We start from the raw sequence: 72,089 nt of genomic DNA, 5'->3' as shown, positions 1-72,089 counted from the left end.
TGATTTTTGCAGTGTTTCTTTGTCTTGTAGCAAGGAGATATGCTTTGGTGCAATCAGGATCATTTATTATATAAAGTGACTTAAAATTACACAAGAAATACAAATTAAATCAATTTACTTTGTTTTCACTTCAAAAACATGTTTTCTAAGGTGAAAATTACATTAGGTTAAAAGATAATGATATAGTGACTATGACCTACAAGCCATCATGCTCGACTTATTTATCATCCTCATACCCTTGCTACCCTTTATTTACACTTTTAAATCATGCTCTTGACCTTGGTGATGAAACCCTAGGACCTAATGAAAACATGCCCTATGACCTAATGAAAGCATGATTACAAATTGACCATGAAACCATGACTAAAGACAACCTGAAGAAGGGTCAGCAAGTATACTCTTATGAGGGAGAAATTAGATTTTCTGAAGAGAAGACAACCATCAGTGGATTAGTTTGACATGACCTAATGAAATGATGTAAAAATTTTAGTATGGGACCCCTAAAATGACAATGCAAAGAGCAAATTTAATCCCTGATGGAAGTATGCAGATAATGAAACTAACACCTTGTATCGAGTAGAGAAGATTATTCTCTCTGCTTATATAAAATTTATAATTAAATCATTTTATAATTGATCTCACATATGTAAATAAAGTCATCTTTGTAGTTTTCTATCAGGGTTGTTTTATTTATTTTTGTGCTAAAGACATTCATAGATCTACAAATTGCTTTGGGATTTGTGAGTGAAATTTCATCTTAAGATCGAACATAGTTCTACCCCTTCCTATTAGAACACTTTAGCTCTTGACTAGGGATGAGGCTATCTTGTGCTTAGTCAAGATAGGTTTCCTTTTAGGTTCTTTTGCATAATAAAACTAGTTGCATTTAATTATTTTATTCTTTAAGTCTCCTTAAGTAGGAGTAAGCCTCACAATGGTTAGATTGAGCCCTTGTTTCAGTCAAACCATAAATGATCATCTCACCCAAAAGATATCATACAAATGAGTCCTTTTTCCCTTCAATATGTTAATCTTGATAATTACCACTCATAAACAAATTGAAGGTTGTCCTTATGTATATTGTACATACTAGTTAGGTTAGGTTAACTTAGTCTAGTCTTAGACACGAGTAACATGAAACCCATTTGAACTAGTCAAGATTTCCATCTCAACGAAAAAGAGTCTAATCATGACTCTGACCGGGAAATTTCTCACATGTTGAGCCAAAATATATTCCAGGAATCAACATTTTTGGCACTAGAAGGAGGGCAACCGATTTTTATCTGTGTGAAATTTTATCTTTTTAATCATGGCTCATCCTTTGGGTCATGCATTTAATACACCTGAACCAATCATAGGTTTTTTCAAGAAACCTATCCTGTCTCTGATTAAACCAACATATGATGGTGAGAGTGGCGTGACACCTGTAGATCATGTTTCACAATTTTTAGTCAAATGAAATTCCTCTAATATCACTTGTGATAATGAGATTTGCAGGTTATTCACTCTCACATTTAAAGGTTGGATTAGAGGATGGTATACTTCACTTCCAGATAAATCCACACATTATTGGGAACACTTTGTTGAAACGTTCCTTTTAGCACATCCGTTTTATAAATATGACAAGTTATGTTTAGATATAAGAACTTTTACAATATGATGAAATTAATCGATTAATGAATTTTATAATAGATATAAATCTCTCTGTTTTAGATTACGCCTCAAAGATCTTCCTTCTGAAGATGATTTATTACAATGCTTTCAATCTCTTGTTTCTTCCAGTAAATTTAATAGAACTAAAACAAAATAACAAGACACTCTTGATATATTTATTAATCTTGTTGAACATTTTGATCAATCTCAAATAGTTTCAATAGGAATTGTTACACCTCAATAACTGAATAAAGAACATTATAATAATCCTCCTTTGAAGGAAGACTCAATTTTAACAGAAGATCCATCTTCACTCCACTTGTTTCATCACATCTATAATGAGGAAAATCATATGGATGTGCATAATATGATACACTCTGGAGTTCATTATTTTTTGTACCTAAACCTTTTCCCAGATTAGAGTACAAACCATAGTGATATTATAGATCTTTTTGATGAAAACTTGCCTTCAACAGGTTCATTTTTTTTTAGGACCATATTTCGTGTGAGAATGACTCTTTACCTATTCTTGATAATTTTCAATCACCTTTATTTCCTTTTGTTGATTCTTCTGACTTAGACCAATTACATCAATTTTAGGAAAGGGAGATCATATATGATACATATTTTGATGATGATATTATTGAAATACCTTCGTCACAAAGAGACCTTGATTTAAATCTGTCAATACGTTCATCTTCTACTGTTTCACATTTTCCTGTAGATAAACACAATGGTTTATATACCGATGTACACGACTATCAAGTTTCCAATGATTTTCATATTAATTATCATATGGAAGTTTGTCATGATAAAATCTCTTTGCCTTGTCTTCCTAGTGTTAGGTCTTTCAATTCTCCTTCGAATTTCAATAGCATTAGAATAGATAATCATGTATATACTACTAACATCTGTCAACAAGCTTCAACATCTAAAGGTATATCATCTCAACTAAGTTTGTGAGGTTCTTCTCCTTGGAATGATCTTCAAGAGGTATTAAGTATTCACCCTTACTTTTATGATCCTTTTGAAATTTTCTTAGAGGAGTTCCTTCGAGGGAAGACTGTTGTTTATATAACATTTTTTTTTATACTTTCTTGAGATTAGATGTACATAGTTTTGTTTTTTATAGTTTTTATTCTACTGCCTTTACTAATGCTTGTTATATCTCCGATTGCAGGGATAACACTGATGCGATGGCTACATTGGAAATATACGTACACTTGAACAATTTTACTCATGCAAATTTGTATATAGTGTATATAATAGGAATAACTTAGTTTATATTGGTTTAGATTAATTTTCATTTTCAAAAAAGTTATATTTTTCTTACTACGCAATCATAATGGAATCAGTATCTTGCTTATTTTGGTTATCAAAACACACCTATAAGCCTTTATCATTACTTATTTATAAACTTACAAGCTTACGAGGAATTTGCTATGTAAGAATACCCATCTTGATTAAGATTCATACACATAACTGCCTTAGGGTTTTTCAATAAGAAGCTAAATTAATTAATATCCCACAAGACAAAGAGAATTTGATCCTAACATAACCATTTTTTCGCATAAACTTTTTTATGTTAAGTTCTTATTTCATCTTGCCTTGTGATAATTTTAAATGCATTTGGCTCATTATTTTACTTTATTTGTCTTTTTGTTTAGTGTGGTTTGAGTCCATTGGCTCATTTTACTTTGGGTAAGGAGATTTGTCTTTTCAAAACCTTTATAGGAAAAGTTAGTTTAGTTCTAACTCGATGAATCCCAGCCATCCCACCACTTCGAATTACACAAGTTAGGTACATTTAATGATATCTTGGTTGTTTCAGTTATAATATAGGTGAAATGATGATATTTTATATCTCGTTTATATTGATAGTTGAGAATATTTAAAATTTGTAGATAGGTTGAGGTTACAACTCATTTTTATCATGTTAGTTTAGTTTTGATTCATTCATCATTAACAGTTAAAGGCTTCTTCAAGATTCTTTGTCAGTCTTTCTTTTTCCGGAATCGTTGTGTTAAAATATAGAAATATAAATAAATAAGGCAAATCATAAGATGAAAAGCAAATTAAAAGCCATGATATGTAGTGCTTTTTACATAATTTTTTGCATCGCCCCACTCTCTTCACTCAATTGCAAATTAATATACTAAAAGCATTTTTCTAAATTAATAATAAAAAAGGTGGTAAAAGAGAGTTGTGGGAAGTGTATGTAAACCCATCGGGGCTATGGACGCTCACTGGCAGTGGGTAAATGCATGCATGATGCTAAGGCAACTTCGTCGGGGCTATGGACGCTCGCTGGCAGCGAAGCGATGTCGGGTTAAGGAAGTCAAATATGAACAAAGCATGCATTTGATTGATATTAGATGTTGCTAAGTAGTCAATTCTTAATCCTTCTCTTCACATAACTTCGATTTTGTTTTTTTCCAGGTGAAGATAGATTGCAAAGTATTTTGAAGATCTCTTTTCCTATCAATTAGTGATCATAATTTATTTTGACACGTTTTTTTTTTTTTACAAGTTTTTCTTATTTAAAAGCTAATCATCTTTCTCTTTCTTTTGATGTAAATAGAGATAACTGGTTCTTCCAGTGTGTCACCAGTTGTTGTAGTTGTAACAACCCCCATTTTGGCTTGGTGTTTTTACAATAAATGGGGACCCTTCTGCTTTTTTTGGGATCAAATTGCTTCTCGTTTTGTTTTCTTTTGGTCTTGCTTACGTTCGTGTAAAGTGTCGTTTTCCGTTTTATGACCTTTTTTTTACGACACTTGTTTTCACTTCAAGTTTTTATTCCTCTCCTCAGAGCGACACTTGCATCATTGGTCTCATTTTTCCATATCGCCTCACATTGTGTATTTGGTGTGCTTGATGACATTTCCTTCACATCACCTCAATTGGATTGACCTTTAACATCGCCTTTTGGTCACTTAATTCTTGGCAATGAATGATCTCGGTGTTTTTATTTGACACAAAATCTAGGCGCATCCCTTTGAAAATTTGATTTTTTTTTATGGCACCTTGTTGCAATGATTACTCTCACTATGTTCCTTGTTGAGCCTTGATTTGGCCTTCACCTCAAATTTCATTCCCATAACTTAAACAAATGTGAACATGTAATATATATGTTTTAAGAATAACATATTGATATAACTTTAATATATATTATTATTAATATAGATTTTATTAATTATTAATATATTAATAAACTTCATGATTTTTGTTATATATATATATATATTTTAAGAATAGCATATTATATTGATATGCCTTTAATATATATTATTATGAATATGTCCTTTATCAATTACTAATAAGCTTCATATTTTTGTCATGTAATATAATATGTTTATATATTATATATTTATGATTATGTACACATTGACACTTTATATTTATATATATATTTAAAATAAAAGAAAAAGGGAAAAAAAAATACATTCAATGTACTGTAAATACATAACCATGCACCGAAGGGAATGATTCAGAGTTACTTAATGCCACAAGCATTTAAACATTCTTTAATGCCAAAATATTATGAACTTTTTAATGCTAAGGGATATTCAAAACAAGTTTAATGCGAAGGATGTATATCAAGTTCAAATAGTTGTTTTTAAAAGGCTCAACGTTATGGCAACGTAATGGTTCATGACCATCGAACCTTCCCGTGATGGTTCCTCAAAAAGGAGGAGTCAAATCAGTTTGCTGAAGTCGAATTGACTCACTGAAGAGTTTGGATCAGCTCGCTGTGGTTAGAGTGGAGTCGTTTACTGAGGCAGAGGAATTGTTGGAATTTAGGTAAAAAAATTTCAAAAAATCTTGTAAAGGCAGTGTTTGAATAATGTTTTTGATGGTGAAAATGGATTCAGCACCATCAACAATGTCTAGGACACCTAAAATTTTGAAGTTAAACAACTATAACTTGGATTTGCAAAAATCCTTACTCGATTTTCTCTAAATATAACTGAAATTTCCATAACTTTCCAAGCAACTCCTCCGCCTCGTTAGACTACGACAGTTAAAATTGCTTCGATAGAAACACCCAGATTGCATTAGGTCACCCCTGGCATACCTATATTTCTGCTGAGTAATAATTTATATGGCTTGGTATCTTTGTCTTGCTTATAAGATTTGTATATGGAGAAAAATCAAAAGACCGTTTCTTTCTAATATTTTAATATATATTTCGTGTAAATGCCATGTGTTATTTTACTTTAACATGGTGTGTTGTGATTAACTTGTAATATATATATTATTTATAATATATATCGATATTTATATAATTTCTCTCATATACATGTTAAATGATATTTTTATAATAGTATATTAATATATTATTATATGGTATTTAATATTTGTTTGCTTGAAAAAATAGCTTTTGTTTATAAGAAAATAAATTAACAGAAAAAGAAATTAACAGAATTGAGGGTTTTGTTATTTGTTTTCGTAAGAAAAATGAGTTAAATGGGATTTGTTGGTAAGATAGATAATTATTTATTTATTTTTACAAAAAAAAATTTAGTGTTGCCTTGTATCGAGCAGAGAAGATTATTCTCTTTTCTTATATAAACTTTATTATTAACTTATTTTATAATTGATCTCATGTATGTAAATAAAGCTATCATTGAAGTTTTCTATAAGGGTTGTTTTATTTATGTTTGTGCTAAATACATTTTTAGATCTAGAATTTGCTTTGGGATTTGTGAGTGAACCTTCATCCTAAGATCAAACATAGTTCTTCCCATTCCTATTGGAACACTTTAGCTCTTGATTAGGGACAAGGTTATCCTGTGCTTAGTCAAGATAGGTTTCCTTTTAGGTTCTTTTGCATAATAAAACTAGTTGCATTTTATTATTTTATTCTTAAAGTCTCCTTATGTAGGAGCAAGCCTCACAGTAGCTACACTGAGCCCTTGTTTTAGTCAAACCATAAAGGATCATCTCACCCAAACGATATCATACAAATGATTCATTTTTCCCTTCAGTGTATTAATTTTGTTAATTACCACTCATAAACAAATTGAAGGTTGTCCTTATATATATTGTACATACTAGTTAGGTAAGGTTAACTTAGGCTAGTCTTAGACATGAGTAACAAGAAACCCATTTAAACCAGTCAAGATTTCCATCTCAACGGAAAAGAGTCAAATTGTGATTCTGACTGGGTAATTTCTCACGTGTTGAGCCAAGATATTTCCAGGAATCAACATTTTTGGCGCTAGAAGGAGGGCCACAGATTTCTATCTGTGTGAAATTTTATCTTTTTAATCATGGCTCATCCTTTGGGTCATGCATTTAGTACACCTGAACCTACCAGAGGCTTTCTCAAGAAACCTATCCTGTCTTTGATTAAACCAACATATGACGGTGAGAGTGGCATGACACCTGTAGATCATGTTTCACAATTTTTAGTCAAATGAAATTCCTTTAATATCACTTGTGATAATGAGATCTGCAGGTTATTCACTCTCACATTTAAAGGTTGAATTAGAGGATGATATACTTCACTTCGAGATAAATCTATACATTCTTGGGAACACTTTGTTGAAACGTTCCTTTTAACACATCAATTTTATGAATATGACAAGTTATGTTTAGATATAAGAACTCTTACAATGCAAAGAAATTAATTAATTAATGAATTTTATAATAGATATAAATCTCTTTGTTTTAGATTACCCCTCAAAGATATTCCTTCTAAAGATGATTTATTACAATGTTTTCAATTTCTTGTTTCTTCCAGTAAATATAATAGAACTAAAACAAAATAACAAGGCACTCTTGATATATTTATTAATCATGTTGAACATTCTGATCAATCTCAGATAGTTTCAGTAGGAATAATTACACCTCAATAACTGAATAAAGAACATTGTAATAATCCTCCTTTGAAGGCAGACTCAATTTTAAGAGAAGATCCATCTTCACTCCATGCTTTTCATCACATCCATAATGAGGAAAATCATATGGATGTGCATAATATGATATACTCTAGAGTTCATTATTTTTTGTACCCAGACATTTTTCCAAATCAGAGTACAAACCATAATGATATTATAGATCTTTTTGACGAAAACCTGCGTTCAATAGGTTCATTTTTTTTAGGACCATATTTCGTGTGAGAATGACTTTTTACCTATTCTTGATAATTTTCAATCACCTTTATTTCCTTTTGTTGATTCTTCTGACTTAGACCAATTACCTCAATTTCAGGAAAGGGATATCATATATGATACATATTTCGATGATGATATTGTTGAAATACCTTCGTCACAAAGAGACCTTGATTTAAATTTGTCAATAGATTCTTTTTTCTACTATTTCACATTTTCCTGTAGATAAACACAATGGTTTATATACTGATGTACATGACTATCAAGTTTCCAATGATTTTCATATTAATTATCCTATGGAAGCTTGTCATGATAAAAGCTCTTTGCCTTGTCTTCCTAGTGTTAGGTCTTTCAATTCTCTTTCAAATTTCAATAGCATTATAATAGATAATCATGTATATACTACTAACATCTGTGCTTCAACATCTAAAGGTATATCATCTCAACTAAGTCTACGAGATTCTTCTCCTTGGAATGATCTTCAAGAGGTATTAAGTATTCACCCTTACTTTTATGATCCTTTTGAAATTTTCTTAGAGGAGTTCCTTCAAGAGAAGGCTGTTGTTCATATAATGGTTTTTTATACTTTCTTGAGATTATATATACATAGTTGTGTTTTTAATAGTTTTGTTCATTTGCCTTTACTAATGCTTCTTATATCTCTGATTGCAGGGACAAAACTAATGCGATGTCTATGTTGGAAATATACGTACACTTGATCAATTTTACTCATGCAAATTTGTATATAGTGTATATATTGTTATATCTCTAATTGCAGGGACAAAACTGATGCGATGGCTACATTGGAAATATACATACACTTGATCAATTTTACTCATGCAAATTTATATATAGTGTATATAATAGGAATACAATTAGTTTAGATTGGTCTAGATTAATTTTCATTTTCAAAGAAGTTATATTTTTCTTACTACGTAATCATAATGGAATCAACTTCTTGCTTATGTTGGTTATCAAAACACACCTATAAGCCTTTATCATTACTTGTTTATAAACTTACAAGCTTACGAGGAATTTTCTAAGCAAGAATACCCATCTTGATTAAGATTCATACATATACCTACCTTAGGGTTTTTCAATAAGAAGCTAAATGAATTAATATCCCACAAGACAAAGAGAATATGATCCTAACATAACCGTTTTTCGCATAAACTTTTTTATGTTAAGTTCTTATTTCATCTTGTCTTAAGATAATTTAAAATGCTTTTGGCTCATTATTTTACTTTATTTGTCTTTTTGTTTAGAGTGGTTTGATTCCATTGGCTCATTTTCCTTTGGGTAAGGAGATTTGTTTTATCAACCCCTTTATAGGAAAAGTTAGTTTAGTTCTAACTCGATGAATCCCACCCATCCCACCACTTCGAGTTGTACAAGTTAGGCACATCTATTAATGTCTTGGTTGTTTCAGTTATAATATGGGTGACATGCTGATATTTTATATCTCATTTATATTGATAGCTGAGAATATTTAAAATTTGTAGATAGGTTGAGGTTATAAATCATTTTTATCATGTTAGTTTAATTTTGATTCATTCATCATTAATAGTTAAAGGCTTCTTCAAGATTCTTTGCGAGTCTTTCTTTTTCTAGAATCGTTGTGTTAAAATATAGAAATATAAATAAATAAGGCAAATCATAAGATGATAAAGAAAATGAAAAGCCATGATATGTAGTGCTTTTTACATAATTTTCTTCCTCACCCCACTCTCTTCACTCAATTGCAAATTAATATACTTTTTTTTTTTCTAGATTAATAATAAAAAAGGTGGTAAAAGAGAGTTGTGGGAAGTGTAGGTAAACCCGTCGGGGCTATGGACGCTCTTTGGTAGTGGGTAAATGCATGCATGATGCTAAGGCAACTTCGTTGGAGCTATGGACGCTTGTTGGCAGCGAAGCAAGGTTGGGTTAAAGAAGTCAAATATGAACAAAACACACATTTGATTAGTATTAGATGTTGCTAAGTAGTCAATTCTTAAGCCTTCTCTTCACGTAACTTTGATTTTGTTTTATTCTGGATGAAGATAGATTGAAAAGTATTTTGAAGATCTCTTTTCCTATGATTTAGTGATCATAATTTATTTTGACACGATTTTTTTTTTTTTTTTTCAAGTTTCTCTTATTTAAAAGCTTATCATTTTTCTCTTTCTTTTGATGTAAACAGAGATAACTGGTTCTTCCAATCTATCGCTAGTTGCCGTAGCTGTAACAACCCCCATTTTGGCTTGGTGTTTTTACAATAAATGGGGACTCTTATGCTTTTTTTAAAATCAAATTCTTCCAATCTATCGCTAGTTGCCGTAGCTGTAACAACCCCCATTTTGGCTTGGTGTTTTTACAATAAATGGGGACTCTTATGCTTTTTTTTAAATCAAATTGCTTCTCATTTTTCTTTCTTTTGGTCTGACTTATGTTCGTGTAAAGTGTCGTTTTCCGTTTTATGACCTTTATTTTTACGATACTTGTTTTCACTTCATGCTATTATTCCTCTCCTCAGAGAAACACTTGCATCATTGGTCTCATTTTTCCATATCGCCTCATATTGTGCATTTGGTTTGCTTGATGGCATTTCTTTCACATCACCTCAATTGGATTTACCTTTAACATTGCCTTTTAGTTACATAATTCTTGACGGTGAATAATCTCGGTGTTTTTATTTGACACAAAATCTAGACATATCCCTTTGAAAATTTGATTATTTGTTATGACACCTTGTTGTAGTGATTATTCTCACTAAATTCCTTGTTGAGTCTTGCTTTGGCCTTCACCTCAAATTTGATTCCCATGACCTAAACATATGTGAACATGTATATATACGTGTGTTAACTATCATATTAATATGATTTTAATATATGTTATTATTAATATGGCCTTTATTAATTAGTAATATATATTTATAAAACTCATGATTTTGTATATATTATATATTTATAATATATATTAATAAAATTCTTGATTTTTGTCGTGTAATATAATATGTTGTATATATTATATATTTATGATTATGTACATATTAGGACTTTAGGTATATATATTTAAAAGAAGAAAACAAAATAACCATGCACCGGTATTGTAAATACATAACCATGCACCGAAGGGAGTGATTCAGAGTTACGTAATGCCACAAGCATTTAAACATTCTTTAATGTCAAAACATTATAAACTTTTTAATGCAAAGGGATATTCGAAACAATTCTCATAAACATATTATCGGAATTCATAAAATGGGAATTCTCAAGGGGTTTTAAATTACAGACCCATAAACTAAAATAGGGAACCCAGTGCCTGCAAATGTAAAACTGGGAGCAACTTCTCCCATAGAAATCTCATATCATATCCTTGAACTGAGATATTCTTTTAACAGAAACCTTGGTGCCAATTACTGGGCACAATCTCTCATACAATCAAACAGAATTGATATGGAGAAATCTGGTTATGGGAAAGATGGAATATTCAGGTCCGTGAGGCCACCCTTGAAGCTTCCAAAGGACAAGAACACCGACATTGTCTCTTTTATGTTCAGAGATTCATCATCCTATGCTCACAGATTAGCACTGGCAGATGCAGATTTCGGTGAGAAACTGAGTTTCAGGGAATTCAAAGACAAGGTAAGCACGGTGGGCAGTGGATTGAGTCAATTGGGTATTAGAAAAGGAGACATGGTGTTTTTGTTTTCTCCCAATTCTATTTATTTCCCCGTGTTTCTTTGGGATTGTTTCAATTGGGGCGATGGCAACCACTGTCAATCCGGTGTATATCGTCATGGAAGTAGCTAAACAGGTCTAGAATTCGAAAGCCAAACTCATAATAACTGTCCCAGAGCTATGGGATACAGTGAAAGATCTGGGTTTAGTGATTGGGGACGATGGGGATGGTAAGAGGGCTAGTTCTCCCATTATTTCCTTATCTCGATTCTGCAATTACTTCTTGGGAATACATCATTGGCTGCAACTAGATTTCCGGAATCTGTAATTATTTCTTCAATAACACATTTCTATTGGCCGAATTTTGTCAACAAAACATCCATATTGATTGAATGTAGGTAGTAACATCCATATCGGAAGGAGAAGCAGAATTACAAACGTACAGTTGAGGGCTTTTACAGAGGAGGAATCCCATGAAATCAAATGCTGCCGAACTGGGGTTTAAGTTCTTTTTAAGGTAATTTTGTATTAGCAATTGCGGAAATCGCGGTAATTTTATATTAGAATTGTTAGTGAATATTATCGCCAATGGAGGAATATTACTTACAAAGAATTCAATCCAATGACATAAGCTTGTCCCTTTCTGTCTGCCATGATTGAGCTCGGTGTGGGAGGGCCTGGAGTAACTTTCTGTGTTTGGTTAACGTTAAGAGGCATTTTGGCTTTAAAACGTGTCTGTTTGAAGCAACAGTCTCTTGAACAAAGATAAACACAATAAGACAAAGAACAAAATAAGACTTTTATAATGGAAGAGATCCGCTGCAAAACCCATAGCTTGATTGCATTCATTCCTCGATCAATATGAACTACTGTAATAGATTCATAGAAGAGAAATACATAGTACTTAAGTAAATTATTACACAAGGTTTTCGTTTTAGGCAGAAGAGATCCAGTGCAGTAAAAAAAATAGGGATGTTAAGAAAAGACATAACATTTCACAGTCAATGTGATGAAAGATCACCTTGGAAGGGAGCTTTTTCTTTTGTTTGAATTCGCTGGGTTCTTCTTTTGCATGCTTCAAAGATTTCTTTTTTCCCATTGCACCCCCTTCCAGGCCTTTGGGAACGGTTTCCACCTTTGCAAGGGTACTATCTTGTTTAGGCAAAGCAAGCCTCTCTACTCCATTCATATTCAGATCCTCTGGGACACTATTAATGTCTAATTTGGCCTCAGCAATTGGAGATATTGCCTCCAGAGGTACTTCTTCATGGTGGACTTCATCATTTTGTGAAGGTACATTAGTTTTAGCAGTTAAAGAAGATACCTCTACCTCTAGAGGTATTTCTTCATTGTGAGCTTCATCTATTTGTAAAGAAGGTGTATCCTGGATTACTTCCTCGTTAGACTCTTCATCTTTATTCATGTCATGAACCCCACCCTCTGTGTTGGATCCATGGCATGCGTTATTGTCAATATACAATGCAAGATCACCATTAGACACTTGTTCATTGTGCACTTTAGTAGCTAGGGCATCCATATCCTTGTATGGGTTGTTCTCTTCTTCTGCTAGGGACTATTGTAGCAAAGCTCTTTGAGCGGCAATCTTTTTCTAATCGGCATCAAAGTATGCCACCTTTTTAGCAACTGAACGTGGAGTCAAACATTTATCCACCTCTTCCAGATACCTGTTCTGTGAAAATGCTGACCATTTCTCCCATGATAATGTATCAAGTGAGAATCTGCCAAAGGATACTGAACCATCCACCAGACACTCAGGAGCAGCTTCCACCTGTGATTGATTGTTGAATACAATATCAAAACTAACATACTTAGCTGACATAAATTCATATGAGTCTAACAATCAAACTTATGCAACTGAGATTAAAGTAAACTACTACATAAGAACAACTGTAATGTAAAGTTTGTAACTGAAGCCACTTTTAGATGTAGATCTGTCAATGTAAAGATGCAGTATCAAGTATGCATATAATATCTAAATGTGCATAGATCAGCAGAAGATATTTGGATTCTGTCCTAGACCCACAACTACTGGAAGTAAAGTGACACCAAAATACATAAAATGGACAAGGCTTGCAAAACTAGAAACCAGTTTCCAAAAACTAAAGCTGATATGATTTTCACCTGCATCCATTAAGGACATACCGAGACAGTCCCTTCACTGAATGATGCAGGAGCATCTAACCCCTCCCTAAATCAAAGAAGCATTCAAAGTCGAGCGAAGTTGACGTGGCCAAAAAAACCATATGTTTGTTACCTTCATATTATTAATAGCATTTGTTGTGACTCGGTTGACTGAGTTTAGGGATCTTATGAAGGAATAGCGGATCTGGAATGATCCAATCTATTTTCCTCCATTCTTATAAACTAGTCTTCGTGCATTCGTAGAGGGAGCCAGACGCAGGTATATCCGGTGCTGCCGAGGCAACCTGGCTCATAGAAATGTATTGTAATCTGAATTCAGAAATAATATAAATCATGTGGTTTGGGGTTCTGAGTTTCTTTTATTATACGCGTATGTTAGTTCCTAAATTGAAGCTGTGTGTTGACGGGTTCGACTGAAATAATTTTAAGTCGAGTTTGTTATCATTATAATTACAGACAGACCCTAAAACGGTGCAGGGGTTTAATCCAGTCGATGGTCGATTCATAGCGCAGAGGAGCGCTGTTGAAAGCGTGTGGAAGAATGTTAATTTTGCGGCATTCAAATTTTAAACTAAGTCTGAGTTCTATGAGAATTGATTGCCATAATGGAAGTTTGTGTGCAGGGGAATTGATATTAGTTCGACGTGAAACAAATGGTGTTGCGCAGACCTCGTATTGATTTGTTGTGGAATATATGGTTTGAACCTCTTAAAACGATCTTACTGCTGCGTAGTGAACGTTTTAGTTCAGATCGTGGGCCATAACCCAGGATCGAGATTTATATATGAAAGGGGATTTTGGCAATACCCCAAGATCTCATTTTCATCAAGTGGTATCAGAGCAGGGAAAGTTTCCTGCGAGGAGAAGAATTCCAGAGAGAAGGAAGAAGATTCTGCGGAAGGAGGTACAACTTTAAAGAGGTACAGTTGTGTTAAAGCTGGAGAGTTTATGGTCTTACTGTCATGCAGAGAGCGGCAGCGGAAGGTGAGAAGATTTGCAGCAACCTAGAGCAAGGTGTGCTCAATTGGTTCCAGAGGAGAGAACCAGAAGGATGCCAAAAGACCAAGTGCGGAGGGCTTGGTGAGGTATCGTGTAACAGAGGAGACTGTTACTGCAGAGGTTGGTTGCAGCTCACAAAGATCATAAAAGCAGTTCCACTGAAGATATGCAGTGGGTAGAATTGCTAAGGACCAGGAGAAGTATATGACCAGGAGGTCATAAATTTTTTTTACCTCGGGAGTCTGATGCAGGAGCATCTAACCCCTCCCTAAATCAAAGAAGCATTCAAAGCAGAGCGAAGTTGACGTGGCCAAAAAAACCATATGTTCGTTACCTTCATATTATTAATAGCGTTTGTTGTGACTCGGTTGAGTGAGTTTAGGGATCTTATGAAGGAATAGCGGATCTGGAATGATCCAATCTATTTTCCTCCATTCTTATAAACTAGTCTTCGTGCATTCGTAGAGGGAGCCAGACGCAGGTATATCCGGTGCTGCCAAGGCAACCTGGCTCATAGAAATGTATTGTAATCTGAATTCAGAAATAATATAAATCGTGTGGTTTGTGGTTATGAGTTTCTTTTATTATGTATACGCGTATGTTAGTTCCTAAATTGAAGCTGTGTGTTGACGGGTTCGACTGAAATAATTTTAAGTCGAGTTTGTTATCATTATAATTACAGACAGACCCTAAAACGGTGCAGGGGTTTAATCCAGTCGATGGTCGATTCATAGCGCAGAGGAGCGCTGTTGAAAGCGTGTGGAAGAATGTTAATTTTGCGGCATTCAGCTTTTAAACTAAGTCTGAGTTTTATGAGAATCGATTGCCATAATGGAAGTTTGTGTGCAGGGGCATTGATATTAGTTCGACGTGAAACAAATGGTGTTGCGCAGACCTCGTATTGATTTGTTGTGGAATATATGGTTTGAACCTCTTAAAACGATCTTATTGCTGCGTAGTGAACGTTTTAGTTCAGATCGTGGGCCATAACCCAGGATCGAGATTTATATATGAAAGGGGATTTTGGCAATACCCCAAGATCTCATTTTCATCACTGAATTGGTCAAATTGTTGAATATTGTGTGGTTAGATTCTTGTCTCCCTGGAGCTAATCACAGGTTCAAAACCCATGAATACATTTATGGTCTATGTGAAACCCATGAATACATTTGGGGTGCACATGAAACCCAAGCCATACAAGGAGCCCCCCCTTGTCTGGGAGTTGGGACTGTTGAAAAGTGTGCAACAAGAAATGCTAAAAATAGAAGATGCTAAAAATAGCACTGCTATAAATAGCAGTTCAGCCATTGGAGGTCTTAGCTACAATGGGTGAAAAGTGAAAGTGCTAAAAATAGCTTTTCTAAAAATAGCATTTCGGGATCCCTTCTTATTTTAGTTAGTCCATGGACTAAACATAGGAAGTAAAATTCGAATTTGATATCAACAACACTTTGGAAATTAATTAATTAATTCATCTTGAGTTAATTAGTTAAAGAAAATCAAACTTGAAGTCTATGTGAGCACATGCAACAGTTTCTCCATTAATTGAGGAATTTAACCTTCAGTTAAAGAGATAAGGATGAGTTGTAACACTGAGTTGTAATCAGTTGACTTAGTTTAACTTAGTCAAGTCTAGTTAGATTAATTTAATAGTTTGTTAAATTAATGAGAGTTCAGTTAGTTAATGCTTGCATGCATGTAACTACTGTAATTCAGATAACTGAGTATTCACTAATGGATAACTCATGCATGTCAGTTCAGTTAGAGACCCAGTTGAGATCAGATGGAGGGACAATGTACTATCAGTTGCTAGGATATTCCTTGGTGAATATTCCTTGCATGCAGAAGGAATATTATTCCTTATGCAGTTGGACCTGAGGTTACAGTGAGTGTGATGAGGCCAATTCACACATGTGATATCATTGGATCCCAATCAAAACTGCACAAGGAAATAGGAGGCTTGGAGGGCTTGAGGAAGATATATTCTATGTCTATTGAGTCTGTGAGCTGTATTGTTTGAGTGCAGAGAGATCAGGATAGCATGAGAGCTAATTCTTTTTGTAACTTGAACAAGATTTCCACTTGTATGATAATACAGAGTTGGGGTTTTAGGCTAGTGCTTTCCCCAGTGATATATCTTCTGTGTTATGGTTGATTACTTCTCATTCTCAGTTATATCTGTTCATGCTTGATGTTGCTCATGTTTGATTAAGCTTCTGCTCAATTGTTTGTAGAAGTAGATCAAGTATTTTGCTTTAGTACAATGCATTACCAGGTGATCTATAGTGGGAAATTTCTACATGGTATCAGAGAAAAGGTGATCAAGGAAGAACCCTATATAAGCAGGAGAAGTATGAAGTTTGGTTTCTGGATATTGAATTGAGTTCTTATCACATCTATTTCACCGATGGCATTCAGTGGTTTAAGACTCGAATATGCCCTTGATGGCAGTTCGAATTATATAGCCTGGAAGGATCACATGGAGGTAGTATTGGAAGATAACGGCCTTAAGGACTTCATTGATCAAGAAGTCCAGAAGCTGACTGATGCTACTCAACTGGTGGAATGGAAAAAGTGTGTGGCTAGAGCAAGGAGAATCCTCCTGGAGGGAGTTCGAGATCACATTGTCTCGAGCCTCCATGGGAAGGAGACTCCGTTTTCAATGTGGAAAACATTGAAAGATATTTATCAGAATAGCAACGATAAGAGGAAGATGGCGCTGAAGGACAAACTTTGCAAGATAAAGTGCGAAAATGGTGACACAATCTCTACGTTCCTGAACAGCTCACCACCTGCAGGGATGAGCTTGCAAGTGTAGGGGTCGTAACTGCTGATGACGACATGGTGAGTCTAGCACTCCTCAGTCTTCCAAAGAGTTGGCATAGCTAACAGGACTTGGTTAATGGAAGAGAGAAATTGCCAGATTGGGAACAACTTTGGTCGGACCTAATGCAGGAGGAGATAAGGCAGAGCACCAGGGATGGATCTTCATCAAAACAAGATGATGAAGAAAATCTAGCTTTAGTGAGTAAAATGAAGAAAGGGAAAGGGAAGGCATCCCAATCCAAATCTTCTCATGGTGGGAAGAAGGTTGACAAGTCGAAGGTGTGATGCTTTCACTGTCATGTGGGCCATTATGCTATCAATTGTCAACAGAAGAAATCCAAGAAGGGTTCCTCAAAGGGATCTGATAGTGATGCACTAGCTTCACAATTTGAGCTGGATTTCTCGCTTATCGCATGCATGGTTTCATCCATGGTGTGATGTGTTTAGTACCTGGACAATGGAGCTTCTTTCCACATGTCGGGTGACAAGAATATTTTCAGTACATTGGAGGAGAAGGATCTCCAGATGCGGATCGAGATGGGCGATGATGGAAAATACTGTGTCTCAAGTGAAGGTACAGTTGTGTTTCAGAGGGAGCATGGTGCTCCTCTCACCCTATCTGCTGTTAAATATGTACTAGGTTTGAAAAAGAATCTTGTGTCTATTGCTATGCTAGAAGATAAAGGCTATGATGTAGTCTTTAGTAAAGGAAAAGTGTTCCTGAGGCATATCGGCACCGGACAGACCAAGTGAATAGGGATTCGAGTAAAGAATCTCTACAAGATGGAGGTAGATGACTGTGTTGCATTGAGTTCCAAAGAAGAGGTGGTGCAAAGCCAAGATGTTGGCGAGCTATGGCATAGGAAACTGGGTCACTTGCATCATGGGGCCTTGAAGATCATGCGACAAATTTCTACCGGCTTACCCAAGGGAAAACTGGAGAAAACAGACACATGCAAAGGATGCACCCTGGGTAAATATGCGAAAGCTTCCTTTCAAGATTGGGATAGTAGAGCTGGAGCAATCCTGGAGCGCGTTCACTCAGATGTATGTGGACCATTCTCTACAGCCTCCACCTCTAAACAAAGGTACTATGTTATTTTCATTGATGATTTTTCTCATGGATGTTGGATCTACTTTATGCAAAAGAAGGATTAGAACTTCCTGAGGTTTTGTGAGTTTAAAGCCTCGGCAGAGAAAGAATATGGGAAGAAAGTAAAAGCCTTGTGTAGTGACAATGGTGGAGAGTATGTTTCCCAGCAGTTTAAAGACTTCTATGCAGCATAAGGAATTAAACGGGAACTGACGACACCTCATAACCCACAACAATTTGGTTGGCCGAAAGGAAGAACAGTTCTATTGTGGGAGCAGCTCGAGCGATGTTGCATGACCAAGGCCTACCACTTCATTTGTGGGATGAGGCATGCAATACAACAATGTACCTTCAAAACAAAAGTCCTCATCATATTTTAGGGATGAAGACACCCATGGAGGCTTTTTCGGGGAAGCGACAAGATGTGAGTCACTTCTACATCTTTGGATCACCAGTTTTCTGTCATGTGACCAAATATGCCCGGAAGAAGCTAGACCCAACAGCTGAGTTGGGGATACTTGTGGGGTATACAGATACACCCCACAACTATTGTGTGTTTCTGCCTGCTAGTCAGAGGACCACAGTGCGTAAGGATCTTAAGTTCGACGAGCAGAGAGCCATGCGAGTGTCACTTGAGAGGGAGCTCAAGTTGCATGGTGATGAGGAACTTTTAGTTCCAAAGGAGGAGGAGCCTCCTGATGATGTGGATCAGCCACATGCAGAGGATCCAGTAGTGGAGACCACCACTGCTAGAAAGACTTCCAGAGATGGGCGGAAACGCTCGCAGGAAGCTAACAGATTGATGCAGGATGTGAGAGACAATGTGGGGAAGCCATCCTTTCATCGCAGATAGAGGAGATCTCCCGAGAGATACACTGGCTACATGGCCCTGGTTGGAGAGTGTGTAGCGATCGAACCTTCTTCTTTTCAGGAGGCAATGCAGCAACCAGTCTGGGTTGATGCAATGGTAGAAGAGTACGATTTTATCATATAGAACAGTGTGTGGGATGTTGTCCCTAGACCTGCGGACAAGTCAGTGGTTAGTTCCCGATGGCTTTACAAGGTAAATTAGGCAGCTGATGGCGGTGTTGAGAAACACTAGGCAAGGTTTGTTGCCTGAGGTTTCTCACAGGTTTGGGGGATCGAATACGATGAGACCTTTGCTCCCGTAGCAAGGTACTCATCTATTAGATCGATGCTAGCTCTATCAACACAGATGGGTTAGAAGATCCATCAAATGGATGTGAAGACGACATTCCTCAATGGGAAGATTGAGGAAGAGGTATACATTGAGCAGCCTGAAGGATTTGAGACCTTTGATCACGAGTTGCATGTCTGCCGACTCAAGCGAGCACTGTATGGGCTGAAGCAAGCATCCCATGCTTGGTATACCAGGATTGACAGCTATTTCATCGGGTTGGGCTTCACCAAGAGTGAAGTAGATGTAAACCTATACCACATCATGGTAGATGGTAAGCCCTTGATTATTGTACTTTATGTTGATGATCTGATTTTGACAGGTGATGAGCAGCTGATATAGTCTTGCAAGGAGGACCTTGCAAGAGAGTTTGAGATGAAGGACATGGGCCTCATGCACTACTTTCTAGGCATGGAAGTGTGGCTGAAAGATGGGGAAGTATTTGTGTCTCAAGGAAAGTATGCCAATGAGATACTCAGGCGCTTTCACATGGAGAAGTGCAAGCCCATGCAGACTCCTCTAGCTAGGAACTGGAGGAAGGAGGATGCTACTTCATGTGAGGTAGTAGTTGCTACTGTTTATTGGTAGCTGGTGGGTTCACTCATGTATCTGGTGAACACACGACCCGACTTATGCTTTGCGGTGAACCAACTGAGTCAAGCTATGGTTTAACCTACCAAACTGTTTTGGAAGGTAGTGAAGCATGTGCTGAGATATCTCAGAGGCACTACACAGTACGAATTATGGTATAGGCAGAAAGAGGGACTGAAGCTGCAAGGCTTCACGGATGCAGATTGGGCTAGTAGTCCATCAGACAGGAAGAGCACTTCTGGAGGAATCTTCAACCTTGGTTCAACTGCAGTTTCTTGGTATAGCAAGAAACAGAGATTAATTGCACTTAGCTCAGCAAAGGCTAAATACATGGCTGCAAGTCAGGCAGCATGTGAGGCCATTTGGATGCGAAAGATTCTAGTGGGATTGTTTGGTCAGATGATGGATCCTACAGTGATATACTGTGATAATCATAGTTGCATAAAACTCTCTGAGAATCCAGTGTTTCATGACAGGTCCAAGCATATAGATATCCGTTACCATCATCTACGGGACTGTGTGGTCAAGAGGATCATGATGTTATAATATGTTTCGACCGAGAAACTGGATGCAGATATTTTGACTAAGGAATTGTCAAAATGCAAGTTTGAGTTCCACAGAGACAGGAGGGAGTGTTGAAAAGTGTGCAACAAGAAATGCTAAAAATAGAATATGCTAAAAATAGCACTGCTATAAATAGTTGGGCTATAAATAGTAGTTTAGCCATTGGAGGTCTTAGCTACAATGAGTGAAAAGTGGAAGTGCTAAAAATAGCTTTTCTAAAAATAGCATTTCGGGATCCCTTCTTATTTTAGTCAGTCCTTGGACTAAACATAGGAAATAAAATTCGAATTGGATATCAACAGCAGTTTGGAAATTAATTAATTAATTCATCTTGAGTTAATTAGTTAAGGAAAATCAAACTTGAAGTCTATGTGAGCACATGCAACAATTTCTCCATTAATTGAGGAATTTAACCTTCAGTTAAAGAGATAAGGATGAGTTGTAATATTGAGTTGTAATCAGTTGACTTAGTTTAACTTAGTCAAGTCCAGTTAGATTAATTTAATAGTTTGTTAAATTAATGAGAGTTCAGTTAGTTAATGCTTGCATGCATGTAACTACTGTAATTCAGATAACTGAGTATTCACTCATGGATAACTCATGCATGTCAGTTCAGTCAGAGACCCAGTTGAGATCAGATGGAGGGACAATGTACTATTAGTTGCTAGGATATTCCTTGGTGGATATTCCTTGCATGCAGAAGGAATATTATTCCTTATGGATTGCGCAGCTAGACCTGAGGTTACAGTGAGTATGATGCGACCAATTCACAGATGTGATATCATTGGACCCCAATCAAAACTGCACAAGGAAATAGGAGTCTTGGAGGGCTTGAGGAAGATATATTCTATGTCTATTGAGTTTGTGAGCTGTATTGTTTGAGTGCAGAGAGATCAGGATAGCTTGAGAGCTAATTCTTTTTGTAACTTGAACAAGATTTCAACTTGTATGATAATACAGAGTTGGGGTTTTACGCTGGTGCTTTCCCCAATGATATATCTTCTGTGTTATGGTTGATTACTTCTCATTCTTAGTTATATATGTTCATGCTTGATGTTGCTCATGTTCGATTAAGCTTCCACTCAATTGTTTGTAGAAATATATCAAGTGTTTTGCTTTAGTACATTGCATTACCAGATGATCTACAATGGGAAATTTCTACAGGGACCTCAACAACTTGGTGGGTTTTACACTCAGTTACCTTTCTATTTATCATTTCCTCCAAAAGAAAAACACACAAAAGAGAAATCATATGACTTACTTGGCTATGATCCTTAATCTCACGAGTGTCAGTAAGACCATCAGGACTCCATTCAAAGCAAGCTTCCTCTTCGCCCATGGCTTCCCCAACCTGCACAATCATTGGAAAGTTGTATCTTCAGTTATCCAACCCTCCCTTTCTCAGTCATCATCATGGCATGCAAGCTTCCTCCATTAATGAGCTGGGGTCCAATATCAAGTTTGGAAAAATCTCTGTTTGAAAAGATGGTTGAGGTGCCATCAGTGAGCTGTGAAGAGAAAGAAACAGTCTGGCGGATAAAAACAAAGCCATCCAATTCACTAAAAGAAGTACAGTGCATGTGCTCTCTGTTCAGGGATTTTTGTCAGCTATTGGCAATTATTCACACAATTGTGCAACGTTTGCAACAGTATACGACTACCCCATTATCTAATATTTTATGTCGTCCTGTATATAAAACATGAGTTGTCAACAACATAGAGAGGTGAAGATTCTTAGTTCGGGCCTATCTAAATAATTGAAGACTTTCACAAGACTCAAGTTTTGGAGTAGATTTATTTACAAGAATAACCCCAAAGAAACTGCAATAACCCAACTGTAAACAATAGCACTTAACGGAACATGAACCATATTTGAACAAATCTAAGACTATGTTAATATTGACTCGCTTCAGCCTACCAGAACACATACTATGTGACTATTACATAGAATGTAGTATGGCCCTGCATTATCTCAATTATAGGTTTGATTGTTAGCTGGGTTTCCTACCTTGAACTGTGAACTACCGTCAACAGTATTATTGTTGAGAGATTCTTCCTAATGAAGGGCTTGAAGACTGAAAGAAAATGCAGGTCTGCAGTGGAGAAGCTTGACCCAATCTGGTTATGGGAAGGATGGAATATTCAGGTTCATGAGGCCGCCCTTGAAGCTTCCAAAGGACAAGAACACCAACATTATCTATTTTATGTTCAGAGATTCAACATTCTACGCTCACAAATTAGCATTGGCAGAGGCAAATTTTGGTGAGAAACTGAGTTTCAGGAAATTCAAAGACAAGGTAAGCGCGATGGGCAGTGGATTGAGTCAATTGGGTATTAGAAAAGGAGATGTGGTGCTTTTGTTTTCTTATTTCCCCCTGTGTTTCTTTTGGACTGTTTTAATTGGGGTTGTGGAAACCACTATCAATCCAGTGTATACCGTCATGGAAGTAGCCAAACAGGTCTAAGATTCGAAAGCCAAACTCATAATAACTATCCCAGAGCTATCAAATATAGTTAAATATTTGGGTTTGCCTGTAATAGTGATTGGGGACGATGGGGATGGTAAGAGGGCTAGTTCTCCCATTATTTCCTTATCTCAATTCTGCAATTATTTCTCGAGAATACATCATTGGCTGCAACTGGATTTCCGGAATCTGTAATTATTTCTTCGATAACACATTTCTATTGGCCGAATTTTCTCAACAAAACATCCATATTGGTTGAATGTAGGTAGTAACATCCATATCAGAAGGAGAAGCAGAATTACAAACGTACGACCGAGGGCTTTTACAGAGGAGCAGGAAGCCCTAGTTAAGAAATCATGGAATGCCATGAAATCAAATGCTGCCGAACTAGGGTTTAAGTTCTTTCTAAGGTAATTTTGTATTAGCAATCACGGAAATCTGTTTGTTCCCTTCAACAAATCTTCTTCCATAAAACCATAAAAAGTCATTGAGTTATGCAAAACATTTATTTGGTTACAGAGTGTTTGAGATTGCGCCTTCAGCCAAATGGCTATTCTCGTTTTTACATGATACTGACATCCCAATCGAAAAGAATGCAAAGCTTAAGGCGCATGCTCTTACAGTTTTCAAAATGGTAAGACTTATTCCAGTTTTCAAAATAGTAATTTTATTAAGATTATTGTCAATGAGTGTAGCGAGGATTATTTATATAAAGTTTAAACTTGCTTAAATAGAGACCCACTTCTTTACTACTATGTCTGTGCAATAGATTCTTGCCTGTGTTGGGATTTTGGCTTTTTTTGTATATGGTCTATCTTGCACAGACACAGAAGTAAAGAAACATATGTAGAGACAGAAACAATTACAAGAAGAGGTATTATATGTTCAATAGTGCTTCTTAGATGCAGTGACTTTGCATCTAAGAAGCACTCCGAAACATATATTAATTATTTTTGTAACTGTTTGTGTTTTTCCATATGTTTCTTTACTACTGTTTCTACAGAGATTCATTTCAGAACATTGCTGGTGGTGATCCGGGATTCATAATAGATCAGTACTTGAGAAACATTTTACATCTTTGATGATAAGTAGACTTCTACTAAGGCAGGAGCAGCTTGCTGTCCCTGTTGTAGTAGTATGTTTACTGCACAACTTTGTGACAAATGTATGATAAAAGGGCAATTGGACATTAGCTGCAGAGCTAACACTCACCCCTCTTGTAAATTTGATTCAATATTACTTACAACCGAATTTATTCAGCTACATATATGATTTCTTAACGGCTTATTTCACTTACAATCTTGTTTGTGTGAATATTTTTCCTTTTCAGTTTGGCCAGAACATTATATATATATCAACCAGGACTATACCCTGTTCTCATATATTGATATAGCACATATATTGAAGGACAGTTTTACAAGTTACGACAACATCACAGGGCACATGACTTTTTAATGATTTGTTTACTTGTTAACTGAATGAAAAGATATTGTTCGCAGGTTGAAATTTTAGTGCCCCCATCCGTGTGCCTTTTTAATATATATCTCCAGGCCCTTCAACTCAATTACCCTTGCCCCTCTTTTCCATTTTGAAACAAGGTTTTAAAACCCAACCACTATGCTAATTTTGCAGACTGGTTTTTCAGTTCCCTCTTTAGGTTCTGTTAGTGGTTTCTTCGATTCCCTGTTCGCTGTTAAAAAACTAGTATATAACTTTCTTTGCCATCCTCATATTATATATAGACAAGTGCCATTGTAGTGGCAATGTCCCTACCGTCCATGAATTTGAAATTGCATATGATAAGTGGCTATATACATGGTATGTATCTCCTATTTACTCAGTGTAGAAGACCCAAGTAAAAAACATTGTGATGAAAACCAATTTTTGGAACTTTAGATCTGTTGTAGCTGCAATTGATTGGTTATCATCACACAAAAAGAAAGGTTTTCTTGAGATAAAAAATCTCTGGGTTGAGAGAAGGGTAGTAAACCATTGATTTCTTATCATGACTGACAGCCAGACTGCATATAAAGACTCAGACAAGATTTGTGCTTTTTTTAAAGAAACAATGTAGTTTAATTGTTTTATGTTTTTTGGTTAAATTTATTTGAAATTAGGGAAGGATGTGCTGGAACTACAAGTTTGAGCAGTGAATTTTATACAATCTGTGTCTAAGGATTTTTTTAGGTTGCTGAATCTATAAATGCATGCAAAATAACAAAAAATCAAGATCAGACAAAAAAATTATTTTCCAAAATTTAGACAAAACACTCCAAAACATAAAATAGTTAAACAATCCCAGATATAACAATTGTGATTTCCATTCCAGCTTAGACAACTGTTATAGATCCTTCTTTATTGAAACTTCAAGGAGGTATACCAGAGATGGAAGATAGTAAGCAAAAAGTAATTTGCAAAGAAAAATGTTTTTGAAGAAATAAGCAGTCATGCAAGGTGTTCGAATTGCTATTGCCAATTCTTACTTCTTATTATTTTTTTAAAAGAGAATGATTGGATGCTATCTATTTTTGAACTCAAAAGATCGGCCAAACCATCCTTTGAGGGTTAGGCACATGTGCATAATACAGGAGCATTGACAGATATGACTGATTTATAATTAATGATGAGCATTGACAGGTATGGTAGATTTGTAATCAATGTTGTAAGAGGTTCTCGCTGCATTCATAATCATAACCTTTTTGCAGGGATAACTTGAAGAAAATTGTGAATTGGACAGATTCTTGGATTTGTACAAGTAGTGAAGAAGTTGTTGGCATGGAAATATCAGAAACATCTGGAAGACAGAGCTTTAAAAATATATTTAAGTACACTGATAAATTGTCACTATTTAAATAATTAGTGAAACATAGTTTGTCTTTGCAAGTAGTGCAAAGGTTTGAGTGTAGTAGATACATTCATGTCAAGAAAAACACCATGCTCTTAAGGAGATGAGCATGTTTCTTAATGTCAAGTTTAATTCACCATGCAAATTTTCCTATGCCTTACTTAGAAAATTGTAGAAGCAAGCAAAGATATAGTCCTTACTATCTAAATCCAAACTAGCACAAATTATCGAAAAATACATCATAATATGCCTTTAAATTCATCAAGGTTAGTTCTATAGCTTTAAGTCCCTCTTCAAAAATAATTTCCACATTCATCTAATTTCAAATATAGGAAAATAATCCTCAATTCCAAGAAAGGAGAGAGGATTAAGGTACACCAACTCCTTTTTAATTCACAAAACTTCATTTTCATTGGTTTTGTTGAATAGAATCCTTTAAATTTTTCTACACTTGATTTGGTAGTTGATCCCACTCGTATTTAAGAAAATCTAGTTGGACACGTAGGTCTTTGTAACTCCAATAATTTTTCATCGATATTGTTAACATGACTTCACAACTTTGATGTCAACCTGTGTTGGGATTTTGGCTTTTTTGTGTATGGTCTATTGATCTGAAAATCACTTATGTATGATCTCAGTTAATTAATGCAGGTATTACAGACTCATGTGCTGGTGTGTGTGTCTATTCTCTTAGGCAACGGATCGATAAGGTTGCAAAATAAACAGACACTGGAAAACAGTAAGAGAAACACAGCAAGCAAAATGCAAAACACAACAAATTAATAAGGAGCTCACCCAATCCTCCTAGGTTACGTCTCTTGGTCCAGCTTTTAGTGGTGGCCTTCTTTTATTGTGTCTTTAAGCAAAGTTTTTACAATGAGGAGCTCAATTGAGTCTCCTATAGTAGATGATGCTTAGTAGGGTGGTACTTGGATTCCCCAAGCGACTAGAGTACACAGACTCCCCCTTCCCAAGTCTCGACCTGAACTGGTATTAATGGGATGAGTCCAATTTGGTACTCAGTTCCCAACTGATATCCTCATAGGGATTTGCTCAAACCTCTCAAGCCTTCTCGGTTCTATCTACTCGATGCTGCCTTAGCTGTGTAGGTCAGCTCGACTTCTGTTCTCTGCTTCTTTCTCTATTCTGTGTCTTCTGTCTTTTTTTTCTTCTGTTCATGGCTTAAAGCTAGTGCATCCCTTGACTATTCGCCTCCTCTTCTGTCCCTTCGGTTCACCTGCCTCTATTCGCTTGGAATTCCCTGCTTTTGTGTCATTACCACTGTGTAATGTTTCACAGGAGGTGGCCACTTGTCCTCTCACGAACTGAGCGCCAGCTCTTCCTCGAACGGTTCGTTATTTCGGTTACTTTGTGAAATGATTCATCCGCCAGCTCAACGGTCAAATCGGACTTCAAACTTTTATATGCCTTAGCTTATTCTCCCCTCCAAATCTGGTTTCCCATTGGGTGCAATCTCCGCTATTAGATCTGGGGCCTCCAGATCCTACGGTTATCGCTCTTATTGCACGGTTGACTTGCTCGAATGTTAGCCCACGATGAGAGCAGTTTTCTCTCTCATCCGCTGGACACGCGTCGTTCAACGTATGGAATTGCTTGGTCCTCTGACAAACCCACTTACCGCCAGAAATGCCTTCGATATTTTGCTGGTTTTGGAGCGAGGGATCCGCCTTTTGTTTTAGCGCTTTTCCCACAGTTTTCCGGTTTCCCTTATGACTGAGCGCTCGAGGCTTTTCCTTCTCGAGGGGTTTTGCCCAGCGATGCCACATCAGAAACAACCTCTATTTCTAGGTTTGAGCCTCCTAACTAACATTTTTGTGCCATGCACGGTCCCCATGGGCCAATGGTCAACGCACTTTGACCGAAGGTCTTCATTGCTCTGTGCTGGCTGCAATTTTCCATTATATAGAGGTTATTTCTAATAGCTCATTGTCTACAATATTTTTAAGTCTATCATGATTTGAAACTGTCATAGAACTCTGATAATTTTCATGGATCCAATTCAGATCACAACCTTCCTACTGAAAAAGCTTTTGGACCACCAAAAGTTGGTTTTCAAGCATCGACTAAGTGAGGGTACAATTGTCTCACTTGTCCAATCTCTATCCATTTTGCATTGCTTGGCTTTGAACCCTTGAGCCCAACTCTGAGGTACTCAACATCTCCCCTACGCGTCGTCCTCACCTTCCTGTCCAGAACTGTGTCTTCCTGCAATTCATTAAGATATTCAGGTAGCAGGTCATCAATAGAAGGCAATTGACTCTGCTCTTCGGGATCCTCAATTAGTGAAGGTTCAAATAATCTCAAGCTATCTGCATTTACGACTGAGTAGATGTGCATGTAAGCTGGTAGATCAAGGCGAAAAGCATTCTCACCAATTTTCTCAAGTATCTTGAAAGGTCCATACCTAATAGGCTTTAGCTTTTTACCTTCACCTTGCATCCTGTCCTTGTTGATATACAGCTAGACTTGATCACCAACTTGGAAACTATGCTCCATCCGATGCTTGTCATGCCTTGCCTTGTATACTGCCTGGTGGATCTCTTGGATTTGTTGAATGAGCCTAGTTGCCTTGTCCACATCGCTGTGTCCCTCAACTGTTGTGTCCTTACCAAAGACAAAATCCAAGGGTGACCTGGGTGTAAAACCAAAATAGGTCTCAAAAGGAGATCTCTGTGTAGAAGAATGTTTAGCTTTGTTGTATGCATGCTGCACATAACACAAATGTTTATCCCAAAGCTTAGGATGTTTGCTGCAATATCCTCTTAGTAACTGGATTACTGTCCTGTTGACTACTTCTGTCTGGCCATCGGTTTGTGGATGGAAAGCTGTGCTTTTCTTCAGTTTGGTGTCCATCAGTTCCCACAGACTTGACCAAAACTTTCCCACAAATTGGGTGTCTCGATTAGATATAATGGAAGTGGGTAATCCAAAATGAACCCATACATGTTGAAAGAACAGTTTTGCAGTTTGTTCAGCTATAATATGTTTATTACAAGGTATCAAAATACACATTTTGCTGAACCTATCCACAACAACATACATATAATCATGACCTTTCCTAGATTTAGGCAGTCTTCCAACAAAGTCCATGGAAACACTTTCCCAAGGATGAGAAGGTACTGGTAATGGAGTGTACAAGCCTAGTTTTCTATTGCTGGGCTTGCTTTTAGCACACATAGTACACCCTCTTATATATCTAGAAACTTTCTCGTTTATTTTTGGCTAATAACAAAACCTTTGCAGTTGTGCAATTGTTTTACTTACCCAAAAGTGACCTGATATTAGAGAAGTGTGTGCTTCTCGAATTATCTTTACTCTTTCAGTTTGTGGAATGCATAGCTTCCCACAATGATATAGGAGTCAATCCTTAATATGATAACCCAATTCTTATACTCGTTTGCCTTGACTTAAAGTTGCATATACGTATTTAAAGTCTATATCTTGAGCATATTGTTAAATGTAGCTCTCATGTAGCACAGAATTATGCTGAAGTATAGTAGATGCATTTATAATGGGTCTAGATAACATATTTGCAACTTTATTGTATATTCCCTTTTATATTTGATGACCAAATGAAACTGTTGTAGAAAACCCATCCATCTATAGTGTCTTGATTGTTGCAACTTAGTTTGGCAGTGTAAATATTGAAGTGGTTGATGATCCGTATCTATTACTGTCTCTTGGCCCATTAAGTAATGTTTCCACTTTTTCACATTCTGTATTAATGCATACAATTCTTTGTCATATGTAGGATAGTTTTACTGCAGAATTAAATGTTTGAAAATGATAACATATGGGTTTACCGTGCTGTATGAACACTGCTCCCATGGCATAGTCACTGGTGTCTGTTTGGATCTCAAAGGGTCTTTGAAGATCAGGCAGTGCTAGTACTGGTGCTGTACTAATCTTTTATTTCAAGGTGTCGAAGGCTTTCTGCTGTTTTCCTCCCCATTGAAACACCTTGTTCAATCCTGTTAAAGCATGTAAGGGAGATGCAATTAAGGAAAAGTTAGAAATGAACTTTCTCCAATATTGTGCTGCTCCTAAGAAGCTCCTACCTTCTGTAGCAGATTTGGGTTTAGGGCAGTTTACAATGATTGCCACCTTAGAGGGATCTATATTCAATTCACCACCCCCTACTATATGTCCCAAATAATTCAAATATGTTTTGCCAAATTCACATTTTGAGAGTTTAACAGAAAGTTTTTCTGTTTTCAAAACATCTAGTGTTTGCTTAACATGCTTTAAATGTTCTTCCCATGTTTTGCTAAATATCAGAATGTCATCCAGATATACAATAACAAAAATCATCAAGAAAAGGTCTGAGTACATTATTCATTATTCTCATGAAAGTAGCAGGAGCATTAGTTAAGCCAAAAGGCATAACCAGCCACTCATACAATCCTTGCTTTGTTTTGAAAGTAGTCTTCCATGCATCTTGTTCTGCAACTTTGACCTGATGATATCCACTATGCAAGTCTAACTTGGAAAATAAACATCTTTCAATTGATCTAATAGATCATCTATGCGAGGAAGGGGATAACGATTTTTGATTGTTATCTTATTCAGTGCTTGGTAATCAATGAACATTCTCCACGAGCCATCTTTCTTTCTCACCAAAATGATTGGAGATCCACATGGTGATGTGCTAGGTCTGATGAACCTCTTCTCGAGCAACTCCTGCACCTACTTCTTGATTTCTACATTCTCTAAAGCAGACAACCTGTACATTCCAATGTTAGACAATGGAGCATCTTGCTGCAAATTAATTTCATCCACTATTTCCTTTTTTGGTGGCAAACCTTTAGGTTCTTGAAACAAGATATCATACTCTGAAACAACTTTTTCTAAATCAGCTTGCTGTTTAGCGTCACAGCCTTCAAATACATTGGTTTTATCAGGTTTCTTTTCCTTTACAACCATCAGTAAAAATTGTTTGCATGAATTTATCATTCGTTTCATCTGCCTTGAGTTTATGAGTGTAATTATTCTTGAGCTTATGAGCTCTTACAAAGTATTTGATTCCATCTTTAACGAGTAGATACTTGTTCTCAACTCTATAGAAAATATATTTTCTGTCATACAAGTAAGGACTTCCTAAAACAATTCCACATCTATCCAAAGGAATTATGTCTAACTCAACCTCATCTACAAATGCTGACCCAAAAGAAAACTTGAGTTTGCATTGTCTAGTCACTTGTAGTTGTGATTTATCACTTAACCATCCTAATGGGTATGGTTTCTTGTGAGGTGTAGTCAGTAATGCTTCAGAAATTAAATTTACTTGTGAGCCACTATCAAACAAAGTATCAATCTTTTGATTTTTGGAAATAACTCGAATCTGGAAAAGCTCATGTCTTTTTCTCTCATTTTGTTCATCAATAGTAGATTGAACAGAATTACTAGTAGATGCTTCAGAATTCTTACCTTTTATACCTATGGCTGCAATAATTGTTTCATCTCCTGAGTCCGACCCCAAATATTTCTAAATATCTGCAACAATCTTCTTCTTCTTACCCTCAAACTTCTTAGGTCTCAGCGCCGGATGCAGAATCCAACAGTGCTCATCATCATGCCCATCCTTCTTACAGTGAGTGCATGAAGACTTGCTCTTCTGTGTAGTATTGGCCTTCCTTGCTTTCCATTTCTGTTTTCTTTTCTCCTTATTCTTGCTTGCAGTGGGTTGGGATGATCCCCCAACTTCTGGGTTTCCATTCTTTCCTCTAGCTTCTAGATGTGTAGCTTGAACAGATACCTCATCTATACTAGTGGGATTAAACATGAGGATAGTGTGCCTCATGTAGCTGTGTAGACCACCAATGTACTTCAACAGAGTCTCAGGCGAGTCTAATGAGATTCCTAGAATCAAAGCTCTCTTCCTAAATTCTTGGGTGTAACCTTGTACACTTTTCCCTTTCAATTGATGAAGAGTTTGCTAGCTCATCATGGCTTGCTACATGTAGGCTAGTGGATATAATTGCTTTTTGATTGCAGAAACAAATTCACTCCAGACAGAAAGAGTCTTACCATGTCTCTTCATGTCAGCTTGGGTCCTGCCTTCCCACCAAACCAAGGCAATGCCTCCAAGGCGTAGGCTGGCCAGCTGAATCTTGCTCTTATTTGAATCGATACTCTGCACTCTGCAATAAACATTAATTTGTCTAATCCAATTGTCCAACTTTTCTGCATTCAACTCTCCATCATATATTGGTAAATAAAATTTAACATCTAGTTTAATCAAAGATGTCTTCTTTTTATGTTCAGGGCTATTAGGAGGTGTGAGAAAGCTTTCTTCTTTCCCCTTGCCTTTTGAGTGGTCATGGAGGAAAGAATCTTCTTCTCTTTTATATTGTTTAGAGCCTGATGAGCCTTCATCTTTATGTTTTCTAAAATCCTTATACATTTCCTCTACCATGGACCTTATGCCCAGGAAACTATCTATAAATTGAGGGTCTGGCCCCACAAAACCTTCCTCTGACATTATCTTCTGAGGATAGACTCTTCCAATCTCAAGATTAGTTTTGACCAACTCTCCTTCTCCTAATTTGAGCTTTGATCTAGTTAGCATTCAACAACTAAATACAGCACAAGCTTGTCTAACCTTACAACCTATAGCTCTGATACCACTTGATCTGAAAATCACTTATGTATGATCTCAGTTAATTAATGCAGGTATTACAGACTCATGTGCTGGTGTGTGTGTCTATTATCTTAGGCAACAGATCGATAAGGTTGCAAAATAAACAGACACTGGAAAACAGTAAGAGAAACACAACAAGCGAAATGAAAAACACAACAAATTAATAAGGAGTTCACCCAATCCTCCTGGGTTACATCTCTTGGTCCAGCTTTGAGTGGTGGCCTTCTTTTATTGTGTCTTTAAGCAATTTTTTACAATGAGGAGCTCAATTGAGTCTCCTATAGCAGATGATGCTTAGTAGGGTGGTACTTGGATTCCCCAAGCCGCTAGAGTATACAGACTCCCCCTTACCAAGTCTCGACTTCAACTGGTCTTAATGGGATGAGTCCAATTTGGTACTCAGTTCCCAACCGATATCCTCATAGGGATTTGCTCGAACCTCTCAAGCCTTCTCGATTCTATCTGCTTGATGCTGCCTTAGCTGTGCAGGTCAGCTCAACTTCTGTTCTCTGTTTCTTGCTCTAATCTGTGTCTTCTGTCTTTTTTTTCTTCTGTTCATGGCTTAAAGCCAGTCTGTCCCTTGAATATTTGCCTCCTCTTTTGTCCCTTCGGTTCACCTGCCTCTTTTCGCTTGGAATTCCCTGCTTCTGTGTCATTGCCACTGTGTAACGTTTGATAGGAGGTGGCCACTTGTCCTTTCACGAACTGAGCGCCAGCTCTTCCTTAAATGGTTCATTATTTCGGTTACTTTATGAAATGATTCATCTGCTAGCTCAACGGTCAAATCGGATTTCAAACTTTATATGCCTTAGCTTATTCTCCCCTCCAAATCTAGTTTCCCATCGGGTGCAATCTCTGCCGTTAGATTTGGGGCCTCCAGATCCTACGATTATCGCTCTTATCGCGCGTTTGACTTTATCGAACGTTAGCCCGCGATGAGAGTAGTTTTCTCTCTCATCCGCTGGACATGCGTCGTTCAACGTATGGAATCGCTTGGTCCTCTGATAAACTTGCTTACCGCCCGAAATGCCTTCGATACTCCGCCGGTTTTGGAGCACGGGACCCACCTTTTGTTTTAGCTCTTTTCCCACGGTTTTCCAGTTTCCCTTGTGATTGAGCGCTTGGGGTTGAAACAACCTTTGTTTCTGGGTTTGAGCCTCCTAATTGCCATTTTTGTGCCATGCACGGTCCCCATGGGCCAACGGTCAGCGCGCTTTGACTGAAGGTCCTCGTTGCTCCGTGTTGGCTGCAATTTTCCATTATACAGAGGTTATTTCTGATAGCTCGTTGTCTACAAGATTTTGAAGTCTGTCATGATTTGAAATAGTCATAGAACTCTGATAATTTTCAGGAATCCAATTCGGATCATCTATCTTGCACAGACACAGAAGTAAAGAAACATATGTAGATATAGAAACAGTTACATCAAGAAGTATTATATGTTCAATAGTGCTTCTTAGATGTATTGACGAAGACTATTTCTGCATCAAAGAAGCACTCCAAAACATATATTAATTATTGTTGTAACTGTTTGTGTTTTTCCATTTGTTTCTTTACTAATGTATCTTGCAATATATACACTGTACAAAAAAAATTCACAATCCCAAGGCATGCATGGATCTATTGCACAAACACAACAATAAAGAAATAAAATGACAAACAAAAAGTTCAGGAGGGCTTCTTAGATGCAGAGACAAATTCTGTCTCTGCATCTAAGAAGCACTGCAGCAAGAACAAATATATGTTCAACAGTGCTTCAGAGTCTGTCACTAACCATTATTTTATTTTCTAAGGTCTTAACCATGAGTGCCCAGAAGAATCCACCTGAGGTTATTATCAAGCAAACGGACACAGCTGCACTGTTCTATTCTTCTGGGACTACTGGGAAAAATAAAGGGGTGATCTTAACTCATAGGAATTTCATGGCGGCTGCCTTGATGGTGACCAGTGACCAAGAAATGAAAGGTGTGAAGCATTGGACTGTCTTATGTGTTATTCCCATGTTTCATGTGTATGGGTTGGCATGTGTCACATATGGGCAGCTCCAGAGAGGAAATGATGTGGTTCCAATGGGGAAATTTACCTTTGTAAGGATGCTGGAAGCAATTCAAGAATACAAAATATCCTATTTAACTGTGCCACCCATTATGCCATGCCATTGCAAAACAGAATGTTGTGGCACGATATGATCTGTCTTCTTTGAACGAGATTGTCAGTGGAGTAGCACCCTTGGACAAGGATACCATGGAGTAGTGTGCGAAGAGACTCCCACAGGTCACAATTAATCAGGTGCATATCTATATCCATCTTTTACCTATGCATCTTAGATACAGTAGAGTATTTTTGTTTACTTCATGGAAATCCATGACCTTATGGGACATAAAGCATAATCTGCACAAAAAATTTATACAACTTGGCTGCCATTTACTTTAGTAGTGTATCTACCTGCTCCATGTTTAGAATCATAGTTGTTTTCGTTAGCCCATTACCATATCTAAGTATTCGTTAGATGATTAAGTATTAGGTCATGGAGTCAGAGTTAACCTTTTGAGTTAGTCTTTTTTCCCTATAAGGAAATAAGTTACTAGGTGAATTTCCCAAGGTCAAAATGATTAAGAGTTTCTAGTTGTTGTTAATTTTTCCACACTACTCTAGTTGTTAGATGTATTATTTCTGATCTACACCACTCTAGTCGTTAGAGGTACTATTCCTAGTCCTAGGTCATTAGCATTGTTGTAGGGCTACTGAAAAACCCTTGTTTGCCCATTCATGTATTTCTTTGACACTAACTTAACGATACTTAAACTAAGCAAGAGTATGTACAATGTAGCCCTTGTTCAAATGTGTAAGTTATTTTATCCCTGTCAAAGCTAATAACTAAACTAAGCGGCAAGGAACGCTAGCTATGCGACCTTGTTTTAACATGTTGTGTTGTGATTCACTATATATATATATATAAATAATTGCTCTCATATACATGTTAAATGATATTTTTATAATAGTATATTAATATATTATTATATGGAATTTAATGTTTTTTTTGAAAAATAGTTTTTGTTTATAACAAAAGAAATGAACAAAAACAAGAGTCTTGTTATTTGTTTTCATAAAAAAATGAGTTAAATGAGATTTGTTTGTAAGATAGATAATTATTTATTTATCTTTACATATAATTTTTAGTGTTGCCTTGTATCAAGTAGAGAAGATTATTCTCTCTGCTTATATAAAATTTATAATTAAATTATTTTATAATTGATCTAAGATTTATAAATAAAGTCATTTTTGTAGTTTTCTATTAGGGTTGTTTTATTTATGTTTGTGCTAAAGACATTTGTAGATCTACAAATTGCTTTGGGATTTGCAAGTGAACCTTCATCCTAAGATCAAACATAGTTCTTCCCCTTCCTATTAGAACACTTTAGCTCTTGACTAAGGATGAGGCTATCTTGTGCTTAGTCAAGATAGGTTTCCTTTTAGGTTCTTTTGCATCATAAAACTAGTTGCATTTGATTATTTTATTCTTTAAGTCTCCTTATGTAGGAGCAAGCCTCACAATGGCTAGATTGAGCCCTTGTTTCAGTCAAACCATAAAGGATCATCTCACCCAAATGATATCATACATATGACTCCTTTTTCCCTTCAATTTGTTAATCTTGATAATTACCACTCATAAACAAATTGAAGGTTGTCCTTATGTATATTGTACATACTAGTTAGGTTAGGTTAACTTAGGCTAGTCATAGACACGATTAATAGGAAACCCATTTGAACCAGTCAAGATTTCCATCTCAATGGAAAAGAGTCTAATTGTGACTCTAACTAGGAAATTTCTCACGTGTTTAGCCAAGATATTTCTAGGAATCAACATTTTTTGTCAGGCCAGGCAGTAACTCCATAAGGAAAAAATGATTTGTGTGTTTTTATTCCATCAGCTAGGTCTTCATTATATACATGAGGGAGAGACTGTTCAGTTCATCTCTCGATGACTGTTCATATTTCTAATTTAACTATTTACATAAATTCACCCAATCACAAGGATTATGTGTCAACATTCCCCCCCTTAATCTGAAGGGATGTTGGTGAGTCCAAGCATCATTTTGAATCGTTCAATCTTTTCTCTTCCAAGTGCTTTGGTGAAGATGTCTGCAATTTGCTCATTTGTGGAACAATGACAGAGATGGATTGTTTTGGCCTCAACATGATGTCAAATCAGATGATATTTAGTATTGATGTGCTTCGTTCGATCATGGAACTTTGGGTTTTTGGCCAACTTTATTGCAGAGGTATTGTCAATCATGAGTGGAGTTGATTGTACTTGTTTTACCTGCAAATCTTCAAGAATTTTCCTGAGCCACACAATTTCTTTTGTTGCTTCAGCTGCTGCCATGTATTCTTCTTCTGTTGTGGAATCTGCTGGAACTGATTGTTTGCGTGATCTCCAGGAGACAACTCCTGATCCAAGACTCATAGTATATCCTGAAGTTGATACCCCAGTTTCTTTTTCTCCATCGAAGTCTGAATCAGAGTATCCAATCAAACTGAAGTCATCCACCTGTGTATACTTGATTCCAAAGTCTTGAGTTCCCTTCAAGTACCTTAGAACTCTTTTTGCAGCAGACCAATGTCCCTCACAAGGATTTTTCATAAACCTGGAGAGGATTCCAACAACAAATGAAATGTCTGGTCTGGTAGCAGTTAGGTAGTTGAGACTTCCTACAAGCTGTCTATACTTTATTGCATCCTCAAATTCTTTTCCTTCAATAGATTTGAGTTTTAAATTTTGTTCCATTGGAGTAGTAAGAGGATTGCACTCTGTCATGCCAAACCTATTCAACAGATCTCCAATGTATTTCTTCTGAGAAAGAAATATGGACTTTGGATGTTGGGTTACTTCAATGCCAAGATAGTAATGAACATAGACCAAATCAATCATTTCAAAACTTTTCCCCAATTCCTTCTTTATGGATGCAATGTAGCTTTCATTGTTCCCTGTCATCAAAAGATCATCTACATATACCACAAGATATACCACTGTTTTGCCAACTTTCTTGACAAATAAAGTTGCATCATCAAGATCAAAATGTTTGAAATTGAGTTTCAAAAGATGCTCAGTTAGTTTTTCATACTAGGCTCGCGGTGCTTGTTTGAGGCCATACAAGGATTTCACAAGTTTGCATACTTTATGCTCATGTCCTTTCACAGCAAATCCTTTAGGCTGGGACATAAAAACATTCTCTTTTAGATCTCCATTCAAGAAATCAGTTTTTACATCCATTTGATGGACTTTCCAACCGTTCCTAGCTACTAGTGCAAAGAGTGTCCGGATGGTAGCCCATTTTGCTATTGGGGCAAAAGTCTCCTCATAATCGACCCCTTCCTTCTGTGCAAAACCTTTTGCCACAAGCCTAGCTTTGTGCTTGTTAAGTGAGCCATCAGCTTTATACTTGTTCTTGTAGACCCACTTGCAGCCAATTGGTTTGGTTCCTAATGGAAGATCAACCAGCTTCCAAGTGCCGTTCTTTATGAGGGCATCATACTCCTTTTGCATCACTTCTTTCCATTCATCATGAGAAGCAGCTTCTTTGAAGGAAGTTGGTTCAAAATCTGTAGACAAGTTCAATTCACAATCATAAGAAACATCCATATCAACAGGTGAATTAGAGTCATCTACATCACCTTCATTTTGCCGGTTTGCATTTCTGGTTCCTGTGTTTCCAACTTCATCGGGATGAACACTTTCAAGTGTCTTTGTCAGCCACTTTGGGGGACCTTTCTCAGATGGTCCAGGCTGCTCCGTTGATTGAGTTGGGACTGAATCAAGATTGAGTCTCCCAATTCTATCAATTACATCACTTAAAGCATCATCCGTTGTTGGAGTTTCATGCGGGGGAGAGTGTTATTCAGAAGAAGATTCCACATGTTGATCTAGTATAGGAATCCCCCCTTCAAGATGTGGAATCTGATTATCAAATTCTTGAAATGATTTTGCTTTTGCGAATCTATCCAAGTGATCAAGTTGCCGCTCAACAACATTGTCAGTTTTGGATGATTCAAGGAAAATTACATCTCTAGATACAACAAACTTCTTATTTACTTCATCATAGAGGTGATATGCTTTGGAGGTGTTTGAATACCCCAGGAAGATACACTTATGACTTCTAGCACCAAGTTTGTTTCTATGTACCTTTGGTATCAAAGCATAACAGGTGGAACCAAAGACCCTGAGATGCTTTACCGAAGGAACATGTCCATACCACATTTCATAAGGAGTCTTGTTTCTAATAGCATTAGATGGACATCTATTCTTTATATATGCAGCACATAGAACAACATCAACCCAAAACACTATCTTTACATTTTTGAAGAAGAGCATGGATCGTACCATATTTAAGATTGTCTTATTCATTCTTTCAGCTACACCATTCTGTTGGGGATTATAAGGCACAATTGTTTGATGTTTGATCCCATGTTGGCGAAGATAGTTTTCAAATTCATTTGATGTGTATTCTTTTCCATTATCAATGAAAATAGACCCAATATGAGATTGTGCATCATTTTCAATCAATTTATGAAAATTCTTGAATGTTTGAAAAGCATCAGATTTGTTCTTCAATAGACAAACCCAACACATTCTAGTGTAGTCATCAATAAATGTCATGATATATTTATTTCCATTTGTAGAAGGAACAGGCATTGGACCACATAAATCTGAATGAATAAGTTCAAGTTTTCTATGTGCTCTTGAATGTGACTCATGAAAAGATTGTTTGCTATGCTTTCCTAGAATGCAAGCATCACATTGCTTAAGTTTCCTAGGAATTGTAGGCAAACCAACAACACCATTTTTCTTCAACAAGCGGAGACTGTCATAGTTCAAATGTCCAAATATAGCATGCCATAATAAACTTTGATGGAAGTGTACCTTCTTCATGATGAGAATTATATGAGAAATGTTGTGCATGAGTAGAGGTTCCTTGCAGTTTGAGAAGCCTTTCTTCTTCTATTCCCCTCATGACAAGTGAGTGGTCAGATGCTTTTCTTACCTCAAGCTTGCCATCAAACATATGAATGGAGTGACCTTTCTGGTGGATGTGGACCAAGGACAACAAGTTTCTTTTGAGCTGTGGGAGATGTAGAACATGATGCAGAAGAAAGTCTTGAAGACCAGGTAGTTTAAGCCTGATTATGCCAAGCCCTGATGGCTTTATTTTTTATTGATCTGCAAAGTATACTGCTCCATCAACATTGTCAGTGAAATCTTCAAATATTTTCTATCAGTCATGTGGCAGGTTGCTCCTGAATCAAGAAACCAATCTTTTTTCCAAGAAGCAAGTGAAGCATTAAATAAATCTTCATTTACTCCAATGTTACATTGTGCCACAACATAGTGAGCGGATTCAGGTGCTTTACCTTTGTCTGTATCATCAGTTTTACCTTTCTGTTGGTTTCTTTTCTGCTCAATTTTGTCCCATGGTAGCTTGCATGCAGAGGCATCATGTGATCCATTTCTTTTGCAACGAATGCAGTGCAAATCTGCCTTTTCTCCTTGAGAATGTCGTTCCCCCTGCCTCTGAAATATCTTCCTCTTCCTCTTCGATCACCTCTTCCTCTTGAAGAATCTTGAGTAGGATGCTTTTCTTTGTGAGCAAGGCACACAACGTCTTCAGAAGATTCAGGGGTTGTCTTCTTTCCAAAAGCTTTCTCTCTTTCAGTAAATTTTTTCACAAGAGAGTCAAAGGTTATATCTTTGAGATTTCCATTTGCTTGCAATGACTCAAGATAAATGGAGTAAGTAGGATAAAGTGCCTTTAGAAAAGCAATAAGAGGAATATCCAATTCAACCTTAGTGGATTTGATATCATGCATTATAGACTTTACTTCAGATGCAAGAGCAAGAGGGTCATTATTTTGCAGTTCAAGAGTGAAGAGTTTAATCATGAGTTGAACAACTTCAAGTGCAGAATGTGAGTCATAGAGTTCTTTCACATTTTGTAAGGCTTCAAAGGTAGTTGAATATGACGAAATATGGCGACTCACCTCTTCATTTACAGATGTTGCGATTAATGGATAAGCTTTGCTGTTCTTGTTTTCCCAAATGGCGAGCTCTTTGTCTGAGATAGGCTGTACTGGTTCATTGTCTCCGTCTCCGACACACAATCCTTTCCACAACTCATTCAAAATGAGGGTGTGTTTTATCATCCGGGACCATTCAGGATAGTTCTCCTTGCCAGTGAGAACTATTCCCACCATGGATATGATTGAATGCATTTTGTAAAAAAAAAAATTACTTCTGTTGATAGAAAAATACTTCTGCCAATATACTATAAAATTGTACTTATGGTGATATATATATATTTTTTTAACAGCAGAATACATGCAATATTTATCAAAACTTCAAGAAGCACAATACTACAAAAGGAGTTGCTCTGAGATCTTTACAAAATGATTCAACTAGAACAAACCATAGGCCTTAATTTTCAAAGCCAGTGCACCAGTGGAGCATAGTATTAGAAGTTTATACAAATTCTCAATTAGAATAAAACGAAACACCATGGCACATAAATATATATATTGTTTTGCCTTTCATTTTTTTTACCAATTCCTTAGATTTTCACGCCTGACCTCCTCCCACGCCACAAAACTTTTAAAAAAGAATGCACCCATGTCACAGAGTCGTCCACACAGCTGCGCCACTCTGATGCCCGTGATGCTGTTGGAAGCATTCGAACCGTTGCCTCCTTTTCTGCTGAGGATGAGGTGATGAGCTTCTACAATGATGGTTGATCCGTTATAAAATTCCCACAGTCTTCTGGATGTCCCGTATCAGGAACCAATGCTCCCAACCTTCTGAAAACTTATGCCTCTGTTGTCGTTGTTGGATCCAGCAAGCTCCGTTGGACAGATTGTTGTGCTCCCGTGCGCACGAAATCTATACCTACAGAATCAACGCATGATGTTCAGTTCAGAGGTGCTCCGTCTTCTTTGAATGATTCCAAAGGAAAAATAGTACTCAGCGCAACACATTAAATACTTCGAACCCTCTTGAAAGGAGAGGAGTAACCAAACCAGAACCCAACAGTGGTCCGGTTCGTTCGAAGAAACTCGAAACAACTGAATCAGGAAAGAATGCTCCGGTTCCTTTGAATAGGCCGAATGGTCTAAGGCGCCAGACTCAAGATAGTAAAAAAATTACCACTAAATTTCTAGCAATACCAGCTAGACCACCGAGAAGAACCGTTAGAGGGTGGACAGGGCGGACTGGTCTATGCGCAATGTTTAGACAGTGGTAGTGACAGTGCTAAATACAGGAATATGGCAGACAGAAGGTGCAGGCAGTGTTAGGCAGCAGCGTTCAGGTGACAGCGTAGAGCAGGCTACCAACATTTATGAACAGGTAGCATTTTTTGAATGGAGAGCATAGGAGCAATGGAAAAGAATAAGGAGTTACAAAGGGCATAAAAGCTAAAAAAAGGAGCTGGCTCTGATACTATGTAACACCAGGCAATAACTCCATAAGCAAAAATGATTCGTGTGTTTTTATTCCATCAGGTAGGTGTTCATTATATACATGAGGGAGAGACTGTTCAGTTCATCTCCCAATAACTGTTCATATTTCTAATTTATATATTTACATAAATTCACCTAATCACAAGGATTAGGTGTCAACATTTTTGGCACTAGAAGGAGGGCCATCGATTTCTATCTGTGTGAGATTTTATCTTTTTAATCATGGCTCATCCTTTAGGTCATGCATTTTTTACACCTGAACCTACCTGAGGCTTTCTCAAGAAACGTATCCTGTCTTTGATTAAACCAACATATGACGGTGAGAGTGGCGTGACACTTGTAAATCATGTTTCACAATTTTTATCAAATGAAATTCCTCTAATATCACTTGTGATAATGAGATCTGCAAGTTATTCACTCTCACATTTAAAGGTTGGATTAGAAGATAGTATACTTCACTTCCAGATAAAACTATACATTCTTGGGAACACTTTGTTGAAACGTTCCTTTTAGCACATCAATTTTATAAATATGACAAGTTATGTTTAGATATAAGAACTCTTACAATGCAAGGAAATTATTCAATTAATGAATTTTATAATAGATATAAATCTCTCTATTTTAGATTACCCCTCAAAGATATTGCTTCTAAATATGATTTATTACAATGTTTTCAATTTCTTGTTTCTTCCAATAAATATAATAGAACTAAAAAAAATAACAAGATGCTCTTGATATATTTATTAATCCTGTTCAACATCCTGATCAATCTCAGATAGTTTCGGTAGGAATTATTACACCTCAATAACTGAATAAAGAACATTGTAATAATCCTCCTTTGAAGGTAGACTCAATTTTAAGAGAAGATCAATCTTCACTCCATGCTTTTCATCACATCCATGACGAGGAAAATCATATGGATGTGCATAATATGATATAATCCAGAGTTCATTATTTTTTGTATCCAGACCTTTTCCCAGATCATAGTACAAACCATAGTGATATTATAGATATTTTTAACGAAAACCTGCCTTCAACACGTTCATTTTTTTTAGGACCATATTTTGTGTGAGAATGACTCTTTATCTATTCTTGATAATTTTCAATCACCTTTATTTCCTTCTATTGATTCTTCTGACTTAGACCAATTACATCAATTTGAGGAAAGGGAGATCATATATGATACATATTTCGATGATGATATTGTTGAAATACCTTCGTCACAAAGAGACCTTGATTTAAATATGTCAATAGATTCATCTTCTACTGTTTCACATTTCCCTGTATATAAACACAATGGTTTATATACTAATGTATATGATTATCAAGTTTCCAATGATTTTCATATTAATTATCCTATGGAAGCTTGTCATGATAAAAGCTCTTTGCCTTGTCTTCTTAGTGTTAGGTCTTTCAATTTTCCTTCAAATTTCAATAGCATTAGCATAGATAATCATGTATATACTACTCACAATCTATCAATGGGCTTCAACATCTAAAGTTATATCATCTCAACTAAGTCTATGAGACTCTTCTCCTTGGAATGATTTTCAAGAGGTATTAAGTATTTACCCTTACTTTTATGATAACAATGTAAACTTTGAAACGGGAACTATAAACTCAAAACGGGAACTTTAGCCCAAAAACCCCAAAAAAACATCAAAAACAGTGCTAAAAGCGAAAAGTGTGTATACTAGAACGATGTTTTTTTTTTTTAGGTGCCAATTTTGAACGTGTTTTAAAAATGGCGGTGACTACGAAATTTACTATGAAATTTTCGTGCAAAATATAGCTTCAAAACGAAAGTGATGCTACTGGAATAACGTTTTTTTTTTTAGGGTCAATTTTCAAACTTTTTAAAAAATGCTAATAAAACCAATTTTTTATGTCTCAAACAAAGTTAATTTTTAAGGAAAAAACACATTAATGTTTCTGGTAGAATCTCATTTTTCTTTCCTAAGTATAAATTTAACATGTTTTCAACCACACCATGCTAGATACAAAAGAAATTGAAATTTTTTCAACTATAAAATTTAAAAACCATGACATTATGAACAAAGTATATCACTCAATGAAATCAAAAGTCTTTATTTGTATACTGAATAAAACAGACATTATATCTCTAATTTGATATTGCATTGTAGATATTTAAACAATAAAATTTATCATACTTAAGACATAATCCAACAACATAAAAATGCTTCATAACTTCTCATTTAACAACATATGGAAAACATTAATTTTATTTGAAGATATGATGCATACATCAGTTATATAATCTGTCTTAAACAATTATTCAAAATCACTCATATTTTCTTGCACACCATCACAATTCACATCTTCAGATGAGTGACTGGATGCTGACGAAGATGTTCCATATTCTTCTCTTTCATCAACTAGTGCCCCATCTGAGTCTACATGCATGCCCAACATTCCAGGTTTCAAAAGTCTTCTAGATCTACGACTGGTTTCAGCAGACTCCCATGTCAACACTATTCCTTCTGGTAACAACCTTTTCAGAATCTCTATCGTCTTGTAGCGAAGAGTTCCTCTCTTTGTTAAATTGAAGTCATAAACAAGTATGTCAACATCCTCCAATTGTAATATGTCTGTGCGGCGACGATTTATATTTGTACCCTTTCTTTTTCTTTTTCCACCATTTTTTTTGTCAACTACCATCTCTGGCTTATACACACCATTGAATGGGTGTGTATTTGTGGCATACCAATGTACTTCAACACTTGTAACATCCTCATTTTCTGTAAAGACCTTTATAACTTTAGCAACCCAAAATGGATAGCCTTTGGGATCTCCATCTGCTAGCACTGCAATCATGCAACCCTCTTTAATATCATGTACTGAACCCCTATAAAGGTCTTCCATGGCTTCACGTTGTGCACGAGATCTTCTGGAACCAATATACATCTCTCTTTCCATTGCCTGTGAAGAATTAATAATACCTTGAGTTTGTTGCTGTTCAACAATGTTTACTTCCTCTTGTTCATTCGACACATTTTGTGGCCAAATAAATGGATTTTTCAAAGCTATATCTTCATTGGTGGTTGTTGAAATGATATCACTTTGATTATTGAAAAATGACTCCCACCAAACTGAATCAACAATGTCAAAGTACTCATATGTATATCTAATACATTTTTTAATTTCTTCTAGGCAATCAGAATAATTTATATGTCTATTCTGTCTGCGTACATTCTGAACTTCACCAACTGATTGTAATAACAATATTTTTGATGCAAATATTGGACGATCTGGAATGAACTTCAAAAATTGCAAACCTGATGACGGTGCCCATTCTGTAGTAGTTGAAAACTTCTTGCCCCATATTAGTGTTTTCCCATCAATTTTTTTTATACGAAATTGATGTTGGAAGCTAATATCATTAAGTTGTTCAATGCATTTCTCCTCACCATATGATCCTAGAATAAACCTTCGCATGTCAACAATTTCTTCCAACACTTCAAAAGCAGGCTCTGGCATGTATGATTTCTTAATACATTCAATTAGTGATGGCAAGCTCCCAACTTCCTTCCTCCTCAATGTGACTGAAAAACGACTGAACATCTGATCAATATGGTCATGAGTGTGCCCAACAAGAAAGAAACCAACCTTTACCTTTTGAAAAATTCTCAATTCAACAAGCATGTTCAGATACCCAAAAACAACTTGATTTTTGTTTTCACGACAAGTGTTGTCCAATTGTAGATACAAAACTTCAGGAAGATTACCAGACCAATGAGAAATCACATCATGAATTATGGTTATGGTCAGATTTGCATCATTATGAATATTTGGAGCTGTGAAGTACACCCTTGACAACATTTTCCCATTGAAGACCATACAACCGACCAAGTGAAACTGAATAAAATTTTCCTCTTGTAGATTTTTGGGTGTGCGAACAAAATGTGGTAAAAGTGTTTTCTTCTGGTCCATACCATCAATTATCAAACCCAAATATTTATTTGGATTATCATAACACTTCTTTCGATGCTTGTACAACTTCTTCCTTTCATTTGTTTGTTGTTCGCGATGCTCCTGAAGTTCTTTGACAATTAAATCTACACAACATAAAAGAAATTCATTAAGAAATATGTTTTCATAGTTGATGACTATACAATTTTGAAAGTAAAAGTTATGAACACTTACCTCTTTCTGAGCCTTCACATTTGTCCCTTTTTGATTTAAGAGAAGCACATGTACTGCAAATCCCCATCCTTGTCTTCTTAGGAATACAAACATTATTGAATTCTTTCTTCCATATCTTCACAAAATATTGATATGTAATAAATTGGCCCTGTCCCTCAGCACTTTCTGCATATTCTTTGTATAAGTTGTAGATTTCTCGTCTTGAAAAATTATCTGGAATATGTATTGTCTCTCTATTTGGCATACACTCTCCATGCTTTGAAAAGAAATCTTTCATCCATGATATTGCAGTATTTGATAATGGCCCAAACTATCTTTTATAACGTACTTCTGAATAAAATGTGGGATCCTTTTCCAAATTTTCTTGAATTCTCGAGAGACGAAAATTCCCAATTGAATGAAACATTTTGAAAGCTTTTCTACACTATAATAAATTCCTAATATGATAATCATAACCTGACAATGTAGATTGCATGCAGCGAACTAAATATGAGTTTTGCATGCTTTTATTCATTGACAAATATCTCTTCCTGCTTTCTAATGCAAATGTGAAATCCATACGTTTCAAGCAATTTTTTTGGCAACATTCACTTGAAATGAGAGCGCTGATAGAACTTCTTCTCGTCAGATATTCTGCTCCACCCCTTGTATAACTAGAATAGTTTGCATTGATACAAAAAGGTCTGCTCCTACTCCTTGATACAATATTTCTTGGCAACATCTCCATCATTGGATCATCACTGCTGCTCTCATCCTGTTCTTCATCATTGCTGCTCTCATAGTCCTTAGAATCAGGACTAAGAGGAGATTGTGATACTCCAATCTTTTGAAAATCATCATCCCACGCTTCATCATTGCTGCTCTCACAGTCCTTAGAATCAGGACTAAGAGGACATTGTGATACTCCAATCTTTTGAAAATCATCATCCCGCGCTTCATCACTGCTGCTCTCATAGTCCTTAGAATCAGGACTAAGAGGACATTGTGATACTCCAATCTTTTGAAAATCATCATCCCGCGCTTCATCACTGCTGCTCTCATAGTCCTTAGAATCAGGACTAAGAGGACATTGTGATACTCCAATCTTTTGAAAATCATCATCACGTGCTTCATCACTGCTGCTCTCATAGTCCTTAGAATCAGGACTAAGAGGACATTGTGATACTCCAATCTTTTGAAAATCATCATCCCGCGCTTCATCACTGTTGCTCTCATAGTCCTTAGAATCAGGACTAACTGGACACTTCGACACTCCATTCTTCTGAAAATCATCATGCCGCGCTTCATCATCGCTGCTCTCATAGTCCTTAGAATTAGGACTAACTGGACACTTTGACACTCCATTCTTTTGAAATTCATTATCACACTCATCATCACTGCTGCTCTCATAGTCCTTAGAATCAGGACTAACTGGACACTTTGACACTCCATTCTTTTGAAAATCATCATCCCGCGCTTCATCACCGCTGCTCTCATATTCCTTAGAATTAGGACTAAGTGGACACTGTGACACTCCATTATTTTGAAATTCGCCATCATGCACGTCAAAACTGCTGCTCTCATAGTCTTCAGAATTAGGACTGAGTGGACACCGTGACCCTCCATTCTTTTGAACTTCACCATCACGCTCTTCAAAACTGCTACTCTCATAGTCCTCAGAATTAAGACTAAGTGGACATCGTGACACTCCATTCTTTTGAACTTCACCATCATGCTCTTCATCACCGCTACTTTCATAGTCCTTAGAATCGGGACTAAGTGGAAGAATTGGCTTTCTATTCATAGTGGAAGAATTCCCGCTATATTCATCAATATGAATAGAGTTGTTACGCGATGAAGATGTTGATGGTGTATAAACCGAAACTTCACCATCAGAGCAATCCATCTCTTTTAAACAAAAGATGTTGAATGATACAAATGGAGTCTCCTAAGAATATTAAATAGCTTAAAGAATGAAATATTCCCTCCAAAATTATTCCCTCCAAAAATTTACGCGAAAATATTTCCCTCCAAAAATTTTCGCGAAAATATTTCCCTCCAAAAGTTTGTTAGATTTATTTACCTTTATTATTTTATTCTACAATTCATTGAAAAACATAAACTAATTTTTTTTATGAAATCAATCACTGAAATTCAAATTGTAAACTACAACTTCTATATTAATTATTCTAATAGTTAAAGTATATAATATTTACTAAACAACTAATTTTTTTTTTTTTTTATAATATATTCTAAAACAAATTAATCCCACATTCAATCCATTGTAAAATAACTCTACAATATTCGCTCTATAATAATTTAAAACAAATTATCCCACATTAATCGTACAGAAAAACATCTTCGTATTTTCACTTATATATTAAATTTCATTATCACTATTACTTACCTCACATCCAGGTTTTCTGAAGTTCGTTGAAAGACGTGAATTTGTGGAGCAGCTATATTGCTATCAACAACATATTCAACGAAGAATTATTGCAATTGAAAGGTAAGTTCAATTTTTTTTTCAAAATTTTCATATTAAATTAATTTAACGTCGAAGAAGATTTTTTTTTTTTAAATTAATAATTTTTCCAAGCCAAAATAACAATTATGTCAATCGTGAGCATGGTGGGCCCAATCAAACTCAATCACCCAATAACCGTGGGTAGGCCGTCGTCGTGCCCCCTTCCCCCAACCCATTACCGATCTTTCCCATTCACCCATGCCCTCTTCCCCCTTCCACCCTACCCATGCGCCAGCCCTTGCCACCCCCAACTCATCCACCCATGCACCCTTTCCCCAACTCTTCCTTCCCTACCCCACAACTCTCTTCCCCATAAGCCCACCCCCTAACTCCCATTCCCCTCCAATCTCAACTCCTCCCCCCCTTCCTTAACGCCGGCCCCATGGGCCCCACCCCCTAACTCCTTCCCCGTGCCCCCTCTCCCTCCACCCCCTTCTGCCCCTACCCCTACCCCCCACCTACCCTTACCCCCCCCTTCTGCCCCTAGCCCTACCCCCGCGCCCCCTACCCTACTCCCCCCATCCCCCGACCCTACCCCTACCCCCCTCATTACCCCCCCACGCCCCCTACCCTATTCCACCCCATCCCCACCCGACCTACCCCCCCTACCCGGTCCACTCGCTCCCCCCCCCCCTCCGCCCCCTATCCCACCCCATCACCACCCGGCCCACCCGCCCACTCGCCCCCTCCCTGGCCCCCTTCGCCGCCCCTCCCACCCTAACCCATTCCCCTTCCCCCCCGCCCCCTATCCCACCCCATCCCCACCCGGCCCACCCGCCCCCTCCCCTTCCCCCGCCCCTCCGCCTCCCCCTCCGCTTGTGCAGGGCCACCCCCATTCCCCCCTATCCTACCCCCCCCGTCCCAACCCATACCCCCCGTCCCAACCCCCACGCCCCCTATCCTACCCCTACCCCCCCATCCCTCCACCCTACCCCTACCCCCCCATTACCCCCCCACGCCCCCTACCCTATCCCACCCCATCCCCCCTATCCCACCCCATCCCCACCCGCCCTACCCCCCCTACCCGGCCCACTCGCTCCCCCCCCCCCTCCGCCCCCTATCCCACCCCATCACCACCCGGCCCACCTGCCCTACCCGCCCACTCGGCCCCTCCCTGGCCCCCTTCGCCGCCCCTCCCACCCTAACCCATTCCCCCGCCCGCCCCCTATCCCACCCCATCCCCACCCGGCCCACCCGGCCTACCCCCCTACCCGGCCCACCCGCCCCTTCCCCCGCCCCTCCCTGGCCCCCTCCCCCTCCCCCGCCCCTCCCCGGCCCCCTCCGCCGCCCCTCCCCCTCCCCTCCCCGGCCCCCTCCGCCTCCCCCTCCGCTCGTGCAGGGCCACCCCCGGGCTGCCCCGCCTCGCCCGACCGGCGGCGGGTCGATTCCCGGAATTGACCCGTCGCCGGTCGGGCGGGGCGAGGTGGCCCGGGGGTGGCCCTGCACGGGCGAAGGGGGAGGCGGAGGGGTGGGCGGAGGGGGACGGGGAGGGGCGGCGGAGGGGGAGGCGGAGGGGGAGGGGCGGCGGGGTGGGCGGGTGGGCCGGGTCGGGTAGGGTCGGGCGGGTGGGCGGGGTCCAGCGGGTGGGCGGGGTAGGGGGTGTAGGGCGGGTGGGCGGGTAGGGCGGGTGGGGATGGGGTAGGATAGGGGGCGGGGGCGGGGGGAATGGGGTAGGGCAGGGGGGAGTAGGGGTAGGGTGGGGGGATGGGGGAGGGTAGGATAAGGGGCGTGGGGGGGGAATGGGCGGGGTAGGGGTAGGGTGGGGGGTATGGGGGAGGTAGGATAGGGGCGGGGTAGGGGGATGAGGGGGGTAGGGTAGGGGGATGGGGGGAGGGTAGGGTAGAGGGCGGCGGGGGTGGGGTAGGGGTAGGGTGCGGGGGCTGGGGGGTTAGGATGGGGGCGGGCGCGGGGATGAGGGGGGTAGGGTAGGGGGCGGAGGGAGGGGGGGTTGGGTAGGGCGCGAGGATGGTGGGGGGGATGGTGTAGGGGGGGCGCGTGGTGTGGGGAGTGGTGGGCGCAGTGGGAAGGGGCGGCCGCGGGGAGGTGTTGGGGGGTGTAGGGGGTTTGGGGGCAGGGGTGTGGGGGGACGGTAGGGGGTGGGGTGAGGGGCGGAGAGGGGGAGAAGCTTAGGGGGTTGTGGGGGGCGCGTGGGTAGGGGCTCGCCCATACTTGCCTAAATGTCTACTTAGCCTCATTATCCCTCACCTCACCTCCTGCTCGCCCATTGACCCGCCTGCCCGTTAGAGGTTGTTGGGAAATTTTGATTATACAGATAAAAAATTTATGGTATATTTTTGTTATTAATTTAAGTTAATATGTTTTTTTATTTACTAATTTATGTGTTTTTTTTTAGGAAAATGGCATCAAGGAAAATTTCTGTGAATCTTTCTGGACCAAAGAGTCTTAAAGGTGTATCTTCAAAAAACATTGGTGAATGAACTCCACCTGAGCTCATGTCTACAAATATTTCAAGTGCTTCAAGTGATAAGAAACTAATCTCAGATTGGAAAAGTTCAAAAGAGGTGAAATTTCCATCAAGAGTCTGGTATGTGAAAGAAAGAGAGAGCACAACTGTGAATATATATCTATACATTGATATACACCAAAATAATGAAAATTTGGAGGTGATGGGAAGAGTCATAGATATGTGTTCGGTACCAAACACTGAAGTTGTTTACGTACTTACAAAAGCTCCCAAGTCACATGAAAGGATTAAATACCGACTATCATATTCATTTTATGACACGAGAGAGGTATCTACAAAGTTGTGTAAACAAATCATAAATGAGACGACACAAAACATCGTAAGTATTGTTATTTGTATTTTTATTTTGCGTTTTGAAAGTGTCTCGCTATATTTTTTTAACTTTGTTTATATTAACATATGATATTTTGTTTGGAAGAATTTTGTTGAAAGTTGTTCAATTAGGTTGGGAGGCATTCATTTCATAGAGCATGATATCATGAAAGTTGTCAGCCATTTTTACTCAGTGTCAGAAGAAGATATGGAAAACATGGAAAATGTAGTAATTGATGATGCTATAAAACTACATCCAAAGAATCAGAATAAAAGGCCTCTAGTGGATAAATCTAGCAAGGGTAAACAAGTTACTTTTGAGGACGATGAAGTTGAAATTGACAATGAAGCATATGTTGCCATTACTGAAGATGACATTGGAACTGAAGAAGGTCGTAAAAGACCAAAAGTAACAATGTCCAAGAATAGATCTCTTGAGAATGTTATGACGAAAAAAAGTAGAGTTGAAGATCTTGAAGTAGTCATTTCCAGCAGTCAAGAACCTAGTGAAACTTCAAAAGAAAACAGAGAAATCATTACACCAGGAGCTGATTTAGATGATGGCATAATCAAAACAAAACAAAATGCCATTCGACAGAATTTGACAAAGAGAAACTTAATTGATGGTGGTCGTACATTTCAGTTAAATGTCAGACAAACCTATAAGGCAAGTGAAGGACAATGCCAATATCAAATCAGAAAGCCACATCATCTGCATGTTCACAACTTGAAGACATTGATGAGGTACAATCCATATGTTCATGTGGTTAGTTACGTGCTTCTTGTTGATCCACTTCAAGTTCCCAACAAAGAAGCATTTGATAAGTCAAAATGTTTTGAATACAATTATTATGTGCTTGGGGGGAACCATTCTGTTGAAGCTCAAAGACAATTGGTGGAGAAATATCCTAATAACCCACGTTTTGAAACAATGAAATGTGTCATTTATGCTAGTTTAAATGAAACAGAAGCAAAGTTAGTGGCATTGGATCATAATTCAGATAATGAATATAGGATGTCTATGACTTTGATCCAAAAGGTTAGATTTATTCATAGTGAATTCCTAGAAAAATGTGGTGGGGATAAGATAAATATTACTGCAGATTTCCGAAAGGAATGTTGTATGGAAATAGGCTATCAAATTGAAGAGAAAACCAATTCAAAAGGTGGAAAACACAGCAGATATAGCGATTTATTCAGAGGTATTGATAACATTTTCTAATTGGCATTTAGAACTGGAGATATTTGGAATTTGATTGATGACATTTTTAGCATGTGGGAAGACATTGGCATTAAAAACCAGAGGGTCAAAAATTCTAAGCCATTGATATGTAGCAACAATAATTCAGCTCCTGAACTGAAGCAACTTCCAGACGATATGACCATCACGCCTTGGAGGGCGATGCAAGGAGTGAAATATGAAAAAATTGTCAAAACAATATTATCTCGTGTGAGGTCAGGGGAATTATCATTGGAAGAAATGTCTGAAGAATTTCAAAAGTAAGTTTGCTGAATTATTTTTACTTATTTCCAGGATTATAGTTATCTTTTAAATAAAACATGTTGTTATTGGTAGTATTTGTTATACATATCATTATATTAACTTTTTCTTACTTTATCTATGCAGTCACAAAGTTTACATGAAAATTCAGGAACAAATGGTTAAACTGTTGAATGAAGATAGTTGGGATGATGTTGTACGCAACTATCCAGATTCAAGTTCTACATCAACATTAAAAGCTTTTTATCTTGCATTTAAAAATGTAACTTGATTTATACATTCAGTTTTAATCATCTGTGTACTATTTTTAATTTAAAACTTACACATACATTTGTTTGTTTGGTAAAAGATGAAGAAAGAAGATAATGGAGCACCAGACAGTTTCAAGACTTTTATTGAAAAAATAAAGATTGAAAGACTGAGAAAGCAACGTATTAAGAATGTTGTACTTGATCCAACTTTTAATCATTTCATTTGGAATGGGCTAGACACTATTCAATATCAAGTAATACAAGGCGGCTATGAAGACATTGCTAAACTCGTACCAAAAAGGGATTATGCCCTGGTTATTGCAGATATTCCCCATGGTTTCAATATTCCAAACATTTACTATGATAGTGACCCTTATACTTATCAAGCCTTTAATAAAGTGGTGGTGGGATTTATGGAAGTGACGTCATCACCATTATGGAGATTTGTGACATTTCATTCAGACACACAATTGGCAATGGTATTGTCAAGCTTCAAGGGGAAAACAAATTCAAGGATGCAGCTTACATGGTAAGATGTTTAAAGGTATATTTGATTAATGTTGAAAAATTCATTTATGTACAAGTTAATTGAACTTTTACTATTTTATGTTACAGGAAAAAGTCAAATCTTCTTAACAGTGAAGATCAACAATTTATAAATGACTGTGAGTTCATTCATATTGATAGTTGGGCAAAAGATGATAGCCATATGTCTATGATTTTTAATCGGGTGGAGAGAAAGAGTCATAGCCAAATACTGACTTATGATGCTGTTGTGAGAAAACTAACATATGAAGACAAAGAAACGAAAGGAGAGATAGTTAACATTTATCAGAAACCGCAATTATTGATTAACTATCTTATAGACATATGTTCAAATGAAGGAGATTGGGTTCTGGATTTATTTTCTGGCTCAGGTAGGTTTTGCCACATGGAATTGAATTTCAATATGTTCTTTTTTTTAATTAATATGTCATTGTACTAATTTACTTCATTATTTTTTTGTGCTTGATAATTAGGTACAACACTAGCATGCTGCCTTCAAAAAGGAAGAAATTGCATTGCAATTGAGAAAGATCCATTACAATGCAATTTCATTCAGCAAAGAATTAATGCTCTTCAATTTCTTCCAGATGAAATGCAAGAAATTGGGTTGAGGAAAGGGGACTTTAGTGAATCACGTGTGGCAAAAAAGGCAAAGGAACCCCAACCACCATTACATGGAATGTTTGGAAAGACATATATTGGGAGATTTGCAGACATCAAAGACCCATTAGAAGAGGAAATTGCGCAAAAGGAAGCAGAAAATATTGTGGAAGATGACAATGATGAAACTCTAGAGGACGAAGAGTTTGGATTACGTGACATTGTTGATTAAATTTAAGTTATACCTGGAAATCAAACTTTGCAATGTTTTGACTCTGACATTTCATGAAAAGAATAATCAATGAATTAAAGTTGTTATGTGTTCAATATTTGTAATTTGTGATTTTCGCATTGATTTTTAAGTTAATTATTATTTTTTGAAAAAAAAGTTGTTATTATTATTTTTTGACATGAAATTCATAAAAAAAAATATTATTTGACCATTTTTAGTTAATATTTTTGTATAAAAATTGTGATTTTGACATGTTAATTCTAGCAAAAAATTATCAAAACGTTTAGTTTTTTTGTTATATTTATGTTAAAAATGGTTATTTTTATGTCCATTGTTAAAAAATGTTGTTTTTTAGAAACAATTATTTCATGTGGATTGAAAAATAAATTAAGGATGTAAAAATATGTAGATTATCTAAAATTCAAACTATCGACTTTTTAATTTAAAAACGCAAAACAATAAAAACCCCCCTAAAAAAAAAAAATTAAGATAGAGAACAAGAAAATATGAATAAAATGACGACTTCAAAAACTATCAAATTTAGAAAATAATTTTTCACATTTCGCACACTAGAAAATTAAAAGTCAAAAAATAGGTCTTTTAAAAAAAGGGTGTGATGCAGAATACTCACTTTTTAAAATCAACATGAAAATCACTACCATTCTAAAACTTGATTTCATCCTTGAACATGAAAAGAAATTAAAGTTCCAAAAACCATGTTCTAAAAAAAACATGTGTATTCTGCATCACCATTTTTGAAAATCGGGTCATTTTTTTGCTATCTCTACGAAACGGGTAACAGTATCAGTTCCCATTTCAAAGTTTACATTGTTTGATCCTTTAGAATTTTTCTTAGAGGAGTTCCTTCAAGGGAAGACTGTTGTTCACATAATGTTTTTTTATACTTTCTTGAGATTAGATGTACATAGTTGTGTTTTTTATAGTTTTGTTCTACTGCCTTTACTAATGCTTGTTATATCTCTGATTGCACGCACAAAACTGATGCGACGACTACATTTGAAATATACTTACACTTGATGAGTTTTACTCGTGAAAGTTTGTATATAGTGCATATAATAAGAATAAAATTTGTCTAGATTGGTCTAGATTAATTTTCATTTTCAAAGAAGTTATATTTTTCTTGCTACGTAATCATAATGAATGAGTTTCTTACTTATGTTGGTTATCTAAACACACCCGTAAGCCTTTATCATTACTTGTTTATAAACTTACAAGCTTACGAGGAATTTTCTAAGCAAGAATACACATCTTGATTAAGATTCATACACATAACTGCCTTAGGGTTTTTCAATAAGAAGCTAAATGAATTAATATCCCACAAGACAAAGAGAATTTGATCCTAACATAACCATTTTTTCACATAAAGTTTTTTTATGTTAAGTTCTTATTTCATCTTGTCTTATGATAATTTTAAATGCTTTTGGCTCATTATTTTACTTTATTTGTCTTTTTGTTTAGTGTGGTTTGATTCCATTGGCTCATTTTCCTTTGGGTAAGGAGATTTGTCTTTTCAAACCCTTTATAGGAAAAGTTGTTTTAGTTCTAACTCGATGAATCCCACCCATCCCACCACTTCAAATTGCACAAGTTAGGTACATCTATTGATATCTTGGTTGTTTCAGTTATAATATGGGTGGCATGCTAATATTTTATATCTCGTTTATATTGATAATTGAGAATATTTAAAATTTGCAGATAGGTTGAGGTTATAACTCATTTTTATCATGTTAGTTTAATTTTGATTCATTCATCATTAACAGTTAAAGGCTTCTTCAAGATTCTTTGTCAACCTTTATTTTTCCAGAATCGTTGTGTTAAAATATAGAAATATAAATAAATAAGGCAAATCATGTAGAAATTATCATTGTAGATTAACCTGATTATGCAATATACTAAAGAAAAATACTTAATCTACTTCTACAATCAAACTTGCGGAAGCTTAATCAATTTGAGCAAGATCAAACAGAACACGTATAATAGAGAAGAAGAATCAATACACATGAAACACAGAAGAGTACTTTGGGGAAAGCCTTAGCTAAAAACACGCTATCTATATTATCATACAAGTGGAAATATATTAGGATTACACACAGCTTTAGCTCTCACAGCTATCTAGTTCTCAGTACAATGCCTCACACTGCTCATAGACAAACTAGACAACTCATATATCTTCTCCTTTGTCCTCCAAGCCTCCTATTTCTTTGCACTGTTTTCCCAGGGTGTTCCAGTTGTAACCTTGTGTGTCACTGATCTCACACACTGCTCCAACACAATGTAAAACTACGCAAATCTCAAGGAATGAATTCCTTCTGCGTGTAAGAGATTTTCTTATAGGAAAATTCTTGCAACTGATAGTACACTGTCCCTTCTTTTAATATCAACTAGGTCTTTGTCTGAACTGACATGCATGAGTTATTTATGAGAGAATGTCTAGTTATCTAGAGTACACTAGTTTCATGCATGCATGCATTAACTGACTGAACTCACAATTAGTTCCTAAAACTGTTTGGAACTAATTTAACTAGAATTAACTCAGTTAACTGAGCTAACTAATTACAACTCATCCTTATCTCCTTAACTAAGGGATAATTTCTTTAATCAAAGGGATAACTATTGCATGAATTCACATAAAATTCTAGCTTGAATTTCTCCAACTAATTAACTCAAGATGAATTAATTAATTATTTTCCAAGCAAATGGTGAGACTAAATTCGACTTTTAATTCTCAATTTTAATTCAAGGACAAATTAAAATTGGACTACTCTTGTTGCCACATTTCAACACTCCCTCTCAATAAGAAAGGGATTATCTTCCACCCTGATCTTGTCTTATGGAACTCGAAGTTACACTTTGACAATGCCTTAGTCAAAATGTCAACATCTTGCTCCTCGGTCGAAATATACTGCAACAACATGATCCTCCTCGCCACACAGTCTCTAAGATGATGATACCAAATGTCGATGTGCTTGGACTTGTCATGAAATACTGGATTCTCAGAGAGTTTGATACAACTATGATTATCACAATAGATCACAGTTGGATCCATCCTCTGATCAAACAAACCAACTAGAATTTTCTGCATCCAAATGGCCTCACATGTTGCCTGACTTGCAGCCATGTATTCAGCCTCTGCTGAGCTGAGTGCAACCGACCTCTGTTTTCTGCTGTACCAAGAAACTGTTGCTGACCCAAGGTTGAAAATTCCTCCTGATGTGCTCTTCCGATCTGATGGGCTCCCTACCTAATCTGCATCTGTGATTCCCTGTAGCTTCACTCCATCTGTCGTTTATACCATAATCCATATTGAGATGTGCCTCTAAGGTATCTCAAAACATGCTTAGCTGCCTTCCAAAACATCTTAGTAGGTTGAACGATAGCTTGACTCAGTTGGTTCATCGCATAGCACAAATTTGGTCGTGTGTTCACTAAGTACATCAGTGAAACCACAAGATATCGATACACGGTAGCCTCTGCTACTTCTCCTGAAGTAGCATCCTCCTTCCTTCAGTTACCTGCTAGAGGAGTCTGCATGGGCTTGCACTTCTCCATGTGGAATCTCCTGAGTATCTCATTGGCATACTTGCCTTGAGACACAAATAACTTCCCATCCTTCTGCCATACTTCCATGCCAAGGAAGTAGTGCATGAGACCCATGTCTTTCATCTCGAATTCTCTTGCAAGGTCCTCCTTGCAATACATGATCAACTGATCATCACCTGTCAATATGAGATCATCAACATAAAGAACAATGATCAACTACTTACCTTTTACCATGATGTGGTACAGGTTCACATTTGCTTCACTCTTTGTGAAGCCCAACCCGATGAAGTAGTTGTCGATCCTGTTGTACCAAGCACGAGGTGCTTGCTTCAGCCCGTACAAGGCTCTCTTGAGTTGGCACACATATGACTCATAATTGAAGGTCTCAAAACCTTCTGGATGCTCTATGTACACCTCTTCCTCAATCTTTCCATTGAGGAATGCAGTATTCATATCCATCTGATTGATCTTCCAACCCATCTGTGCTGATAGTGCCAACATCGATTTGATAGATGAGTACCTTGCTACAGGGGCAAAAGTCTCATCATAGTCGATCCCCTCGACCTATGAGAAACCATGGGTAACAAATCTTGCCTTATGTTTCTCCACACTACCATCAACAACTTGCTTTACCTTGTAAAGCCAACAGGAACTCACAACTGACTTGTCCTCCGATCTTGGAGCCACATCCAAAACACTGTTTCGAACTATGGAGTCATACTCCTCCACCATAGCATCAACCCAAATTGGCTGCTGCACTGCTTCCTCAAAGGAGGATGGCTCGGTCTCAACACATTCCCCAATAAAGGCCATGTATCCAATGTACCTATCAGGTGACCTCCTCTGTCTGCGCTGAGAAGATGGTTATCCCACATTCTCTCTCGTATTCGACAACAATCTGTCAGCTTCTCTTATGCACTTCCGTCCCTCTCTGGAAGACTCTACTTGAGTGGATGTCTCCACTCTCGGAACCTCTACATGCGGCTGCTCTGCATCAGTATGAGGCTCCTCCTCCTCCTTAGGAACCAAAATTTCCTCCACAACCTATATTTGGAGCTCCCTCTCAAGGGAAACTCGCATGGCCTTCTGCTCATCAAACTTGAGATCTCTGCAAACCATTGTCCTCTGACTGGTAGGAAAGTACATCCGATAGTTGTGGGGTGTATCAGTGTACCCCACAAGTATCCCCAACTCAACTGTCGGCTCAAGTTTCTTTCGGGCATCCTTGGTCACATGGAAATATACTGATGAGCCAAAGATCCCGAAGTGACCCACATCTGGTCTCTTCTTAGAGAAAGCTTCCTCTGGTGTCTTCATCCCAAGAATGCGATGCAGGCTTCTATTCTGCAAATAGACCGTTGTGTTGCATGCCTCAGCTCACAAATGAAGTGGTAGGCCTTAGTCATGCAACATCGCCCGAGTTTCCCCCACAATTGTTCTGTTCTTCCTCTCGGCCACCCCATTATGCTGTGGGTTATGAGGTGTCGTCAACTCCCGTTTAATTCCTTTCGCTACACAGAAGTCCTTAAACTCTTGAGAGACATACTCTCCACCATTGTCGCTTCTCAAGGCCTTCATCTTCTTCCTTGATTCTTTCTCAACCAAAGCTTTGAGCTCACAAAACTTTGAGAAGGTTTGATCCTTCTTCTACATGAAATAAATCCAGCATTTACGAGAAAAATCATCAATAAAAATCACATAATACCTTTTTCTCGTGGTGGTTGCTGTCAAGAATGGTCCACACACATCAATATGAACTTGCTCCATGATTGCTTCAGCTCGACTGTCTCGACCATGAAAGGAAGACTTGGCATACTTTCCAAAGGTGCAACCTTTGCATGTGTCCACTTACTCAAGTTTACCTTTGGGAAGTCCGATAGAGATCTGCTGCATTATCTTCAAGGCCCCATAATGTAAGTGGCCCAACCGCCTATATTCCATAACTCGCCAATGTCTTGGCTTTGCACCAATTTTGCTTTCGAACTCAATGCAACACAGTCATCTACCTCTAGCTTATAGATATTCTTCACTCGAATCCCAATCCTCTTGGTCTGACCCATGGCAATGTGTCTCAGGAATGCCTTTCCTTTACTGAAGACAACATTGTAGCCTTTGTCCTCCAACATCACAACCGATACCAAGTTCTTCTTCAGTCCAGGCACATACTTTACATCAGTCAGGGTGAGAGGAGCTCCATGCTCCCTCTGAAAAGAAACCGTGCCTTCTCCTGAAACACAGTACTTTCCATCATCACCCATCTCTATGCGCATCTTGAGGTCTTTCTCCTCCAAGGTATTGAATAAAATTTTATCGCCGGTCATGTGGAATGAGGCTCCACTATCCAGATACCAAACACAACCCACCATCGATGAAACCATGCATGTGATGAGGGTAAAATCCAATTCGAACTGAGAGGCCAGTGCTTCACCTTCTAATCCTTTCGAGGATCCCTTCTTGTATTTCTTCAATGGACAATTAGCTTCATAATGGCCCACCTCATGACAATTAAAGCATCTCACTTTAGATTTGTCAATCTTCTTTTCTCCATGGGAAGAATTAGATTTGGAATGGGAAGCCTTCCCTTTCCATTTCTTTGCCTTACTTGCTAAGGCTAGATTTTCTTCATCATCATGCTTAGATGAAGAACCATCTCTTGTGCTCTTCCTGATCTCCTCCTACATCAGATCCGACCACAGTCGTTCCCAATCCGGCAGTTTCTCTCTTCCATTCACAGAGTCCTGGTAGCTATGCCAACTCTTTAGAAGACCGAGGAGAGCAAGGCTCACCATATCATCATCGGCTGTCGTTATTCCCACACTACCAAGCTCATCTCTGTAGGTGGTGAGCTTGTTCAGATATGTAGAAATAGTGTCGCCCTTCTCACACTTGATTTTCTGAAGCTTACCCTTGAGCGCTAGTTTCCTATAGTCGCTACTGTTCTGATATAGGTCCTTAAATGTCTTTCACATTGAAAACGGAGTCTCCTTCCCATGAATACTTGAGAAAATATGGTCTCAAACTCCCTCCAGAAGAATCCTTCTCGCCTTCACCACACACTTCTTCCATTCAGCCAATTCTTGTGCATTAGCTGCAGCTGGCTTGGGGATTTCTTGATCAATGAAATCCTTCAAACCATTGTCTTCTAATACCGCTTCCATGCGATCCTTCCATGCTATGTAATTCGAGCTGCCATCCAGTGCATACTCAAGTCTTAAGCCATTGAATGCCATTGGTGAACTTTGAGGTGTGATAAGAATTCGATTTTGTACCTGCAATCAAGAACTTCAAACTTCGAATTTCCCTTCTCAGTATACTATTCACAACTCTAATCACCTTTTCTTTGATACCATGTAGAAATTCTCGCTGTAGATTAACCTGATTATGCAATATACTAAAGCAAAATACTTAATCTACTTCTACAATCAAGCTTGCAGAAGCTTAATCGATTTGAGCAAGATCAAACATAACACATATAACAGAGAAGAAGAACCAATACACATGAAACACAGAAGAATACTCTAGGGAAAGCCTCAGCCAAAAACCCTACTATCTGTATTATCATACAAGTGGAAATATCTCAGGATTACATAGGTTTAGCTCTCACAGCTATCCAGCTCTCAGTACAATCCCTCACACTGCTCATAGATAGGCTAGACAACTCATATATCTTCTCCTCTATCCTCCAAGCCTCCTATTTCCTTGCGCTGTTTTCCCTGGGTGTTCCAGTTGTAACCTTGTGTGTCACTGATCTCACACATTGCTCCAAAACGCTGTAAAACATCGCAAATATCAAGGAATGAATTCCTTCTGCATGCAAGAGATTTTCTTATAGGAAAATCCTTGCAATTGATAGTACACTGTCCCTACCTTTAATCTCAACTGGGTCTTTGTCTAAACCGACATGTATGAGTTATTTACGAGAGAATATTCAGTGGTTTGGAGTACACTAGTTTCATGCATGCATGCATTGACTGACTGAACTCACAATTAGTTCCTCAAACTGTTTGGAACTAATTTAACTGGACTTAACTTAATTCACTGAGCTAACTAATTACAATTGAAATAAAACTCATCCTTATCTTCTCAACTAAGGGATAATTTCCTTAATCAAAGGGATAACTATTGCATGACTTCACAAAAACTTCTAGCTTAAATTTCTCCAACTAATTAACTCAAGATGAATTAATTAATTATTTTCCAAGCAACTGGTGAGACTAAATTCGAATTTTAATTCAAGGACAAATTAAAATGGAATATTCTTGTTGCCACATTTCAACAAATCATAAGATGAAAAAGAAAATTAAAAGCCATGATATGTAGTGCTTTTTACATAATTTTCTGCATCACCCCATTCTCTTCACTCAATTGCAAGTTAATATACTAAAAACAATTTTCTAAATTAATAATAAAAAGGGTGGTAAAAGAGAGTTGTGGGAAGTGTATGTAAACATGTCGGGGCTATGGACGCTCGCTGGTAGTGGGTAAATGCATGCATGATGCTATGACAACTTTGTTGGGGCTATGGACACTTGCTGGCAGCGAAGCGATGTCGGGTTAAGGAAGTCAAATATGAACAAAGCATGCATTTGATTGGTATTAGATGTTGCTAAGTAGTCAATTCTTAATCCTTCTCTTCACATAACTTTGATTTTGTTTTATTCTGGATGAAGATAGATTGCAAAGTATTTTTAAGATCTCTTTTCCTATTATTTAGTGATCATAAGGATTTATTTATTTATTTTTTTCTTAATTTACAAGTTTCTCTTATTTAAAATCTAATCATTTTTCTCTTTCTTTTGATGTAAACAAAGATAACTGGTTCTTCCAGTTTGTCGCCAGTTGTTGTAGCTGTAACAACCCCCATTTTGGCTTCGCATTTTTACAATAAATGGGGACCCTTCTGCTTTTTTTATTATCAATTTGCTTCTCATTTTGCTTGCTTTTGGTCTTGCTTACGTTCGTCTAAAGTGTCGTTTTCCGTTTTATGGCTTTTTTTTTACGACACTTGTTTTCACTTCACGTTTTTATTCCTCTCCTCAGAGCGACACTTGCATCATTGGTCTCATTTTTCCATGTCACCTGACATTGTGCATTTGGTGTGCTTGATGGCATTTCCTTCACATCACCTCAATTGGATTTACCTTTAACATCACCTTTTGGTCACTTAATTCTTGAGAGTGAATGATCTTGGTGTTTTTATTTGACACAAAATGTAGATGCATCCCTTTGAAAATTTAATTATTTTTTATGGCACCTTGTTGCAGTGATTATTGTTGTTGAGTCTTACTTTGGCCTTCACCTCAAATTTCATTCCCATGATTTAAACATATGTGAACGTGTATATATATATGTTTTAAGAATAACATATTACATTGATATAACTTTAACATATATTATTATTAATATGGCTTTTATTAATTATTAATATATTAATAAACTTTATGAATTTTTCATGTATATATATAGATATATATATTTTTAAAATAACATATTATATTGATATGAATTTAATATATATTATTATTAATATGACTTTTATTAATTATTAATATATTAGTAAACTTCATGATTTTTGTTATGTAATATAATATGTTGTATATATTATATATTTATGATTATGTATTGGCACTTATGTATATATATTTAAAAGAAAATAAAATAAAATAAAAAAACCAATAACCATGCATCATACATTCAATGTATTGTATTGTAAACACAGAACCATGCACCGAAGGGCATGATTCAGAGTTACTTAATGCCACAAGCATTTAAACATCCTTTGATGCCAAAACCTTATAAACTTTTTAATGCAAAGGGATATTCAAAGCAATTTTTTTAAACATTCTTTAATGCCAAAACCTTATAAACTTTTTAATGCAAAGGGATATTCAAAACAATTTTAATATGTCAAGTTCAAATAGTTGTTTTTAGAAGGCTCAACGTTATGGCAACGTAATGGCCCATGCAATGGCTCATGACCATCGAACCTTCCCACGATGGTTTCTCGAAACCATACCTCCAACCAATCAGAGTTTGTCGTAGCACGTAATATAATATGTTGTATATATTATATATTTATGATTATGTTCCACGATAATTCCAAGCAAATCTTATTCCCAGCACATTGCGCCTCCAATTGTTTCAATTACACTTTTTTTTCGATGGCTGGAGGTTCACATAAATAGCGCTCAACTTGCAGGAGAATGTTGCTGAAGTTGAACCAACCTTCAGGCATCAAGGCTTAAAATCCGCACAGAGAAACGAAATCCGAACAACATCCATCCAAGCAGCATCCGAAAACGATAAGAAGGAAAATGTATTTTCCAGTTTCAATTGAAGGGAATCGCGCCAGTTTTGAGATTAGAGGGATCTGTAATCCTTATAAAGAAAATGATGGTTCTGTAAGAGTGGAGGGGAGGAGGAGCGACATAGAGAAATTGGGGAGGAGGAGCGACATAGAGAAATTGGGATTCAGAATTTTTTGGAGAGGGTTTCGAAAATCAATGTAAGGAGGAGGTAAAACGCAGAGAAAGAGAAGAAGAACGGAGTAAAAGGAGGAGTCAACTCGGCTTGTTGGGGATGCGCAAATTGCATTCTATCTTCCATGGGATACCTATATTTATCCTCAGTCATAATTTATATGGCTTTGGTATCTTTGTCCTGCGTATAAGATTTGTATATGGAGAAAAATCATAAGACCGTTTCTTTCTAATATTTTAATATATATTTTGTGTAAATGCCATGTCTGTTTTGTGTAAATGCCATGTCTGTTATTTTATTTTTTATTTTAACCTGTTGTGCTGTGATTAACTTTTATATATATATATATATATATAATTGCTCTCATATGCATGTTAAATGATATTTTTATAATGGTATATTAATATATTATTACATGGCATTTAATGTTTTTTTTTGAAAAATAGATTTTGTTTATAACAAAAGAAACGAGCAGTCTTGTTATTTGTTTTCATTAAAAAAATGAGTTAAATGGAATTTGTTTGTAAGATAGATAATTATTTATTTATTTTTACAAATTATTTTTAGTGTTGCTTTATCGAGTAGAGAAGATTATTCGTTCTACTTATATAAAATTTATAATTAACTCATTTTATAATTGATTTCAAGTATGTAAATAAAGTCATCTTTGTAGTTTTCTATCAGGCTTGTTTTATTCATGTATGTTCTAAAGACATTTGTAGATCTACAAATTGCTTTGGGATTTGCGAGTGAACCTTCAGCCTAAGATCAAACACAGTTCTTCCCCTTCATATTAGAACACTTTAGCTCTTGACGAGGGACGAGGCTATCTCGTGCTTAGTCAAGATAGGTTTCCTCTTAGGTTCTTTTGCATAGTAAAACTAGTTGCATTTGATTGTTTTATTCTTTAAGTCTTTTTACGTAGGAGCAAGCCTCACAGTGGTTAGACTGAGCCCTTGTTTTAGTCAAACCATAAAGGATGATCTAACCCAACTGATATCATACCAATTACTCCTTTTTCCCTTTAGTATGTTAATCTTGATAATTACCACTCATAAAGAAATTGAAGGTTGTCTTTGTGTATATTGTACATACTAGTTAGGTTAGGTTAACTTAGACTAGTCTAAGACACATGTCACTGGAAAACCATTTGAACCAATCAAGATTTCTATCTCAACGGAAAAGAGTCTAATCGTGACTTTGATCGAACAATGTCTCACGTGTTGAGCCAGGACATTTCTAGGCATCAACAAGCTGCAAGATGTCATCTATTAGCCTCATAAAAGTAGCAGGGGCATTTGCCAACCCTAAGGGCATAACCAACCATTCAAAAATGCATTCCTTGGATTAGAAGATAGTTTTCCATACATTTGTGGGCTCTGTTAGAAATTGGTGATAACCAGACTTCAGATCGATCTTGCTGAAATACTTGGCCCCCTTGAGTTGGTCTAAAAGGTCATCAATTCGTGGGATTGAATACTTGTTCCTGACAGTGATTTTGTTTAGTGCCTGATAATCAATGTAGAGCCTCCAAGTCCCATCCTTATTTTGTACAAGTACAATTGAGCTCCCACAAGGCGAGGCACTTGGTCGAATGTGCCATTTTTGTAGCAATTCTTGGATTTTCCACTTGATCTATTCATTTTTCTAGAATGGAGCGATGATATATTGGCTCACTGGGTAGAGGTGATCCGGGAGTCAGATTGATCGAATGCTTGACCTGACAGTGCAAGGGTACCCCTGTGGGTGAGGAGAAGATGTCCCTATATTCTTCCACAACTGTATCCACCTTCTTCTGCTGCGTAGAGGAACCCTTCTCGGGGGCCATGGATGTGGTTATGATCTTACCCTTACTTTGAGAGAAAATAAGAAAGAAATAAAAAATTCATAGTCTGGGAGATGATCTTACTACATTGCTTAGCAGAGATCAAAGAGATGGTGTAGGCGGGGCTACCTCCAGTATCCTGTAGAACTTATTATTCAAAGAAATAATAACAGTGCGAGGCCTCGACTCATATATAGTATGATTCTTCCACAAGTATGGTTGGCCTAATAGTATATCAAAAACTTCAAGAGGAGCAACATCACATAATACCTCATCCATGAAGGGTTTGATGCTGTATGGAAGGTAGCACTGTTGGTTGACGCGAATATCTCATCCTTGGTGAAGCCACTAGATGATGTACGGCTGTAGGTGTGGTGTGGTCAGTAGGCCCAAATGCTTCATGACCTCTACTGAAATGAGGTTCTTTTGGTTCCCGCTGCCGATAATGAATTGCAATGAAAAACCCTTCACTCACAACTGTGAGTGGAAGAGATGTTCCACCTCCTCTGGATCTTTGAGTTCAATCTTCTCGATCTTGGTGGTGGAAACAATGGTGCTGGGCTCCGCATCAATAATCTACTTCCCTTTGTCATTCCCCTGGTCAAGTTTTGACTCAGAGTCAGAACATGCATCTAATTTTGAAGCTTTTAGCTCAGCCACCAATGAGTGCTTGGCTCAACACTCACTTGTGTTGTGAGTGGGGCTCTTATGGAACTCACACCACTTCCCTGTGTCCTTCTTCATCTTCGTGGTGTTGTTCTTTTCTTGTGTCTTCGACGGATTGTCCTGGATCACCCCACCTTGGCTTTGTCCATTCTTCTGCAGTTTGGCGGCACCTTTCCCTTGCTTCAGATTCGCAGATCCAAAGTCTCGCTTCTTCTGTTTTAACCTCTGCTCGATCTTAACAGCGCATCGTTAGGCGATGCCAAGCGAGGAGATGTCTAGGAAGTCCATCTCGTCTTGGATGTATTTGTGCAGACAACCATAATACTTGAGTGCTAGATGTCACTCAGAATCCTTGATACCCAACTTTGTGCGAAGGGTATGAAAAATATTTGTGAACTACGACACGTCTTGGTCCCTTCTCTGTCGTAGTGTGGTCCAATTTATGTTATCTTCATAGCTCCTAACAGGGTAATACCGCTCCTTGATGACGTCTTGGAAAGAGTTCCAAGTGGGTGTGGGTGAAAACAATGAGGGGTCCCTCTCATCCTTATGCTTAGAGTAGGTTTCCCAGCAATCCTTGACGTGGGGGGTAGATTTGAGGAGTGAAATTTTTTTCTTTTCCCTACTGGAAAAATCATGAATACAAAAATATTCTTACAATAGATTTAACCATCTATCTACGACGTCTACATCTGTTTGTCCTTCAAATATTGGAATATCAAATTTAACTTGTACCTTGAAGGGAGTGATGCCTCCAGAGTGGCTTCCATATGAAGATGCATCACTTGTGGGCATCCAATGAAGGATCTGGGCAAATTTTTCCATCATTGTAACACCCTCCTCCCACATCTACCCAAGAAACCGACCAGCCAAGGAAAACATGCGACGAGAGGCCACTATGATATGATTCGACCTCCCAAGCCATATTAAGGAAGTGGAACTAATGGAAACATGCCATACAAACATTCAACATCAGCTTCAGGACCTGTTATCACCCCAAGAAACTCTCCTAGGTTGTAGCTCGAAGATGCTCGGGAACATTACAAACTCAACTTAATGTTGGAAATGGATGAATGGAAGGAATGATGCTTGTTCAAGCCAGATAACCACTCCTACTTTGCTTGAATCTAGACATGCGTGAACACCCCCAGACTATAAGGCTTTAGACCACCAATTACTCACAGTTTAAGGATTGGGTGAATATGGAGAATACTGACCACACCAACAGATGCACAGGACCCTGTGATGGCTGGCTGCAACCAATAAAAAGGTTTGCAAATCTAATTCCTTAGTGTACAGACAGGATGACAAATCTCTGTCACTAAGTGAAAAGAAACCTGATTAGCACATTCACTGATACATGCAAGATTTAAACACAGAGGTAGGATGACAGCTCTTCTAATTCTAAACATTCAGATTTCAGGAAGAATGCATATCAAGCACAGCCTAAAACAGAAAAGAGATGGAAAGTGAGAAATTAACAACAAAAGAAGCTTGTATCCGCTGAAAATGAAGACGAGACGCTGCAAGTATCAAAGCAATTACAATCTCTAGAAGTTGAACCTTACATCAAAACAACAACCATCAACCCTTATTACATTTTGCTTCTGGGTATATATAGAGTTTCATTACAAAGATGTTCTGCTATTCTGGGCATGGAGGGGTCATAATTGACCACCAATCGCTTTAACTGCCTGGAAGAGCTTCTGGTGCAATTTGCCTGCTTCAGTGAACAAATCCGATCTTCTCAGGCGCTCTGCTGTACTTTCAGGTGGTTGGAGTGTCGTAAAGGATACAATTCCTTAACTACTAAATGTGTTTATCTGCTCGAGGCTGGTCCTTTTCCTTCTCGGCCATCCTTCCTGTTAAATGCGGTTGTTGAGGAGCTACTGTGCCAAGTACTGGATGCTGGCCATCTTCGTCCTTTCTGTAGTATGGAATGGTTAAGGATGTGGACAGTTGGGACGAATGGAGGAGGAATATCGGCTGTTAGATCGCGCAAATGGACAGCAGACAATGCTTGGCAAGGAGTACCAGGAGGTATGGAAGTAGGGTGGACAGAGGCTGTTGGATCTTCGGGTGGACAAATCCAACGGTCATCAGGAGTCGCAGATGCACAGGGGTTAATGAGCGGGGAGGACGGTTTTGACTGTGAGCGGTATTTATCGTGCCGCCTCGGGGCACAGGGTGGTAATCGTACAAGGGCGAGTGATACGAGTCAAGGCATGATGCGTGGCGGCGGGGACAAGCGAAAACCACTTTGATCGCAAGTTATCGTGCGGGTGGTTCGAAGGCGTGAGAGGAGCGACTGCCGTCCGATCGTGGCGGAAGTTATTGGACGGTGGGAAACAGATGGGCAGGCTATTTGTGGCGAGGGACTGTTGGATCGGGACAATCAACGGCTGTGATCAAAGGATGACGATGGGTAACGGAAGTGCGGGGTCGTGTGGAAGCGGTCTTATGGGGTTTAAGTGCCCGTGGCCTAAGAAAAGCAGAGTTTTACATGTTTGTTTTTAATCAAAAGGGCATAGGATATGGAGATGAAGGGAGAGGGCAAGAGGGAACGAAGAAGGTGAGAATGACCGGCAGAGGCCTCCTTTTAGCAAAACCAAGGACTGAGCTCACTCCTGCTCCTCGAACATCAACAACATGTAGCAGAGCTAACACTGGCTCCTTCTGGGGATGAGATCCTCCCTGTGAGATCTCAAGAACTTGTAGACCACTGCCTTTTGTGTGAAAACAAAATAGCAAAATTTCCTAGTGTTCCATTGGGCATGGAGTCTAACTGAGCTTATACTAAAAACTAATAAAACAACATATTTACAAATTTAAGGCCTTCAAAAAACGCTCATTTACTGGCCATCAAAATTGTTTCTCCTTCTCTTGGTCAATATGCCTGTCAGCCAGCTCGTCGAAGATTTGAAAAATCAGGTTTATTTGATCATCTACCTCAAAAAGTTTAGGGCATTTGACCTCATCAGGTAGAGATGGTTTGTATTTCACCCCCCCCCCCCTTGCATGCTCTCATCCTTGGATGTTCTTCGTGGAAGCTTTTGCACACCTACTAAATAACAATGGCTGTTGTGTACTCAACCGTGTCCTTTGTGGCCTGCACAATTAATATAAATGGTGAACCGATGTATTCTTGTGTGGGGGACACAAAGACCTCACCCGCTCCCATAGCTTTCTTAAAACAAACCCCATCCAAGGAGGTGTGCCAAATCTGCGCACCTTCTTCCTCTGTGATCTGGCAAACTACCCTTTCAAGCTGTGTGGATTCCACCTGGGCAGGTTTCAGAACATTAAGACTGAGATTGTCAACATCAGCCTTGGGCATTGAATTATGGCTGGCCTCAGCGCCTAGGGGACAATTATGAGGGATTGCCTCTTGAACAAACAGAGGAACATCAGATGATGGGGAAGCGATTTCACCCTTTTTGATCATTGGGTTGTCGTTAACAACATGTTGGTCAATTTGCAGATTTGCATAGTCATTGGAAGCTAGGTTGGCTTTAGGTTCAGGGTCTTCAAGGATGGATTTCTTGAAGGACTCATTCTTCACTGGTTCAATCAGAGGCATGGGTATTCTTGGCTTCTGAATTTCTGACTGAAAACTAAAAGAAGAAGGGGAACCTTCAAGGCCTCTTACCTTTATGGTTGGAGCTTTGAGGATGATGGGATCTGCTACTAGTTGCTTCTGCTTATAAGCTTTTTGTTCTGCAGGTACAACAAAATTATGAGCAGGGCCTTTGAAAAATGACTTCTCATAGGTAGCTTTGGTTAAGAAAGGGGCACTGCCCTTGTCTTCCATACCATGGACCTCATCCTCTTCTTCAAATTGCTCTTCTTCCATGACTATATCTTGAAAAAGGGTCTTCACCCTTTTGTCTTTGTTTGCATCTTTGTTTCTTTGTGAAATCTGCAACTGCTCCTTTTCTCCTTTATATGGATTTGGATTTGGAAGAGCAAAGGTATTAGGAGCTTGTCCTGCTTTCCCAGAATGCCGCTCAACCCTTAATTTGGAAACTTCAGAGGCTAATGACTCTATCATCCTGGCCATTTTATCGATCTTGGGATCTGAGGATGATGAGGGCTCACTCCTCTGTCTTCTTCTATCAGCATTACCTTCAAGCCTTTCTGCAGCTATGATGTTTAATTCTACTTCAAGGGCTTCATCTTGCATATCAACCAAAGAAGCACACCTTCTTTCTCTTAACAGTAGGCAGGAATGAGAATCGAAGGCATTAGCATAAGTGAACTTAACAGAGGTGGGGGTGGGTTTAACTTCAGCTGGTATCTTGCTGTACAGGCGGTTAAATCTCTTATTGAAATCAAACAACAGCTCACCATTTTCCCTCTGTAAGTTCCCAAACTCAGTATGATAGTAGAGCAGGTCTTTTTTATCCCCCCATTGCTTCAAGAATGCATCATCCAATGCTTCAATGTCTGCTATGGACCGATGGGGCAATTCTTTGAACCACTTTCTAGCCTCTCCATCAAGGCTCTGGAAAAATACTCTCATCCACACATCATCCTCACTGATGTCCAGGTTATCATCATAACTATAAAAAGACTCAAGGTGTTCTTCAGCTATTACCCCCTCTGTACCAGTGA

At 37.7% G+C, this 72,089-nt stretch overlaps 1 pseudogene; it reads left to right on the top strand.

Moving 5' to 3' along the window:
• Nucleotides 1–22,353: 22,353 nt before the first annotated feature.
• Nucleotides 22,354–69,739, top strand: LOC149141473 (putative CoA ligase CCL7; annotated as a pseudogene).
• Nucleotides 69,740–72,089: the final 2,350 nt, after the last annotated feature.

The sequence above is a fragment of the Pinus tabuliformis genome, chromosome X (assembly GCF_031772625.1).
Source record: "Pinus tabuliformis cultivar Carrire ecotype Pingquan chromosome X, CPIR1, whole genome shotgun sequence".
Taxonomy (NCBI): domain Eukaryota; kingdom Viridiplantae; phylum Streptophyta; class Pinopsida; order Pinales; family Pinaceae; genus Pinus; species Pinus tabuliformis.
This window is presented reverse-complemented; position numbering and strand designations above follow the sequence as displayed.